General features: G+C 37.2%; 1 protein-coding gene across 1 annotated transcript; it reads left to right on the top strand.

Annotated features, from left to right (window-relative positions):
- The first annotated feature begins 16851 nt into the window (after positions 1-16851).
- On the top strand, positions 16852-54081 carry WDR36 (WD repeat domain 36). The gene is made up of 23 exons (XM_079702542.1): positions 16852-17037; positions 18300-18327; positions 19952-20056; positions 21524-21637; positions 23448-23580; positions 25053-25107; positions 26163-26295; positions 26830-27005; positions 27329-27449; positions 27955-28020; positions 28987-29073; positions 30148-30297; positions 35264-35374; positions 35889-36054; positions 36844-36952; positions 38957-39036; positions 44688-44795; positions 47482-47579; positions 47971-48116; positions 50469-50588; positions 50776-50857; positions 52335-52522; positions 53892-54081. The coding sequence occupies exons 1-23, from the start codon at positions 16876-16878 to the stop codon at positions 54039-54041; spliced, it is 2688 nt and encodes an 895-aa protein (XP_079558668.1). The 5' UTR covers positions 16852-16875; the 3' UTR covers positions 54042-54081.
- The last annotated feature ends 18008 nt before the right edge of the window (positions 54082-72089 follow it).

Genomic DNA, 72089 nt, shown 5'->3' with positions numbered 1-72089 from the left:
TTTAAAGCTTGTGTTTCGTTATTTTCATTTCGTATGATCTGTCCATTGGTGAAAGTGGGGTGTTAAAGTCTGCTACTATTATTGTGTTACTGTTGATTTTCCCTTTTATGGCTGTTAGCATTTGCCTTATGTATTGAGGTGCTCCTATGTTGGGTGCATAAGTATTTACAATTGTTATATTTTCTTCTTGGATTGATCCCTTGATCGTTATGTAGTGTCCTTCTTTGTCTCTTGTAATAGTTTTATTTTAAAGTCTATTTTGTCTGATATGAGAATTGCTACTCCAGTTTTCATTTGATTTTCATTTGCATGGAATATTTTTTTCTATCCCCTCACTTTCAGTCTGTATGTGTCCTATGTTTGAAGTGGGTCTCTTATAGATGGCATATATACATGTCTTGTTTTTGTGTCCATTCAGCCAGTCTATGTCTTTTGGTTGGAGCATTTAATCTATTTACATTTAAGGTAACTATCTATATGTATGTTCCTATTACGATTTTCTTAATTGTTTTGGGTTTGTTATTGTAGGTCTTTTCCTTCTCTTGTGTTTCCTGCCTAGAGAAGTTCTTTTAGCATTTGTTGTAAAGCTGGTTTTGTGGTGATTTCTCTTAGATTTTGCTTGTCTGTAAAGATTTTAATTTCTCTGTCAAATCTGAATAAGATCCTTGCTGGGTAGAGTAATCTTTGTTGTAGGTTGTTGCCTTTCATCACTTTAAATATGTCCTGCCACTCCCTTCTGGCTTGCAGAGTTTCTGCTGAAAGATTAGCTGTTAACCTTATGGGGATTCCCTTCTATGTTTTTTGTTGCTTTTCCTTTGCTGCTTTTAATATCTTTTCTTTGTATTTAATTTTGATTATTTGATTAATATGTGTCTTGGCCTGTTTCTCCTTGGCTTTATCCTGTATGGGACTCTCTGTGCTTCCTGGACTTGATTAACTATTTCCTTTCCCGTATTAGGGAAATTTTCAACTATAATCTCTTCAAATATTTTCTCAGTTCCTTTCTTTTTCTCTTCTTCTTCTGGGACCCCTATAATTCGAATGTTGTTGTGTTTAATGTTGTCCCAGAGGTCTCTGAGACTGTTCTCAATTCCTTTCATTCTTTTTTCTTTATTCTGCTCTGCAGTAGTTATTTCTGCTATTTTATCTTTCAGGTCACTTATCCGTTCTTCTGCCTCAGTTATTCTGCTATTGATTCCTTCTAGAGAATTTTAAATTTCATTTATTGTGTTGTTCATCATTGTTTGTTTGCTCTTTAGTTCTTCTAGGTCCTTGTTAAACATTTCTTGTATTTTCTCCATTCTATTTCCAAGATGTTGGGTCATCTTTCCTATCATTACTCTGAATTCTTTTTCAGTTAGACTGACTATTTCCTCTTCATTTGTTTGGTATGGTGGGTTTTTACCTTTCTCCCTCATCTGCTGTGTATTTCTCTGTCTTCTCATTTTGCTTAACCTACTGTGTTTGGAGTCTCATTTTCGAAGACTGCAGGTTCGTAGTTCCTCTTGTTTTTGGTTTCTGCCCCCAGTGGGTAAGGTTGGTTCAGTGGGTTGTGTAGGCTTCCTGGTGGGGGGGACTGGTGCCTGTGTTCTGGTGCCTGTGTTCTTGTGACTGTGTTCTGGTGGATGAGGCTGGGTGTTGTCTTTCTGGTAGCTAGGACTGTGTCTGGTGGTGTGTTTTGGGGAGTCTGTGCACTTTTTATGATTTTAGGCAGCCTCTCTGCTAATGGGTTGGGTTGTATTCCTGTCTTGCTAGTTGTTTAGCATGGGGTATCAAGCACTGGAGCTTTTTGGTCATTGAGTGGAGCTGGATCTCAGCGTTGAGATGGAGATCTCTGGGAGAGCTCTTGCTGATTGATATTATGTGGGGTCGGGAGGTCTGTGGTAGTCCAGTGTCCTAAACTCAGCTCTCCCACCTCAGAGGCTCAGGACTGACACTCGGGCAGAGCACCAAGATCCTATCAGCTACACAGCTCAGAAGAAAAGGGACGAAAAAAAGCAAGAAAGAAAAAAATAAAATAATTTTAAAATAAAAATTATTAAAATTAAAAAGTAATAAAGAAATAAAAATGTAATAAAAAAGAAAGAAGGCAACCAAACCATTAAACAAATCCACCAATGATAACAAGTGCTAAAAACTATACTAAAAAAGAGAAAAAAAAATGGATAGAGAGAACCCTAAGACAAATGGTAAAAGCAAACCTATATAGACAAAATCACACAAAGAAGCATACACATACACACTCACAAAAAGAGAAAAAGGAAGGAAAAAATATATATATTAAAAAAAAGGAAGAGAGCACCAAATCAATAAACAAATCTACCAATGATAATAAGCTCTAAATACTAAACTAAGATGAACATAAAACCAGAAACAAATCAGGTGCAGAAAGCAAACCCCAAGTCTACAGTTGCTCCCAAAGTCCACCTCCTCAACTTGGGATGATTCATTGTCTATTCAGGTATTCCACAGATGCAGGGTACATCATGTTGATTGTGGAGATTTAATCCGCTGCTCCTGAGGCTGTATGGAGAGATTTCCCTTTCTCTTCTTTGTTCGCAGAGCTCCTGGGATTCAGCTTTGGATTTGGCCCCGCCTCTGTGTGTAGGTCGCCCTCTGGCATCTGTTCTTTGCCCAGACAGGACAGGGTTAAAGGAGCAGCTGATTCGGGGGCTCTGGCTCGCTCAGGCTGGGGGAAGGGAGGGGTATGGATATGGGGTGAGCCTGCGGCGGCAGAGGCCGAGCGTGACATTTGCACCGGCCTGAGGCACACCGCCTGTTCTCCCGGGGAAGTTGTCTCTGGATCACGGGACCCTGGCAGTGGCGGGCTGCACAGGCTCCCAGGAGGGGAGGTGTGGATAGTGAGCTGTGCTTGCACACAGGCTTCTTGATGGCTGCAGCAGCAGCCTTAGCGTTTCATGTCTGTCTCTGGTGTCTGTGCTGATAGCCATGGCTCACGCCCATCTCTGGAGCTCATTTAGGCAATGCTCTGAGTCTCCTTTCCTCGCACACCCCAAAACAATTGTTTCTTGCCTCTTAGGCAGCTCTAGACTTTTCCCAGACTCCCTCCTGCCTAGCTGTGGCGCACTAGGCCCCTTCAGGCTGTGTTCACGCAGCCAACCCCAGTCCTCTCCTTGGGATCTGACCTCCGAAGCCCAAGCCTCAGCTCCCAGCCCCCACCTGTCCCGGCGGGTGAGCAGACAAGCCTCTCGGGCTGGTGAGTGCTGGTCAGCACCAATCCTCTCTGCGGGAAGCTCTCCACTTTGCCCTTCACACCCCTGTTGATGCGCTCTCCTCCGTGGCTCCGAAGCTTCCTCCCCCCCCTCACCCCACGCCCCCGTCTCCGCCAGTGAAGGGGCTTCCTAGTGTGTGGAAATTTTTCCTTGTCCACAGCTCCCTCCAGAGGTGGAGGTCCCGTCCCTATTCTTTTGTCTCTGTTTTTTGTTTATCCTTTTGCCCTACCCAGGTACTTGGGGAGTTTCTTGTCTTTTGGGAAGTCTGAGATCTTCTGCCAGTGTTCACTAGGTGTTCTGTAAGAGTTGTTCCACATGTAGATGTATTTTTAATGTATTTGTGGGGAGGAAGGTGATCTCCACGTCTTACTCCTCTGCCATCTTGAAGGTCTCTGCCTTCTTCTTCTTTTTTTTTTTTTTGGTGGTACGCGGGCCTCTCACTGTTTTGGCCTCTCCCGTTGTGGAGCACAGGCTCCAGACGCGCAGGCTCAGCGGCCATGGCTCACGGGCCCAGCCGCTCCGCGGCACGTGGGATCCCCCCGGACGGGAGCACGAACCCGTGTCCCCTGCATCGGCAGGCGGACTCTCAACCACTGCGCCACCAGGGAAGCCCCTGCCTTATTCTTCTTAACTGGATATTTTGTTTCTGCATATTGTGCTTACAATGACTACATCCACCTTGTGACCATGACGGGAAGATTATCACTGACTTACTGACAATGGCAAAGTATTAAGTTGGAAAGTATCTTGGTCTGTGATGATATTGTTGAGTTAGTGAACCAACTTTGGGACCATACTACCTCTAAATTCCTTGAAACATGAGATAATAAATAGCTTTATTGTTTAAGCCACATTTAATTGAGTACTCTAGAACTTTCAGCAGAAAAGAGAATCCATCTCTGTGTGTAATAGAGAACTTCCATTCAGCTGGCTTAAATAATGAGAAAAATGTACTATGTCATATAATAATATGAGAGAAAAAATGGTTTCAGGGTTTGGTGACTTAGTAGTTCAAATATATCATCAAAGACTAGATTCTTTTTGTCTTTCTGCTCTGTTTTCTCATCATGTTGCCTTTTCCTCAGGATTTTCTCCCCATGGTTGTAAGGCGATTGCAGAATTTTTAGGTTTTATATGCAGATGCAATAACTTTAAGCAGAAGAAAGCCGTTTTCAATTATGTCCTCCCACCTTTTTGTTTAAACAGACAGACCTTTTCCCAAAACCTCCCAAAAGACTTCCCTTAAAATCTAATTGGCCAGAAATACTAACAGCCATAAAAGGGGAAATCGACAGTAACACAATCATAGTAGGGGACTTTAACACCCCACTTTCACCAATGGACAGATCATCCAAAATGAAAATAAATAAGGAAACACAAGCTTTAAATGATACATTAAACAAGATGGACTTAATTGATATTTACAGGACATTCCATCCAAAAACAACAGAATACACATTGTTCTCAAGTGCTCATGGAACATTCTCCAGGATAGATCATATCTTGGGTCACAAATCAAGCCTTGGTAAATTTAAGAAAATTGAAATTGTATCAAGTATCTTTTCCGACCACAATGCTATGAGACTAGACATCAATTACAGGAAAAGATGTGTAAAAGATACAAACACATGGAGGCTAAACAATACACTACTCAATAACGAAGTGATCACTGAAGAAATCAAAGAGGAAATTAAAAAATACCTAGAAACAAATGACAATGGAGACACGACGACCCAAATCCTATGGGACACAGCAAAAGCAGTTCTAAGGGGGAAGTTTATAGCAATACAATCCCACCTTAAGAAACAGGAAACATCTCAAGTAAACAACCTGACCCTGCACCTAAAGCAATTAGAGAAAGAAGAACAAAAAAACCCCAAAGTTAGCAGAAGGAAAGAAATCATAAAGATCAGATCAGAAATAAATGAAAAAGAAATGAAGGAAACGATAGCAAAGATCAATAAAACTAAAAGCTGGTTCTTTGAGAAGATAAACAAAATTGATAAACCATTAGCCAGACTCATCAATAAAAAAAGGGAGAAGACTCAAATCAATAGAATTAGAAATGAAAAAGGAGAAGTAACAACTGACACTGCAGAAATACAAAAGATCATGAGAGATTACTACAAGCAACTCTATGCCAATACAATGGACAACCTGGAAGAAATGGACAAATTCTTAGAAATGCACAAACTGCCAAGACTGAATCAGGAAGAAATAGAAAATATGAATAGACCAATCACAAGCACTGAAACTGAAAGTGTGATTAAAAATCTTCCAACAAACAAAAGCCCAGGACCAGATGGCTTCACAGGCGAATTCTATCAAACATTTAGAGAAGAGCTAACACCCATCCTTCGCAAACTCTTCCAAAATATAGCAGAGGGAGGAGCACTCCCAAACTCATTCTACGAGGCCACCATCACCTTGATACCAAAACCAGACAAGGATGTCACAAAGAAAGAAAACTAAAGGCCAATATCACTGATGAACATAGATGCAAAAATCCTCAACAAAATACTAGCAAACAGAATCCAACAGCACATTAAAAGGATCATACACCATGATCAAGTGGGGTTTATTCCAGGAATGCAAGGATTCTTCAATATACGCAAATCAATCAATGTGATACACCATATTAACAAATTGAAGAAGAAAAACCGTATGATCATCTCAATAGATGCAGAAAAAGCTTTCGACAAAATTCAACACCCATTTATGATACAAACCCTGCAGAAAGTAGGCATAGAGGGAACTTTCCTCAACATAATAAAGGCCATATATGACAAACCCACAGCCAACATCGTCCTCAATGGTGAAAAACTGAAACCATTTCCACTAAGATCAGGAACAAGACAAGGCTGCCTACTCTCACCACTCTTATTCAACTTAGTTTTGGAAGTTTTAGCCACAGCAATCAGAGAAGAAAAGGAAATAAAAGGAATCCAAATTGGAAAAGAAGAAGTAAAGCTGTCACTGTTTGCAGATGACATGATACTAGACATAGAGAATCCTAAAGATGCTACCAGAAAACTACTAGAGCTAATCAATGAATTTGGTAAAGTAGCAGGATACAAAATTAATGCACAGAAATCTCTGGCATTCCTGTACACTAATGATGAAAAATGTGAAAGTGAAATCAAGAAAACACTCCTATTTACCATTGCAACAAAAAGAATAAAATATCTAGGAATAAACCTACCTAAGGAGACAAAAGACCTGTATGCAGAAAATTATAAGACACTGATGAAAGAAATTAAAGATGATACAAATAGATGGAGAGATATACCATGCTCCTGGATTGGAAGAATCAACATTGTGAAAATGACTCTACTACCCAAAGCAATCTACGGATTCAATGCAATCCCTATCAAACTACCACTGGCATTTTTCACAGAACTAGAACAAAAAATTTCAAAATTTGTTTGGAGAAACAAAAGACCCCGAATAACCAAAGCAATCTTGAGAACGAAAAACGGAGCTGGAGGAATCAGACTCCCTGACTTCAGACTATACTACAAAGCTACAGTAATCAAGACAGTGTGGTACTGGCACAAAAACAGAAAGATAGATCAATGGAACAGGATAGAAAGCCCAGAGATAAACCCACGCACATATGGTCAACTTATCTTTGATAAAGGAGGCAGGAATGTACAGTGGAGAAAGGACAGCCTCTTCAATAAGTGGTGCTGGGAAAACTGGACAGGGACATGTAAAAGTTTGAGATTAGATCATTCCCTAACACCATACACAAAAATAAGCTCAAAATGGATTAAAGACCTAAATGTAAGGCCAGAAACTATCAAACTCTTAGAGGAAAACATAGGCAGAACACTCTATGACATAAATGACAGCAAGATCCTTTTGGACCCACCTCCTAGAGAAATGGAACTAAAAACAAAGATAAACAAATGGGACCTAATGAAACTTCAAAGCTTTTGCACAGCAAAGGAAACCATAAACAAGACAAAAAGACAACCCTCAGAATGGGAGAAAATATTTGCAAATGAAGCAACTGACAAAGGATTAATCTCCAAAATTTATAAGCAGCTCATGCAGCTCAATAGCAGAAAAACAAACAACCCAATCCAAAAATGGGCAGAAGACTTAAATAGGCACTTCTCCAAAGAAGATATACAGACTGCCAACAAACACATGAAAGAATGCTCAACATCATTAATCATTAGAGAAATGCAAATCAAAACTACAATGAGATATCATCTCACACCAGTCAGAATGGCCATCATCAAGAAATCTAGAAACAATAAATGCTGGAGAGGGTGTGGAGAAAAGGGAACACTCTTGCACTGCTGGTGGAAATGTGAATTGGTACAGCTGCTATGGAGAACAGTATGGATGTTCCTTAAAAAACTAAAAATAGAACTACCATATGACCCAGCAATCCCACTACTAGACATATACCCTGAGAAAACCATAATTCAAAAAGAGAGATGGACCAAAATGTTCATTGCAGCTCTATTCACAATAGCCCGGAGATGGAAACAACCTAAGTGTCCATCATCGGATGAATGGATAAAGAAGATGTGGCACATATATACAATGGAATATTACTCAGCCATAAAAAGAAATGAAACTGAGCTATTTGTAATGAGGTGGATAGACCTAGAGTCTGTCATACAGAGTGAAGTAAGTCAGAAAGAGAAAGACAAATACCGTATGCTAACACATATATATGGAATTTAAGAAAAAAAATGTCATGAAGAACCTAGGGGTAAAACAGGAATAAAGACACAGACCTACTGAGAATGGACTTGAGGATATGGGGAGGGGGAAGGGTAAGCTGTGACAAAGCGAGAGAGAGGCATGGACATATATACACTACCAAACGTAAGGTAGATAGATAGTGGGAAGCAGCCGCATAGCACAGGGAGATCAGCTTGGTGCTTTGTGACCGCCTGGAGGGGTGGGATAGGGAGGGTGGGAGGGAGGGAGACGCAAGAGGGAAGGGATGTGGGAACAGATGTATATGTATGACTGATTCACTTTGTTATAAAGCAGAAACTAATAATAATAAAATATATATATATATATATATATATATATATACATATATAATTGGCCAGTATTGTCTCAAGCCTTTGCTTAAACTAATCTCTGGTGAGAAAAATATTAATTACCATAATTATATTAGACTAATTAATATTCACCTACTCAGGGGAGGGGATTAACCCTTAGTGAACCATGAGGCCCTCTGCTATGTGAACATAGTGGGGATTTTGTTAATTAAGAATGAAAAGAAGTATGTGTCTGCCATAGAAAACAAGCACTAAGTGAAGTGATACTTAGGAATTCAGAGAAAAGAGAGGTCCTTATGGACTGAAAAAGTCAGGGAAGGGTTTGCAGAGGAGGCAGAACTTGAACTGGGCTGGTAATAAAAGGGAGAATGTTTGCTATCCAGAGGAGAGCTTTGAGGACACTATGCAGAGAAAAGAGCTTAAGTAATCACATAACTATTATAACAAGGTATTTAATGTGTTCAAGTTACTATTGCTGTAAAATAAACCACTCAAAATTTAGTGACCTAAAATAAACATTGTATTGTGCTATAGATTCTCTGGGTCTAGAATTCAGAAAGGGCACAGCTGGGATGGAGTGTCAGTTGAGAGAATTGAAATCTGGGAGTGACTTGACAGCTATGAGCTGAAACATTCTAGCCCATACTCTCATGCCTGATGGTTCATGCTGGCTGTCAGCTGAGACCACAGCTGGGTGATAGGCTGAAATACTGCACATGGCCTCTCCATGTGGTTTCTCCACATGAACTATTTTGGGCTTTTTCTCTGAATGGAGGCTGACTCCAAGAGTGAGCATTCCCAGAGAGCAAGGTGGCAATGCCAGGGACTTTTATGATCTAGTCTTTTGTTTTGTTTTGTTTTGTAATATTTATTTATTTATTTCGATTTGAATTTTATTTAATTTTTTATACAGCAGGTTCTTATTAGTTGTCTATTTTATACATATTAGTGTATATATGTCAATCCCATATGATCTAGTCTTGAGAGTCACATAGTAGCATGCTTACTATACTTTATTGTTTGAAGCAGTCAAAGATCCACCCAGGTTCAAGAGGAGAAGATAGAGATCTCAAGACTCTATGGTAGTAATGTCAAGATCACACTGTATTACAGGCATGTGGGATGGGCAATAATGTCATGATCATTTTTGGAAACGATCTACTACAGGGTGAAACTTTTTCTAAAGTCTCAAAGCTGAGAACAATAAATGATAAATAACTCTCCTCTGCCCATGAACCTTCTAAAGAAAACTTGCAAGACATTCATTTAGGACTTGCTTAAGATATTGCCAGTCTGATCTAGTGACTATAACTGGATCACAGCCAAAGTAAGAGAAAGCTAGATAGTAATTAGAGGGTTCTTTGAAGAGACTCTGTAGATGTAGAGAGAGCTATGGTTTTCTCACCAATCTCACCAAGAAGGAGGGAAGTGAGTTTCCCAACACTTCCAATTCTCAAGCTAAGTATGTGGCTCCAAAAACAAAACAAAACAAAACAGTTATAGAGACTAGGGGTATGTACAAGCATGTGAAGTTGATGACTTACTCCAAGTTTGCTGAATTGCATAATCTTGTAGGCTCAAATCCATGCCCATCTAAATGAAATATAAGACAGTTCTTGGAAGATCCTCTTATGTACCTTTCCAGATAAAGCAGAGTGCATAGAAAATAATGCCTACCTATCATTAGGAGAAATCTGAGGGAGGGAGATTAGTCAGAATAGCCTGTAATTACTGGGCTCTTGAAAGGGATCAAGAGTTGGTCAAGCTGCATGAGACAGAGGATATTTCACAGTCAAGAAAGTACTACCAAGAGTACCATCTAAATAGGATATTTTCTTCACATCCTCTTCCTTCCCTGATCCCAAAGGAGTAGACTCAAGATGGCAGGGGCAAGGATAGCAAAAATAAAGAAAGAAAAATTTAAAAATAAAAAATAGGAACTGGTCTGGCTGCTGTCCTTTTTGAAGCACCATTCTCTAAATTTTCCTTTAGTTCTATACGTAATCCCATATTGCTCCCATTCCTTTTTCCCCCCATAGACTAGGCAGATCATTTTGTTTTCCAGTTTTCTTGTTTTGTTGTGCGTCCAACCCAAACATTTCCAACCAATACAGAAATAAAGGGTATGAGGGGAATGAAGGAGGATAGGCAGGGGCAAAACAAGAGTTTTCTTAGGAAAGTCAATTTCTTATTTTTGAAATATTTTGATAAAAGCTTTATGTTAAAAGATAACCTCTCCTATAGTGTTCTGATTTTTCACCTTAGCCTCTCCATCCAAGCTTTTTGGAATAGAGCTGTCCTCTCTTGTTTTGCTTTGTTTAAGGACTAGACATCGTGTGACATATTTGAGAATATAACCTGTTTTACTCATTTATTTACTCATTCACACACTCATACATTTGTTCATTTATTGCTTTTTCGCTAATTTCTTGATGTGTGGTGGGCAAGCATCTGATTCTCAGGAAAATTGGAAAGTAATAGTTACCCAGAGAAACAGTAGCTTAACCAGAATTACAATCCAGGGATCCAATTTGTAATAGTAAAAATTATAAATAGCTAAATGTTGTACAATAAGATCTGATTAAATAAATTATGGTATATGAATAAATTAAAAAGCAAAAGAATGGTTATCACAGAATTAGTAATGATTATTTATGATTAGGGAGAATTGGGTATGTAATGTTGAAAAGTTACTTGGGAAACTTCTAAGTTACTATCAATGTTTAATTACTTTATGTGAATGGTGATTATATGGACATTTGTTTTATTAATATTATTTGAAAATACATATGCTATGTAAATATTAAATAATATTGTCAATATTTAGTTATATGAGTTTAATATATTTTTTGTATCTTACATATTTATAATGTATGTAGGATATAAAAAATATATTTTATCCAATATATTGTTCAAACATTACCTTTTCTATGAGAATTTACCTGGCAAAGTCTTTAAAATTGTAACTCTGGCACTATCTATCCCTCTCTATGCTTTTTTTCCCCCAGAACACTTATCAACATCCTTCAAAGTTATTATTTACTTCTTCTTTATTGTCTATCTCTCTTTCATAGAAGACAAACTTCATGAGGACAAGTTTTTGTATGTTTTGATTATGTGTATGTCTGAAACAAGTCTTGTATATCTGATTTGATTATGGTGATATCAGAAGCATCTAGAAGTGCCTGGCATTCATTAGATGTTGTATAAATACTTCCTGAATAAAATGTAGGTTATTTAGGTGACAGGCATTTTCAGCATGAGATCACCAAACGGAAGCATCTGTAGGTCTTTTCTTTGGAACTGTTCAGTTTTCCTGAGTTTTCCTGCAATCTTCTAGGTGTATACAGGCCTGAAGGTTGGCTTTCTGGGAGCATGGTGTGGAAGAAATAGGGAGACCCACTGGTCAGTGTGAGATGTTCACTTCATCTGCCAGTCTCAGGTGCAACGTCCTTCCGTGCCTGCTGTCCAAATCTGGATTACTTAGGGTTCACTTCTCTAGAAAATAAACTTTAGTCTCTAGAAGAGTAGAATAATAGTCGCATTATTCTTAAAGGGCTGCAAATAATTCTTAATGAGATTCCGTTTTTCCTCTCCTTGGAACTTCCTTGAAGAATTCAGGGTGAATGTAATGAGATTCAGGACCATATATGACTGAGGTTTTCCATCATGCAAGACCATGTAATTTCAGCAAAGCCCTTTCTCAACTGGTGCCAGAGAGTTTGAAGCCTTGATAACAAGTACTGGAAGCACACATTCCATGATCTCATGCATTGCCAGTATCCAACAGCATCACTGTTTTCTCACCAGCCATTTCCTCAACAGTCAGTAGGTTTCGAAGTGGCTTGTGGACTACTGGTATCAGAATCACTTGGGAAGCTTGTTAAATGCAGATACCTGTAGTCCACCCCTCTCCTTCTGAATCTGAATACTGGGTGGTAGGGCCTCAGTGATTCTTTCACATACTGACCACCACCAGCAACAATAATTTAGTCAGACATTCAGCCATGTACTCAGTTATTTAGAATTCTAAACTGACCCATGAATATAGTTTTATATGGCCTTCTGAGATTTATAGCAGGATAAATTTAAAAAGGTAAGAAAAAGAACCACAAGAATCCATTATTCCTTTCAAATTTCTAGTTTTGGAGAGGTCTTTGATTGGCAGGGTATTGCTTCTGAGGAGACCATTTTTGCACCGGTGGATGCTAATTCTGTACCAATAAGATAAGCATAGGGAATTATGCACTCACAATTCTTACCAATTCTCCAGGTTGGTGGACACCTCTAGTCATAATATCCTCATTTTGTGTTTATTATGTACCTAAAATCTGCTCAAATCATATTGACAACAAACCATGCTCACACTGCCCTCTAGATAATTATATGATGAAGATCCATTGCAAGTTAAGAACCTCTATGGTAACTGCTGGTTAATTTCTTCCATTTGTTCTTTCCTTTTCTTTTTTTTTTTTTTTTTTTCCAGTTCTCTTAGTCTCTTAGTGTCAGGAAGGTCTGATAATGAATGGAGAAGAAAAGTCTCTATTACTATCAATGTAGCATAGGATATTTTTTTAAATGAGGATAAAAGAAAGACAGTGACCTTACTGTCAGTGGGCCTACATGGGTCTAGTTCATACCAGATATTCTATTCAGGGAAAAGACTTCATGGAATATTTAGGAAAAGCTGTTACATGAAAGGCAATGCCGTTCGGGAAGGCAACATTTTACAAATCATTGTGGGGCCTGGATTTCTGGCACTTGGGTCAGAAAAGTCCTCAAGAGAACAGAAGAACATTGAAGGTTATTTCTACAATATTGTCATCTGATGCTGATAGCCCATGTGTCCTCTAATCCTAGCTCATGGCTATGGAGAACTTCAGCTTTGAGTTCCCACTATGACTGAAAAAAGAAGTAAAAGGATATTTAAAATAAAGAGAACTGCTCCAGCCTGACTATGGAAGAGGATAATGTTATGTGGATACTTATACTGATGGCAAATCCTAAGCATACTCTTTCCAGAGAATTGACTCTTCTTTCAGGCTAAGTGTTACCATAGGCACTATCAAAGAACTGATTCAGGGCTTCCCTGGTGGCGCAGTGGTTGAGAGTCCGCCTGCCAAAGCAGGGGACACAGGTTTGTGCCCTGGTCCGGGAAGATACCACATGCCGCGGAGCGGCTGGGCCCGTGAGTCATGGCCGCTGAGCCTGCGCGTCCGGAGCCTGTGCTCCACAACGGGAGAGGCCACAACAGTGAGAGGCCTGCGTACCACAAAAAAAAAAAAAAAAAGAACTGATTCATTTGCTGTTGTTTAATCAGGTAAAATCTTGTTCTGAGTTTTGGGAAAGGGATCCAACATCCATTTCCATGTTACACTTTCATAAAAGCAGCAACATTAATAATTCTCGGGACTGGCTCTGTGGCTATTGCAGCATTATTAAAGAAGATGATTAGAGGAGCAGCCAATCTAGATCTGGCCACGGGCAAAACTGTGACACAGATTAACTTAAATTCTGTATTACCTTGGAATCAGAGAGTAGTATTTGATACATTTTTAAAAAAAGGATTTACATGAAAAGAGTTGAAAAGAAACGGTTTGTTGCTAAAGAGGTTTCTCTATGCTGCCACATGTAAGTGACATTTCTCAAGGAAGCTGACTAAAACAAACATTTCCTATAGTCTCCAAACTCTAGATCAGAATTGCCATTACAAGATTTTAGTAAAATGTACATGCTTACTTGTAGAACAAATAGATGTGACATATTCAGCAAATCTCTTATTTCTACCCTGGTTAACAATATCTCAGGGCAACGTGTATTTTAGTGGTTCTGCTCAACCAGCAACAGACATGTTTGTGTACATTCTCCACCAGCAGAGGAAAAATTGGGGCAGCCAGAATGAACAACTCCCCAATGTAGAAAGTCTTAGATTGAGAATAAGGAGTACTGATATATGGTGCCTGCTCTTGTGTCACCTAATTTTACAGTTGTAGTCCTCAGTAGTTCACTCATCTGTGAAATAAGGGGGTGGACAAGCAATATCTTGAAACCTCCTTGGGTTTCTGACATGCTTCTGCCAATACAATGAAATGAACTATACGCATTTCTAAATTTGATTAGCAAGGTAAGTATAAATATACTGGTTATATATTAATGTGTAACAAATTACCCCCAAATTTAGTGGCCTAAAACAGCAATTAACATTTATTATATTAAACAGTTGAGACTCAGGAATTCAGGAGTGGCTTAAGAGAGTGATTCTGGCTTAGCGTCTTTCATGAAGTTGTAGTCAAGATGTCTGCATGGCTGCAGTCATCTGAAGGCTTTACTGGGCCTGGAGAATATGCTTTCAAGATGCTTTACTCACATGTCTAGCGAGGTAGTGCTGGTGGCTGGCAGCAGGCCCTCAGTTCCTTGTCATGTGAAACACTCCATAGGACTGCTTGAGTATCTTCCCGATATGGCTGTTGAGTTTCTGCAGAGCAAATGACCCAAGAAGGAGCAAGTCAAAAGCTTCAATGTTTTTTATGACCTAGCCCTGTTACAGGTCAACCCTATTCAGTGTGAGAGGGGACTACACAAGGGCGTGAATACCAGGAGGTAAGAGTCATTGAGGGCATCTTGGAGGCTGGTAATCACAATACCAGTAACAAAAAAGAAATGGGCTTTATTATATAAACTAATCAGAAAAGTCATATTTAACTCTTTTTTAAAAGTTAGAAATGACAACGTGACATAGCTATACTTTTAATTTACCTGAATATTCTGAAGTCCCAATGCATTGAATCAAATTGAAAATGATCATTTGTCAATGATCGACTACATCCACCACGTGGCTTGCAGGATCTTAGTTCCCCTACCAGGTATCGAACTCGGGCCCCCTGCAGTGGAAGCCTGGAGTCCTAACCACTGGACCGCCAGGGAATTCCCTACCTTTTCTTTTATTCTAACTTGGGACTACCATCCTTAGGGGCATCTCTAAGTAAAAAGAGCAGTAGCTAGGTCCTTCTCTCCCACTACACATTCAAACACTTTGCTGGCAGCTGACTAGCAAGAAACTCAGGGAGGCAACCGATGGGGAGAAATGTACTTTGACCAACTGCTAAAACTGGAAAACTCACAATCAGCCCATAACATGGTCCCTTTAAAAGATCACAGCAAAACCGCTAACATGCACGTCTACTGCTACCATATGACTAGATTTTCCATGACAGTTCTAATTTTTAAACTTTTGTCTCATTGTCCAGATGTAGGTCAAAGAACATAAATCTAATTGTCAGATAGGCCTACATTCAAATTGCTACACTACCATTAATTAAGTGACCCTGGACACGTCAGATAATCTCTGGGAACCTCAGGTTTCTTATCTAATGCGAACACACACCCATCGTGTGGCCCATCATGTGATCTTGAAAATCAGATTGCTGAGTGATTTCTCCCACCCTCCAGCTGCCCCTCAGTGATCTCTCCTTATCCTTTTCTAAACCTTGTGCTAGTCTGGATTTTGGCACTAAATAATCTTGGAACTGAACAAATCATTTAATCCCAAAGAGTCAATTTCCTCATTTGTAAAACAACAATACAATTTTTGCCCTAAACACCTCACAGTCTTAATTTGAGGATTATATTAAGATAATGGGTGTCATCAAAGGCTTTGTGAACTGTAAAGTCCTGAACAGGAAACTTTTTCCATTTTCTCCCCAAACTGTCAATATAGACAGAAGTCTTTGTGATTATAAAAATAATATGTGCATTATACAAAATTTAGAAAACTCTTAATGTTTATCTAGTAATTTAAAACATTTGTACATATTTCCATGACTCACAGGTAAAAATTAATAATCCATTAATATTCCAATTTATATTTTACTTTAAACAAACTCAGTAAAAAGCAAACAAAAATATTTTATTATGGGAAATTTTGATTTTAAAAGGAAGCAGAAGGACAGTAGTATTATGAACTCTCACATACTCATTCCCCAGATTAAATAATTACCAATCTTATGTCATCTAAACCATGTACCTCATTCCCAATTATATTGAAAACAAATCCCCAGATACATAATTTCATCCATAAATACATATCTCCAAAAGATAAGGACCTTTAAAAACATAATCACAATACTACTATCACATATTTAAACAATAATGTCTTAATCATCAAATATCCACTCAGTGTTCAAATTTTCTTGACAGTCTCATCGTTTCACACGTTTTCAAAATCACACGTTTAACCTGACTCCATCTGAGTTAAGACTTCGGTTTCCCCTTCACCCTCCTGGCCCTCGTGCTTACTTCCTCAGTCTTTCCCCGCCCCTAAGGTACCGCTGAAAAGTGACTCGAGTGTCTTCCAGGCCGGGGAGAGCTGGGAGTACCATTAAACGGCTGAAGACTGTGGACGGCGGAACTGAAGTCGCGCCTCCCCTTCGAGCTACGCAGGGAGCTCTTTTTTAAATGCACTGAGGACAGTCTCCGCTCACGCGATTGGCAGCGGGGACCGGAAGCGTTTGGGAACCCGGCAAACTATTGTGCCACGAGAAGCGCAGACGGGCCTGGTTGCGCGGTCACCGGGACTGGAGCCCAGAGGAAACCGTACCGCGGCAGCAATGGAGCGGGGCGCAGGAGACCGCACTGCCAGCGCCCTTTTCGCGGGGTTCCGGGCTTTGGGGCTTTTCAGCAACGACATTCCACACGTGGTGCGGTTCAGTGCGCTGAAGCGCCGATTCTGTGTGACGACGTGCGTGGGCAAAAGCTTCCACACCTATGACGTGAGTGACTTCTTTCGCCCGCTTCCCAGGACTCACCCTCCCCGGTCCCCAACTCTGTGGCAATCCCGCTCTCCTCCGTCACCTCCCAAGGGCTTTCGCCACCGCATTACATCCACGTGTTGATTTAGCCCTTAAAGTCTGCTTGGGAAGAGTTTCGGAGGCAGTCTGTCTAGGGGGAGGTACTAGAGAACATTTCAGTTCAATAGCAATGTATTTGCTCTGTAAATATTTGTTGAAGTTCTCTTGAAGATGTAAATGTGATTTTAAAAAGTCCCTGGCGCCACCACCTTCTTAATTAGAAAGACTTGCAAGCTATTGTATTGTGCAGTTCGCGACAAGAGCTGGGTAAGAAATGCAGGCTTAAAAACATTGGGATAACTGGAGGGGGTGCGATTAATTATGATGTAGGGGACAGTCCACATTTGATAGCAAGCTAATTTCTCTAAACTTCCCTGAGTAACTTTCTCAAAGTCACATAGCTGGATCAGTAACCATAAATTGGGGTCCACAAACTGCAGCCTGCAAGCCAGTTCTGCCAACAGTTTATTTTTGTATGACCCATGACGTTTTTATTTATTTATTTTTCTGTGTATGTTTGTGTTTATTCTAATATAGCATAATCTCCAAGTAAAATTTGCATAGTAGGATGCAGTATAATCAAATTTTGACGTGGGATGGAGACATCCATCTACTCTTCATTAAGAAACATAGATTATTTAATTTATCTTCAAGGACTCTTTCAGTCTTACACATCTCTAGGGTATGAATTTCTCCTTATACTCCTCTGAGCTCTGTGCTTCTGAGATGAATGGTTTTGACGTTTTTAAATGATTGGGAAATAATCCAAAGGAGAATAATATTTCATGGCATATGAAAATTTTGAAAATTATAGTCTATATCCATAAGTCAAATTTATTGGAATACAGCCATGCACGTTTGTTTTTGTGTCATATATGGCTGCTTTCGTGGTACATTATCAGTTGAGTAATTGCAACAAAAACCACACAGCATGCAAAGCATTAAAATATTTACTACATGACCCATATAGAAAACTATGTGTGACACCTACCCTTCCATCACTGATGAAATAGTATAAAATATAAGCTTTCCTAATAATGAAAATTAGGGTCAGTTAAGTGTCTTTTTAAGGAAGGACAGAATAGCAAATTTATGTATGAGGTTAGATCTTAATCTTCAAATGTTAGATTATTATAGTTTTTGTTAGTAAAAATTTAATCATTTCTCTTTTTTTTTTAAGACAGGTTCAGAAACTTAGTCTGGTTGCAGTAAGTAAGTATAGACTTTATCCTGAATTTGTGAATGTTTAATATCTTAAATTTTTTTATAATTTTGACATAATTTAAGACTTGCAGAACAAGGACTCCAGCGTGTATTTATAGTAAACTTACATAACAACAACAAAAAGTCCAGGACAGGATCGTGTGTTGCCTTCAGTTGTCATGTCTCTTTGGTCTTCTTTAATCTAGACTAATTCATCAGACTTTCTTTGTGTTTTACAACATTCATTTTTTGAAGAGTATAGGCTAGTTCTTTTTTAGAATATTCTTCAATTTGACTTTTTGTAATGCTTCCTGATGATTAAATTCAGGTTATGCAGTATGGCAATAATAACAAATGATGCTGAATTCTCAATGAACCATATCAGGAGGCACATGCTATTGGTTAGTCTTATTCCTGGCAGTGAAAACTTTGATCATTTGGTTAAGGTGACATTTATCAGGCAGCTCCATTTTAAAGTTTTATCTTTTGTAACTAATAAATGTAATAAGTGGTAAGATACATTGAGACCTTGTAAGTGTCCTTTTACTCTACAAAGTTTCAGCTACTGCTAGTTTTATCATTTAGTGATGATTCTTGCCTGAATCAGTTATTAGTAGGATGATTATCAGAGTGATTTTCTGATTCTATCATTCTATTGTAAGAAAGAGTTTTCACTTTTTCCACATTTTGATGTTTTTTTCCCAATGGAAGGAATTTTTTTTTTTTTGAAAACTCTAATAGAATAAAGAGCTTGCCAGGGCTGAGAGATTCTAGTTTCACCATCAAATATGAGCTTTGTAAGAGAAACAGAGCTATAAGGAATCCAGTGTACATGTCTGATAAACTTACATTTTTAAAATTATAGAAGGCAGTAGAAGGGCACTAAAACCTAAGTCAAATACTAAAGCGAATGGTAAACGAATAAAAATAGTATTTTGGAAATGAAATCCCAAAGCAGAATATCAGCATGAAAGATACTTAAAATGATTCTCTATATTTTAAGCCTCCCACCCCAAAATAGGAAATAAAAAGAAAAGGCCAGTGTGACCATGGTAGTGAGAGAGGAATCAAGAAATCCTATCATAAGAAATGGCTGGAGGTGATAGGCATATTTATCTTGGAGAAGACTGAGTGGAAACCGTATTATTCACTTGAAAGTTCAGCATGTAGAATATCATATGGAGTTTTCTTTAGGTTACTCTAAAGGGTAGAGTTAGAGTTCTAGGTTTTGATTTACTTTTAAAATTTTCCTGCAGTTATTAGGAACTTGATGTTCCTGAAGGCATTCACATGAAGGCTAGGTGACCATCTGCCAGAGGTTTGTGTATTTAGTGAGGATTTTTTTTTTCCAAATAACCTCAAAAGCTTCTTCTCATTTCTTTAGGATTATGTTTTTATGTCTGCAAATACCAGACATTAATTCTCTAGGTAAGGTCAAGGTGATGTCATATTTTTAGTGTGATAGTTACTATTAGATGTCTAAAATAACATTGAAGTCTAAATTTTATACTCTGATTCTCATACATACATATTTTTAAAATTATAGTCAGGAAAAATGTTATACATATACTTGAGGTTTCTATTTGTTCCAAGATCTTAAAAATCCTTACTTCTTATATTTCCTTTTTCCTAGGTAACTCCCTTCCACAGGATATCTGCTGTATGGCAGCTGATGGGAGGCTAGTCTTTGCTGCTTATGGGAATGTTTTCTCTGCATTTGCCCGTAATAAAGAGGTTTGTATCACTGAACTATTTTAATTTGTTTATCTTTTGCAGTCAGTAGTTGATTGTCATGGTAGTTGAGGGAACTTTAATGTTGTTATTCTTCATCTGGGACACTCTGGACATTTTTTTTTTTTAATGTATATTCACTTTTCTGGAGGAAGAGAAAGTTGATTTCATCAAATTCTCAAAATTAGTTAAAACTGGTGCTTTAGTTCAGTTTTCTTTGCCAAGAATCAATGTTAGAATTATTTGCGCAGCTCGTACAACATTTTTGTGTCCAGCCAGGTCCTGTCTCTGGAGTTTTCTACTTTATTTATTTGGTTGGGGTAGGATTTAGTTAAGAGTAGTTTGAAAATGTTTTCCTAAGAGATTCGTATTTGCACTACTGCTTTATGTGGATTGACTTTTTCATTATGAACAACACAGCCCATGACTCATTTTCTAAGAACCAGGTGCTTGTTGCCTATATAGAGAAAGCTAGATTCTCTGTTTTCTCTACTAAGGAAGGATCTTTTCTTGTCTTAATCTACTCATTCATTTCTAAGTTTGTCCTGGAACAACTGACTTGAGAGGCGAACCGGCTCTAGTGGTCCAGAATGAAAAGGGAAAGTGGCCATGGGGATGCCTAGATAGCCAAGTGATAGAATCACTGTGCTTTTCAAAGTTTAACTTGGACTGATGATGTTTGTTCCCAGCGTTTTCCATCATCACTACCTACGGCAGAGGAAGGCAACTTACCTGTAAAGTTCTTTAATGGGAGTTTTTTTGATTTTTAGAGTCAGGAAAAATGTCCTTTTTTTTTTTTTTTTTTTTTTTTTTTGCAAAATATTGCAGTTTGTAGTTTTCCCTGGGAGATAAACATAGAAAGTAGGGGTAGAAAAGTATCAGAGACTGTCAACTGTAGGAAACGGTTACCATCCCTGGGGCCAAAGGGACAAGGAGAAGAAGTAGTGTTTCTGGAGCCTGGTGGGAACTGAAACCATGGGGGAAGGGACTGTAGTTATTGAGGATGCAGCTGCTGCTGTAAGGGTAAGGGTGTCTATGTCAAGACAGAAAGCTATATGGAAGGAGTATCCTATATCTCTCTCCCTTGTCTCATGTGGAAGCCAGCTGGTGATGGCTGTAGAGGTCAGCCTTCTAGAGCATACCACTTTTCTAGGATACATGGAGTTGCGCTGATTGGATGGGGTGAGGGACCCAGCTGTGTGCATGCTTCCTAAGCTTGGTTGAGAAGCTGAGCCTCAGAGATCTCATTTCTGTGTTCCTAGTTCATGTTTCCTTATTGGACTGGCTGGGGGAGCAGGTAAAAATGCCTGATTCCTTACTATTTGTTAATCTAACCTTGGGTAATCAAAAGTTGGACCACATTTCTTAACATGAGCATCTTTAGGATTAGCCTGTTTTTTGGTTAATATGAATAATAATACATGATGAATGAATAATAATATGAAATTCTTTTGAACTTTGACATTGTAGGTAGTACATACCTTTAAGGGTCATAAGGCAGAAATCCATCTTTTGCAACCCTTTGGGGATCACATTATTTCTGTTGATACTGACAGTATTCTTATTATTTGGCACATATATTCAGAAGGTAAGAACCAATTTATTGCTTTATCTTGGGATAGTATGTGTGTAGCTAAAATTAAGTATCTATGTAAGCATAACTTCTATACCAGAGGAGTAAAGCAGTAAAAAAAAATTTTAAGAATCTTTAACACGTGTAAGGAAAAAGGTTCTAAGTAAAAAATGGGTAAGTATCAATAATTTTAGTCAGCTAGTTGAGCTGTTTGTAACCTGCTTAATGTGTTTTTCTGAACTAATACTAGTTCAGTATTAGTATAGCAGTTCTCCAAGTTTAATGACATGTTATATTATTTTCTCTGTGGGGTGAATTTTAGTGTATGTTCACATCTGAGTAATACTTGGTTTGTATTTTCAGCTTTCAGTAAGTGAAATTATAATAGTAAACTTGAAGATCCAGTAATCTGAAGAAAAATATACATCCTTTTTCTAAGAATATGAGTCAGTGTCCTTTAACTGTGATATTCTTAAACAGTGTCACAGCTATGTTTATAGGACCATGTTATGTTCAAAGGTTAGGAACTTATCACCAGAATATCCCCAGCTTTCTTCATGTAAAAGACTGTGGGGTCTGTCATGAATTAAAGCTTTTAAGTTTTTTAATCTGTTACATTTTTAGCTTTTGTTACCTCTTGATTAACTCATTTTTTGATGTAATGTGTTTATTTTTAGTAAAAATCCTAGAGAGATTGCCCTCCTGGGAGTCATTCCATGTTCTTGTTCAGATTAGTCACTCTTTGTTTTGTCTTTGCTCAGATGGAGGGAACAGAATTCCAAAAGTAGAACCTGTGCAGATGGATGTTAAAAGGCCTTTTATAAAATTAGAGAACCTGATTCTTAGAGTTCAGTAGGCTATCTTTCTGTTGATCCTTATGTCCAGCTTTTTGTTGCTGTTGCTGCAGCACAGTGTCTTCAGGGAGTTGTTTGTAGTGATCTTAAGTAAACCTGTTAGTTACGAACAGAGCCAAGAATCTTTTAAAATAGTATTTAAGTAAAATTTGTGTAATTTTCACCTGTTAGTCTATTCTCCTTAAACTGGGGTACACATACCCCTGGGAGTGTGTAGCAGCCAGATAGTATGTGAAACTGAAGATTAAAAGAAATGTACCTTCTCTGATATTCAAATTTATTAGGAAATTTAATGAAAAATTTTCATTGTGGATGAACTGTGAAGTAGAAAAGAAAGTTCACACATAGGAATTTTAAACATATGTGGCATTTCAAAAAATGTTTTGATCTTGCAGCGAGAGGCAGCTGGCTGTGCCATTTTCTACTCTTCAGGACTATAAGTTCTTCTCCTCTGCTAGAGGTTCTCCTGTGGAAATGTGAGAAGCACTGCTCCTTTCACTGAAGTTTGCCTCTGACTTTTTACATGTTTGAGGAGCCAGTCAAGCTCTCTAGATATTTGGTCCTTCACTCCCTAGAATAGCTCAGCTCAGTGCATGCACTTCACTTGGAACATTTGCTGCCTCTTGATCAAATTATAAAAATACTAAGTCTGATCCCTAGCGTCATTTTTTTTTGAACCCTTGTTTTCATTCCTGTAAACCAATTTGTCAGTGAGTGAAATTTTAAATAGTATTGATATTAGAACTTTTAGAAAATTCTTGACAGTCAGAGTTAAATTTGCAAGTTGACCCTCATCACATTTGTTTAATTTCTCAGGGAATGTTTATAGGTTAGCATATGTCTTTGATTTATATTAGTACATAAATCATTGATATGGTGGATTTTAAGTGCTAAATATATGGGTATATGAAAAATATTTTAAACTATTTTATTAAAAAATTACATATTGTTTATAACTTTTACTTTCGTAGAAGAATACCTGCAGTTGTCTTTTGATAAATCAGTATTTAAAATTTCTGCAATTTTGCATCCAAGTACCTACTTGAATAAAATACTTCTTGGCAGTGAACAAGGAAGCCTCCAGTTGTGGAATGTAAAATCCAAGTAAGCACAATATTTAGAACATAAGTGATTCCTACCTAATCCTCATCACTACTCCCTGATGCATACTTAAGTCTTTCAGTTCTCCTTGCCTTTATATGTTTATTTGGAGGGCTTTCAGTAAATATACCTGTTTTTGGAGTTATTACTCACGGCATCACATATGCGAAAGTCGGATATGGTCTTGGAACATGGTAGGCAGCTGCATAAATCCTCGTTGAAAAGTATATACTAACGGCCTTAGTCACTAAAGAATTCGTACACAGGATCAGAAGATAATTATGAGATTGTCACTGGGCAGCTTTTAGTTCTCAGTAAACTAAGAAAGGTAAGATGGCAAAGCAAATCAGTGTTAATTTAGTGCTAGCATTTAGGAATGGTTTTCAGGGTAAAAGTACATTGATCATCAACCACAGACATGACGGATATCTACTTAATATTATTGGTGTAGCTTGGGGGCTAGATAAATGATTTTGGATACCTCTGCCTGTTATTTGAACGTTTATCCAGAGAAAAAAGTGGCAGCTCACTTTTCTTTCTGTAGGATTAAAAGGGCAAACAAAAATATTTGACCATCCAAATTGTTCTTTCCAAAGCCCTTATAAATTCGAAAAGGGAAATAAGATTTTCAGAGGTTTAATGTTTATCCTAGTTCTAATTCAGTGTTTCTGTTCAATTTAATAAATATCATTGACTACCTACTCTGCACTAGGCTGAGGGATAATGACTGAAATATTCTGTGCCATAAGGTTATCTCTTTAGTGTCTTTATCTCTTCAGTGTCTTTATGTGATGTTTACACTCTTTATTGTACATTAAGTATCCCTTGGATAATCATTGAGTGATCTAATCTGTGCCCCTTAAAAAATTTAACATATGCTTAAGTACTTTGTCATTATAAGAGTTTTGTATATCTCTGCTCTATGGATTCTTTATCATTTATGGCTTGATTCTGAAATTTAGAGCAGTGTCACTATTGTCGTATAACAGTCATGTAACATACAAGGAGTATTGTAATCATAATATATTCCCTTTTGTGATATGTTTCTAGGAACACGTTGCAGTGAAAAATGAGATCTGCCAATATCCTAAGATTTTATTTTAAATTGTATCTGTCATATAACATGGTTACTCATGTATTTTTTTTCTTTCTATTTAATTTCTTAAAGATGTTGCATAGTAGAAATAGTTCTTAGCAGCTTAGGATCTGGAGTTGGTCTCTCTGGGCTCTGTCAATTTTAGCCATGTGATCTTCGCTTGATTTTTTTCACATAATTAAGTTTCTTAGTTTCTTTATCTGGAAAATGGTGATATCTACCTCATGGAATTGTTTTAATATATATACTTAGAATAGTGTGGGGCAGAGTAAGAACTTAATAAATATCACCTGTTATTATTTCATTTTTTAATATGTAGTTGATTTTGTTTTTCTCCCCCCACCCCAAAAATAGCTTTCAACTATTTTTCTTGTTGTAGTAAACTTCTATATACATTTGCGGGATGGAAAGTTGGAGTGACAGCGCTTCAGCAGGTTAGTATTTTTCTGTTAAGTGAAAGAAGAAATGAAGCTCATAGTAGTAGCATCTTTCATGTTCAGGGGCCAACCATATTTTTGGACCTAAAGACAAAATAATATATAGACTAGTATATCTTTACAAATATTACCGTAAAAAATAGTGTTTTGGAAATGTAATTGAAAATAGCGCCTTTGTCTATAAACGTTTGTGGAAACTTTTTTGCCTGGAATTAGGCTCTAAATCTGTGGTTGCTATGGAACCATGTTTACCAATCATTTTGTAAGCATGTAGTCCAGTGCCTTGTAAAGAGCGGAGATGAGTTTTTCAGTGAAGCAAGGGAGATTTTAGGTCATTCGGAGAAACAGGATGTTGAGATTTGTAGCTTGAGATAATTGGGGCCCAAATCTTGATAATTCATTAAATGCTTGACTCTTTCAGAAATAACTGCTTTTTGTTTTTATGAGTCTATAGGTCATGTATGAATGAATGGACTGTATGTCTGCAGAGAATCTTATATCTATTTTGGACACATATACAGCCATGTACCCTTGTCTTTTAAATATCAGTTGCTTATACCTGCCCAGTTTATATACATTCCTTTATTCTCTCACACTACCGTCAGCCTTACTCTGCCCTTACCTACCCAGATGACCCCAAAGGTATGAGATGATTAGGTCCTTAGGTCCTTTGAGGGCAAGACATCATACTTGTTTTAGTATACCCAGCTTCTACACAGGGTCTCATGCGTAGTAGTTACTTGATGGCAAATTAATAACATGTTTAGCCTGATTCCATTTTGTAATGGTATTGGACATTGATCTTGTGTGCTAAAATAAAGAAATTTATGGAGTCTGTATGTAAGACCATTTATAAAATGAAGATTATAATCATAGACTATTAGATTAGATATTCCATTATTTCTTTGATAACATAAGTAATGATGTACTCATCAGTATTATTAAAGCTATTAATTTGATAATACATAAGTAATGATGTAATCATCAGTATTATTAGAGCTATTAATTTAATTTGATTAAGAAAATAAAAAGTTGAGTAATTTAATTTTCAGGCACCAGCTGTGGATGTTGTCGCTGTTGGTCTTATGTCGGGTCAGATTATCATTCACAACATTAAGTTTGATGAAACATTAATGAAGTTTCGTCAAGACTGGGGACCTGTTACTTCGATTTCATTTCGCACAGGTAACTTAACTTTTTTTTTTTTTTTGGCTGCGGTGGGTATTCGTTGCCTTGCAGGGGCTTTCTCTGGTTGCGGCGAATGGGGGCTACTCTTCGCGGAGGTGCAAGGGCTTCTCATTGGGGTGGCTTCTCTTATTGCGGAGCACAGGCTCTAGGCGCACGGGCTTAGTTGCTCTGCAGCATGTGGGATCTTCCCGGACCAGGGCTCAAACCCGTCTCCCCTGCATTGGCAGGTGGATTCTTAACCACTGTGCCACCAGGGAAGTCCTTAATTTGTTTATTGATGAAAATTAAGAACACTTGGAATGCAGTAGTTTGAAGCTCAAAGAAATTTTCTTAATATTTTCTTATAATTTAATCTAATAGAAATGAATGAAATACTGGAATATAAAGAGCCAAAGGAATATTGATAGATTATTGGTGTGTAGTCTTTTTTTTAACTTTATATTTATGGATTAAAAGGATGGAGAGAGAAATTCTTAAGTTTAATTGTTTTATGTTGCATGTTTTTCTTTATGTATTCTATTTTAACAACAGATGGTCATCCAGTAATGGCAGCTGGAAGCCCATGTGGCCATATTGGACTCTGGGATCTAGAAGACAAAAAGTTAATCAATCAAATGAGAAATGCACATTCTACAGCAATTGCCGGACTGACATTTCTCCATAGAGAACCACTTCTTGTCACAAATGGTGCTGACAATGCTCTCAGGGTACTATGATTCTTATTATCTTTCTTGGCTCATGTGTCCTACCCTTTGGGTTATTATAAGCCTGCTGTACTGTATCAGCCTGGAACCTAGCAGATGAAGGGAATATGGGATAAGATATTGATACAGATGAAATAGAACGCACAGCAGGTTACATGCTTTTAGCGAAGTGAAGAGAGTTACAGCTTAGCTTTTCCCCAGCCCCCATTCCAGGGTCAGTGGTCTGCATGCACTACCCAGTGCCACATTTGTATAGGAGATGATTTGACTGCTTGCAGATCACTTAAAACATTGTGGAAGAACCTTACTTTTTTATTTCTTGGCAGATATGGATATTTGATGGTCCCACAGGTGAAGGCCGGCTTTTGAGATTCAGAATGGGACATAGTGCTCCTCTTACCAAAATAAGATATTATGGACAAAACGGACAACAAATTCTTAGCGCAAGTGAGTTTCTGCTTTGTGCATTAATTTATTTCAGCAAGTAATGAGAGCAGAGTGTTTAATATTTATTAGGTATTTAATATTTATTTGGTATTTACACATTTTTAGATTCAAATGTCCCTTTGAGTGACTTGGAAATCTGGGTAAAATGAGGTGATTGTTTTTGAATACTTCAGGGAACACTGTAGCTGCTATTACTTTTATTTGGAGTGTCATTCTATTTACTAATCCTCAGAGACAGAAAGGGCAAATTCCAGAAATGTGGCCCTTGCCTATACAGATAATCTACTGGCAATTATTAGCACCTCATTTTATCCTTTGTTCTTACTAAATGGCATTCTGTGTGCAGTTGAATATGATAAATTAGGTAGTTGCAATCAGCTCACCTTTTAAAGTGCTACAAACTAACTTCAAGCTTTTTGTAGAATCTAATATTTTAAGAGCTGTGATTTAAATGGTCCATTGTTTCGATGAAGCTTGATTAGGCATTTTCTCTGTATATCAACAGGTCAGGATGGAACTCTTCAGTCATTTTCCACAATACATGAAAAATTTAACAAGAGCTTGGGACATGGTACGTCTTTTGCAAGATGGAAAAAAAGCTGTTGGTCACACGTACAAAATCATTTCAAGATTCTGTGAGATAATCAGAGGAGGTTTCATTGATAATTTCTTCAGATGAAATAAAAATCCTTTGTATGAAAGAGTAGTAGTAAGATACTTAAGATCGATGTTGCTATAGAAGTGACTGAGGTGCTACTGTAAGGTTATTGAAGAGTTAGATATCTTAGGTGGTAAGAAACATCTTAAGTGGTAAATACATACTGCTGCCACCGAAAAGGCATTGATGATCTAACTTGAGCCATCTGCAGACTATAACATTTTAAAGATGGAAGGAAGCTTAGAGAAAGCATCAAAGTAAGAAGCATCCCATCTTTTTGCAAAAAGGGCTCTTTTATTCTGTATCCCTTCCCATGGTTTCTGTTATTTGAAAGAGTTTGTTTATTAAACAAAAATGTTCAGTTTTATTTATAATTACTCTTCTTTGTAAGCTAATATCCTGGCTATTCATGCATGTATATACTTCCAGATGAATTTCAGGATCATTTTTAAATCAATATCCAAAATAATTCTTCTTAGAATCAAATTGGAGAGATTTGATATTTTTAAGAATCGTCACATCTAGGAATATGATATATCCTCATTCAAGTTGTCTTTAATGTTCCTCAGTGAAGTTTTTTTAGTTTTCCTCCTATTGGTCCTACATATTTAAGATTATTCAGTGGTATTTTATATATTTTAATATAATTTGCTAATATTTATTTTTTTGCTAATATTGTGACTGCAGTCTGTTCATTTATATTTCTGTCATTGTTAATACTACTGATAATAGTGCTAATAGCATCATCTTTATTTTGCACCTGACTTAAATGGGAATATCTTGAAGTTTATAGTTACATGACAATGAATAGCTTTTTTTATATAAACATTTTTCATTAAGAAGGATTCATAGCTCTATTCCCTTCTCCCCTAACCACAGGATTAATAAATAAAAAGAGAGTCAAACGTAAAGGACTTCAGAATGCCATGTCAGTGAGACTTCCACCCATCACAAAGTTTGCAGCTGGTAAGAAACTTCATACTGTGTTTCGAGTTCTGCTCTGTCATTTATTTCCTCCTATGTATTTCTTTATTTCCTCCATTTTAATAAATGTTTTTACAAATATTAATAAGCATTCAGAGGGTAACTCAAAATATATTTCTTTATTTCTCCCATTTTAATAAATGTTTCAGCAAATATTAATAAGAATCCAGGATGCATCCCAAGTGCATGCTAGTCTTGTGTGAAGACTGAAAATGAGTTATTTATAATTTGAACTTGTTATCTAATAATTTAGGCTTTGTTCTCTGTAAGCTATTAATAAACAATATTTGCTCTTTCATTTTGTAGCTCTTCTATTTATTCTATTGTATGCCTGGTATAAGAAAGTCACTAATGTAAAAAGGTGAGAACTGAGAACATAGAGCTCTGGCTAATTTAATAAAGATCTGAACACACTGAGGTCTTAGTATATTGTGTCATTTGAGCAGTGCATCATTTGAAGAAGTGATTTTAAGGAAAATGTAGATAGGTGATAAGATTGTTGCGCGAAAACTATCATAGAAATAATTGTATAGGCACCATTTCCATTTCAAGGTTATTTATAACAACCTGATGACTGATAATTTTTTTTTAACTTTAACCCCCCTCCTGTTTATTTTCTATCTTAGAGCCTGAGTGGTCTTTCTAAAAGATCTGAATCATGTCATTTATATGCTTAAAAATCTTTCATGGCTCCTTATCACCTTTTGGGTGCAACCTCCTCTCCTTCACATGGCTTTCAAGACCCTTGGTAATGTGACCTAGTGGCCTTGTCCTCCTCCCACCCCTCTTCTTTCAAGGAGCCATTTATTACTCTCCCCTGATCTCTTAGTAAACTCCCTGAGTGCTCTTACAAGACACCATCTTACTTTATTGTAATTTCTTCTAATCAGAACCTGTTGTTAGATTGGAAGCTCATTGCTCTCAGAAATTACCTGTTTACCATCCTGTCCCTAGTGCCTAATTACGACATAGAATATTAAATGCTTAATAAATAAGATTCGTGAATGAATGAGGGAATGAAAAGCAATTTGATTTATGATTTTAATTATGTTTTAGAGGAAGCTCGTGAAAGTGACTGGGATGGTATCATTGCTTGCCATCAAGGTAAGCTATCTTGCTCAACCTGGAACTATCAAAGATCTACAATAGGTGCTTACTTTCTCAAGCCAAAAGAGCTGAAGAAAGATGACATAACTGCAACAGTAAGTGAACTTGTTTTTAAGGGCATTTTCTCCTGTAAAACTGTCTTGTGGTTATCTTATTATACTCAAGTTTATTAATGATAATATTCATTGAAAGAACAAAGAACATAGTTTAACATTTTGAAATTTTTTCCTAATAGTGTTAAGTTTTCCAGCTTGGAGAGAATTATTTTAAGTTTAAGTTAAGTTTTGCTTAATTAGATGTTATATATTGGTTATTTTAATTTTCTGATTAATATAGGATTACTCAGGATACACTTTGAGGGGGATTTCAGCATTTATCAATACACTTTCATACCTGAATTATGTTGAGTATATATTCGATGAATGTGAATCTTAAGGTTTCTTCCTTCCTTTTCTTTCTTTCAGTGTAGGAGTAAGATTCAGCTAAATCTTTAATGAGTTAAAGATGTAGAAGTTATTTAAATCCTTCATTTCTTATATTTGTCTGATTGAGTACTGTCTAAGCCTTTTTTAAATATGGTTTTTAAATGCCACTGTTACCTTACAACTTCTTACTCCTCTATTAAAATTTTATTTTGTTTTCTTTTGATAATAATGTAAGTCTTCTATTGGGTTCAGGTTTTAAGGTATAAAGAAATGATGTCAAATTTGGTTTGCAGAATTTTTGCCTCTGCTTTTTCAAAAAAAGTTTTACTGATATATAATTCACATACCATAAAATTCACTCATTTAAAGTGTACAATTTAATGGGTTTTAGTGTATTCATAGAGTTGTGCAGTTATCACCAAAATCTAATCAGTCTAATTTTAGAGCATTCTCATCACCTCAGAAAGAAACCCTGCACCCATTAGCAATAAGCTCCATCCTCTCACTTTTCCCCTTCGCCATCTCCCCAACCTAGGCAACCACAACCTACTTTCTGTCTATAGATTTGCCTGTTCTGGGCATTTCACACAGATAGAATCATACAATATATGGTCTCTGTGACTGGCTTCTTTCAGTTAGCATTTTTAAGGTTAATGTTTTTAAGGTTCATCCATGTTGTAGCATGTATCAATACTTTATTCCTTTTATTGCTGAATAATATTTCATTTTCAACTTTTGAAATTTTGTTTAGCCATTGATAATTGATAGACATTTGTGTTGTTTCTAGTTTTTGACTATTATAAATAATGCTTCTGTGGACATCAGTGCACAAGTTTTTGTGTGGACATATGTTTTTGTTTCTCTATATTTACATCTAGGAGTGGAATTGTTAGGTCATAATGGAACTAATGTTTTTGAGGAACTGCCAACCTGTTTTCCAAAGTGGCTGCACAAGTTTATATTCCCACCAGCAATGTATAAGGATTCCAATTTCTGTATGTCCTAGCCAACACTTGTGCTTATCTGTTCTTTTGATTATTGCTGTCCTAGTGTGTATGAAGTAGTATATCACTGTGGTTTCTGATTTTCACTTCCCCAATGACTTAACAATGTTGAGCATCTTTTCATGTGCTTATTGGCCATTTCTACATCTTTGGAGAAATGTCTATTCAAATTCTTTGCCATTGTTTAATGGGGTTATTTATCTTTTTCCCCTTGAGTTGAAATAGCTCTTTATATATTCTGGATACAGGTCCCTTATCACATATGTCATTTGCAAATATTTTCTCCCATTCTGTGGGGTGTCATTTCCTTTTCATGTTGGTGTCATTTCAGCTTAAGGGGTTTTAATTTTGAAGTCCAACCTTTTTTTTTTTCCTTGTGGTTTTTTGAAAAATATTGCCTAACTCAAGGCCATGAAAAATTTACTCCTGTGATTTCATCTGAGAGTTTCATAATGTTAGCTCTTAAATTTAGATCTGTAATCCTTTTTGAGTTAATTTTTGTGTATGATGTCATGTAGGCATCCAAGTTCATTCTTTACATTTGGATATCTAGTTATGTCAGCATCATTTGCCCAAAACACTGTTCTTTCCCCATTGAATGGCCTGGGTACCCTTGCCAAAAATTGTTTGACATGAATGTGAGGGGTTTCTTCTGGATTCTCAGTTTTCTTTAATTGTTCTGTATGTCTTTTTTTACGCCAGTACCACACTGTCTTGATTATGGTACCTTTCTAGTAAGTTTTTTGAAATCAGGATGATTGAATCTTCCAAGTTCTTTTTTCAAGATTGCTTTGGCTATTCTGGTCTATTGCATTTCCATATGAATTTTAGCATCAGCTTGCCAATTTTTGCAAAGAAGGCAGTTAGGATTTTGATAGGGATCTTGTTGATTCCACACCTCAGTTTGAGGAGTGTTAACCATTGTAATATTACTCCTGGTCCATAAACATGGGATGTCTTTCCACTTAATTAGATTTTTAATTTCTGTTAGCAGTGTTTTGTAGTTGTCAGTATACAAGCCTCATACTTCTTTGGGTAATTTTTCCTAGAATTGTATTCTTTTCAATACTGTTATAAATAGAATTCTTTCCTTAATTTCATTTCAGATTGTTCATTGCTAATGTATGGAAATATAATTGATTTTTGCACATTGATCATGTGTCTTACAACCTTGCTGAACTTATCTATTAGCTCTATTAGTTAGATGCCTCTGCTTTTGAAAATGCATATTTAAAGTATAACCACATTTGATCCTATTTTGTACAAATTTTTTTTATCAGTATGTATGCTCTGTTCTCCATAGTACAAAAATCCACTCTTAAGCTTTTTTTTGTTTGTTTGTTTCTTTGTTTTTGCGATACGCGGGCCTCTCACTGTTGTGGCTTCTCCCGTTGCGGAGCACAGGCTCTGGACGCGCAGGCTCAGCGGCCATGGCTCACGGGCCCAGCCGCTCTGTGGCATGTGGGATCTTCCCCAACCGGGGCACGAACCCGTGTCCCCTGCATCGGCAGGCGGACTCTCAACCACTGCACCACCAGGGAAGCCCCTCACTCTTAAGCTTTTATCTCTAAGCCATAGAGAGTCTATCTTAAACTTCTTAAGTTTACCTGCAAAGTTTTGAGTAGCTATTGTAATAGTAGTGGTAATAATAATTACAGCTAACATTTTTTGTGTGCTTACTTTATTCTAGGCTCTCTGCTTAGCACATATCAATATTATTTTATATTATTTTCACAACAGTCCTATGATATGGAGTATTGTTAGCCTCTTTTTATAGGCAGTAAAACTGAGGCTGAGGCTTACTGTAATGAGTAATATGCCTGAGATCATTAAAACTAGTAAATGGAAGAGCTGGGATTTGAACCTAGGACCACTCCTTCTAGAACCTATGTTCTTAACTCATAGCCTGTAATGATCACTCATAAAACATTGTGTGTGTGTGTGTGTGTGTATACACACACACACACACACAATGATACTTAACTGGTGCTGGGTTGGAGTCAGCTATCTGGAACAAAGCCAGGAGCCCATAAGTAGTAAACCAGTAAGTATTTATCAGAGAACCCATGTACTAGAGTATAATTTGTCAATCAGAGGTAACCTTCTTAGCTTATTCATTTTTGCTTTGCTTGTGCTGTCTTCAACAATAGGTTAGAATGAATAAATAAGTAAAAGGAGACTTCCAGAAGCAGTCCCATTAACAACAATAAATCCTATTAAAATAAATGCAAGTTCCAGAAAGTACAGCAGTCCCCACTTATCCATGGTTTCATTTTCCATGGTTTCAGTTATCTGCAGTCAACTTTGATCTGAAAATATTAAATAGAAAATTCCAGAAGTACACAATTTATAAGTTTTAAATTGCATGCCATCTGAGTAGCACTGTCCCTCTCTGTCGTGAATCATCTTTTTATCTAACGTGTCCATGCTCTATACACTACCTGCCCATTAGTACAGGAAAAAACATAGTATATGTAGGGTTTGGTGCTATCTACTGTTTCAGGCAGTAGATAGGGGTCTTGGAACATATTCCCTGCAGATAAGGGGGACTACTGTATAGCAGGGCCATCAGGGACCATTACTTGTATGTTATAGCCTAGTATCTTTATTAGTTCCTGAGAGCATAAATATATAACATAGCATAAACATTTATGAGTTGTTCAGAATAGGTAAAATTATGTTAGTGTTCTATTTGAGAAGATAGAATGCTTTATAAGGTTAGTCCATAATTTCCTATCTAAAACTTTTTCTAAGTAATAAGCTACAATTGTCTAGAAAAATATAGATGTAAGTGGAGCATACTTCTGTGGATGCTTTGTAAAGATATCTTGACTCAGTGGTGTATCAATCTTATGCTGCTTTGCACAGTTAAATATCCTCTGTTGAATATTTTCCTTTAGGTCTTAGAAGTCATGTATTTCTTTAGGCATAAATTCAACAGTCTTTTGAATTAACTCTTGGGTGGGTGACATCTGACTGATGCAGTGGCAATGAAGGATTTCTCTGAGCATGACCCACCACATAGCCAGTCTCATGTTTTTAACAGAAAAAAAGACATCTTTTTAATATAATATTGCTACTTTAAGTATTAAAATATGAGTTTATTTTACAGAAACTGCTTATAAACTAAGTGTTTTCCATGCAGTATCTCATGTATTTCCTTCCTAATATGTTGTAATTAAAATATTTTGGGCTTTTTCATTGGACATCCCAACTGATATGGTTCCAGTTTTATATCTGCTATAAAAGCAATTACAAAAGTCAGGTAATGAGAAATTAGGCAATGGAGTGCTTTGACTTTAGTACCGTTGTGAATAAATTAAAAATTGAAGACCAGTTGATATACCATTCTCCTGAGTGAATTTCAATTGAGTTAACTTTGGTTATGTTTTGCTGTCTTGGAAGTATGGATTTCTCCATACTTCTTAGAGAATGGAGATAGAATCAAACAGATATTTCTAATACACCCAAATATAATTACATTATGTTTAAGAAAATTAACAAAACAATTCATTTATCATTTTTTTAAATGAGATAATTAGTAGATTAAAAAAAATACTTTGGAAACCATGAAGTACAATAAAAATGTTAACTATTTTCTGTGTCATTGTGTTAATTTTTTTTCCTTTAAGGCAGCAGATATAACTTCTTGTGGAAACTTTGCTGTGATTGGTCTCTCATCAGGAAATGTAGATGTATATAACATGCAGTCGGGTATACACCGAGGAAGTTTTGGCAAGGATCAAGGTATTGAATTTATTTTTCTTTTTCTTATTTTTTAAAAAAGTAATATAGATAGATAAAAGGCTAATAACTGTTGCTGGCATTTATTAAATTCTTGAGTGCCAGTCATTTTGCTAAAGTTGTATATGGGTTATCATCAGCCGTATGTGGCAGATACTGCCATTATATCTATTTGAAACACCATGTTGAAATAAAGAGAATGAAGTCATAGTTGTATTAGGGGAAAGTGGATATTATAGAAATTAAAGGTTCTTTTTTTCTTCTCCTTGCATTAATTAAGCAGAAAATCTTAACTATTTTTTTAAACCTTCATGGCATCAACCTGATGGATTTTGTTATTACTCAAGTGGTATAATAATCTTCTCTCTGCTCCCTAAAATCCATATTAATTTAAAGATTTTAGGGGCATTAAATAGTGGGAACTTAGATATTTAAATAAAGGAATCACTGTTTATGTAGTGTTCAGAGAGTCAGTTGCAATTCTTATTTCTTTTTTCTTTTAACATATGCTTTAAAGCCCATAAAGGATCTGTTAGAGGTGTTGCAGTGGATGGATTAAACCAGTTGACAATTACAACTGGTAGTGAAGGAGTACTCAAGTTCTGGAACTTTAAAAACAAAGTTTTAATTCATTCTGTGAGCATTGATTCATCTCCAAATATGATGCTGCTACATAGAGACAGGTAAAGTTTTTCTTTTAATGATAATGGACTTTCTTCTTGATGTTTTTAGTTCTTAATTTAAGTACAGTAGACCTTTGAACAACACAGGTTTGAACTGTGCAGGTGCAGTTATACACAACTTTCTTTCACTAAGTACTCACTGTAGCACTACATGATCCACTGTTGGTTGAGTCCACAGATGTAGAACCAGGGACATGGAGGGCCAACTGTAAAGTTAATATCTTTTTTTAAAAAATTTATTTTTGGCTGCATTGGGTCTTCGTTGCTGCACACAGGCTTTTTCTAGTTGCGGCAAGCTGGGGCTACTCTTCGTTTCAGTGCGTGGGCTTCTCAGTGTGGTGGCTTCTTTTGTTGCGGAGCAGGGGCTCTAGATGCATGGGCATCAGTAGTTGTGGCTCGCGGGCTCTAGAGTGCAGGCTCAGTAGTTGTGGCGCACAGGCTTAGTTGCTCCATGGCATGAGGGATATTCCCAGACCAGGGATGGAACCCGTGTCCCCTGCATTGGCAGGCAGATTCTTAACTACTGTGCCACCAGGGAAGTCCCCCAGCTGTAAAGTTATGTGCAGATTTTTGTCTGCAGAGGGGTGGCGCCCTAACCCTCATGTAAAGTGGTCAACTATAGGTAATTTACCAAGTGGGAAAAACCAGACTTTTCATATAAAAGGACAGCATTTTGCTTAATTTCTCCCAAAGTATACTTGATTAACAAAATTTAAATGACTGAGATTTTAGTTCAAGGGTTTTTGTTTGTTTGTTTGTTCATTAAAACTGTTGCATTTATCTTGCTAGTGGCATTCTGGGACTCGCCTTGGATGACTTCTCCATTACTGTTTTGGACATAGAAACTAGGAAGATTGTCAGAGAGTTTTCTGGACACCAAGGCCAAATAAATGACATGGTAAAACAAACTTCGGATGTTTAAATAAAACTTGATTCATTTCTATTTCTGTTTAGGTTTAAAAAGTTCAAATAATTGAAACTTATCTTTTAATAGCATTAAACTCATCATATGAGGAGATGTTCAAAATAAATAATTAGGAGACTAATTTTCAAAAAAGATTTTTAAGGAAAATTTAGAATTAAAAGAAGTTTAATATTTTAATATTTCTCAGGTAAGTTAATGCCATTAAAGTATAAATCCCAGAGTTGATTTTTTTCTCTTTAAACAAGGCCAGAATATACTTTGGAGAGTGAATCATTGAAACATAAGTGTATCATTTTTGACTTAATACTAAACTAAGCTGAGAGAACTCATTTCTGTTTTTCTACATTCATAATGAATTAATAGGAGACCTGGAATATCTGATTCTTGGTTCATTCTAGTTTAGTGTTATTTCTACAGTTTATGTATCTTAACTTCAAAAGAGTTTAATTAATAAAAATGTGTTTTAACTTACTATTATGTTGTTATAGTGAGAAATATGGTAATAAGTACTCGTTGAAAAAATGTAAGTTGAAGACTTTGCATCAACTGCAGATACCTTTATTTACTTGAAACAGAAAAAATAAAATAAAATAAAATCCTACATAGTGACACTCCCAACAGCTACTTTTACTTATCAGTTCTCACACCAAAAATCTGAATTTGCAATGTTTATCCCCATTTCCTTAAAAATCAGGGGTGGGGGGTTAATGGTCGGGAAATTGTGTTATTCTGCAGATAAGAGATTGGCAGAACTACCCATCAGCAGAATTTGTTGTGACAGCATCTGTAGAAATGGTGGGAGTAGAGTAATTTTGATGAAATTGCATTTTTGAAAACATCTGTCAATGCCATCTTGCTCTTCCTATTTCTTTCCTTTTCAAACTTTACTTTCGAGTTATATGTCTGGAGTTTCCCCTAGTCAATAACAAATTACTCCTGTTCCGTTAAACCTATGAGCATTTATACATGACTTCACCTATCAAAGTCATTTTCCTATACTTTATTATCTGCACTTTCCTTCTGTAAATTGAGTTCTCTGCACCTTAAGGTTTGAGTTTCCACAGTATCATCGCAGCCCCATGACCAAGTTGGAGTTCACTTATCCCACTCTTATTTGCTAATATGGATGGTCATAATCCCTATGGTGTGTTTACACTCCTGGATGAACAATCTACTACCATTATAAACATTAAAGTTTTTCCTTTTGGGTCTTCTTTTACATTTGACTTGGTTTAAAGCTCATGTGCTGCAGGCAGAGAGCTATTATTTTTCCATTTTTATCTAGAGAAGATATAACTTCTTCATGGTGGCATAAGTAGTTTATTATTTAAATTTATTTTGAAAATCTGATTTTTGTGGTTTTAATTTATACTTTGGAAATAAAACATCATTAAGGAAGAAAAGACTTTTAACTGAATCTATAAGTACAAGCAGAAGGACTTCTTTAGTAACTTCACTATATTAAGAGAATTTGCATTCTTCAAAATCATTCTTAGAAAGCCATTCTAATATATAGAACCTTTTCAAGGAAATGGAGCTTTTGTTGCTTTCACAGATACTTTATTATTGAAATTAGGCTCATAAAATATTTCTAATAGAATGTTCTCAGAACAGCAGTTTTATGTTAAAAACAATTAGTAGTCAAACAGTTTGTTAACTGTCTACAAATATAGGAGATTATGGAGTAGAAATTGAAAATTGGGTGAAACTGTTCATTTTTAAAACTTTTTATAATTCATGTAAAAGCTTAGTCCTTAGCTGTATCCAAATCAGTGGTATATAAGATGGTATTTTATGTAATAAGATGTAAGTTTTATACTTCAAACATTTTTTAATGAAGCATGCATTATCTTTTCATTTCTTGTATTCTTTAAGCTGTTAAATATAGACACAAACATACATACAGAAATACATACATATACACACGCACACATATATTTATATATGCATTCTTTTTTTTTTTTTTTTAATTTAAAGGCTTTCAGTCCTGATGGTCGTTGGTTAATAAGTGCTTCAATGGATTGCTCTATTAGAACTTGGGACCTTCCATCTGGGTGGTGAGTTTTTAAATCTCTAACCTTATCAGAGGTTTTCTCAGTCATTGTCATTACATGTGACTTTTACCTGTTGTTAATGGATTATGTACTTTTTGAATGTGAATATATTTGGGGATTTTTCTAACCTGACTATATTTTATCCTTGGAGTGTTTTTGATCTCAAACAGCAGAGATTAGTGCCATAAAAGATAATAGAAAAATCCAACCTCTCAGGTTCTCTATTCCTGCAAAATTGAGATATAGAAGTGAGTTGCATAAACCTTAAGAAAGCACATTTGGCCTTTTTGATACTCCAAAGTAGAGATCATACTTTAGGAATAAAAACTTTTATTTTGAGTATTTTTTTGTTTTTATTGTTGTTGTTGTTGATACTGAATTTAGTTAAGAGATCAGAACACTTTGCTTTGTGTGTATTATATATTTTCTGTCTCTAACATAATTCTTGACAAAAGACATTTAGATACCTTAAAGTAATGAAAATGTGTGTTTTAAGATTTGGGTAAAACCCAACAGTGTTCAGAAATCTGTCATAGATTGAAACTTGCTACTAAAACAGCACTTGAAGAAAAAACATTAATTCTGTTCAGTAATTTGAGAGAGAGAGTACTTTGTTGTTAAAAATTATGTAGGAATAGATGCAATTTGAAATCATATCACTTAACATAGAATTGCCTAGATTGAGTTTGAAAGGAGTGATGGGAAAAGAAACATACCATAAGGAAAGAGATACATGAGAAAGATGAGAAGGAAGCTAGTGCTTTTCAATCTTTTGAAATATTCCTAAACTAAGTTTTGTCCAATTCTACTCCTCTTCTTTCTCAGGAATTAGATAAGCTCATACCTGAAAGCAATTTGACCTTTAGAAAGGAAAAACCCTGATGTACTTATTTCCCTTTAAGTTTGATAAAGGAATGAGGCAGAGCTGTCTATACAGCATACATACTGGATTTGGAAATATGCACAGCAAGAGTGTCACTAATGGGTCCAACTCTAATAACTAGGGAATTTGGTCCACAGGTGTGTCTCTTTTGTACTTAAAATAGAGTAAAGCAAAATATAATTAGTTGCCTGTGTCCTTCAGCTTCAAAACGTTCACCTCAAGTTGGTACTTTCTTAATTAAAAAAAAAAAAAAACTTTTTTCTAAAGGTACCATTAGAAATATTGATTAGTCTTTTGCTTCTTGGACTTTTGCTTCTATCTAAAAGTGAACACTATAATTTGAATGACTTTACAGTAGGAAGGTTGTACAGAAAATAGAGTTGACACAATGCCCTTTTCATTTTCCTTTTTAGTAGTTTAAGTTCACGTTAGATGGGAGAGACAGGTTAATGTTCAGTAGTACTACATTGGCAAAATATTTTTTTAAAGTGGTAAGGTTTTTATGGAATGGAAGAATTAGGATCTGAAAGTAGCGTTCAAAGCCTTTGACTCAGTCTTTGACTCAGCATTAGCCTTTTTTGCTGAATTTCTTATTTTAGTAAAAAGATGAACAGATTCAAATCTGATAGATTTTCAACTCTGGTATCTTATTTTTCGGTGAACACAGGCGATTTTAAGTGAATACAGAAGCATTAAGCTGGGAGAAACACCAGAGCAAGAAGTGAGTCACATAGGGATTGTTAAAAGAAAATATAATGATTGGACCAAAGTGTATTTTTGATAAAGAAAAAACTACTTTTTTCGTTAAGATTTGAAGTGGAGCAAATGAGAAAGGTTGAAAAGCAGTATCATAAAACTGCTGCTGCCTAACTGCAGCCAAGCTAACATTTACCATGAGCTGCTAGGCACTTTATATGCTTTTATTTTTCATCTTTTCTCATATCCTATTAGGTATAGGTACTGTTTTTTAGTCCTCTTTTACAGATGAGGAAACAGAGGCTCAGAGAGAATTTAAGTGATTTGCCCAAGGCAACATAGTTTGTTAATGAGATTTTGCTGTAATAAGCATAGGGGAAAGACATTTCCCAATAGTTGTGATATCAGCCTTGCCTAAACATAATTAGTATGGCAACCTTTGGAGAGTCCTAGTTTTTTCTTCAGTAAGCAGTTTTATCATTTACATAACATGTTAAATATGTAAAGAATGAATATACTCATTATGAAGGCTAAAAAGTGATACATATGAGTAAACCTTTGGTGTGTGTGGTAACATACAGATGTATCCATCTGGAATTGTGCCTATCTAAAACAAATTGCAGGGACTTACTTGGTGGTGCAGTGATTAAGAGTCCACCTGCCAATGCAGGGGACACGGGTTCGAGCCCTGGTCCAGGAAGATACCACATGCCGCGGAGCAGCTAAGCCCACGCACCACAACTGCTGAGCCTGTGCTGTGGAGCCCGTGAGCCACAACTACTGGCTCACGCCCCACAGCTACTGAAGCCCGTGTGCCTAGAGCCCATGCTCCACAACAAGAGAAGCCACAGCAATGAGAAGCCTGCGCACAGCAACAAAGAGTAGCCCCCGCTTGCCGCAACTAGAGAAAGCCTGCATGCAGCAACGAAGACCCAATGCAGCCAAAAAAATAAATTATTAAAACAAATTGCATAGGTACTGAACTGTTTACTGTAAAGGTTTTTTTGTTTAAGTGCTGAAAATTTTCTTGTGTTTGTAGGATTCTCAGAGAAGCAGAGTTGAAATTTTTTTTTAATTTCTTTTTTTTTAAATTTATTTATTTTTTATTATTTTATTTTGATAAAATACCACTTTAGCACAGGCTTAGCAGTTGTGGTGCATGGGCTTAGTTGCTCTGTGGCATGTGGGATCTTCCTGGATCAGGGATTGAAACCCGTGTCCCCTGCATTGGCAGGCAGATTCTTAACCACTGCACTACCAGGGAAGTCCCCAGAGTTGAAATTTTTTATCCCTGAAATTAATCTGTCATCCCCTACCACTACCACCTGTAACTTCTGGTTGCTTTTAATCTCCTAGAAGTTTAGGTTGAACTCTTTTGGGGGTGAGAAAAATATAAAATTAAATAGTTTTAATAGAATTTTGCATTTTTTTTCTGTCTCATCCCACTGACCTTGCTTTCTGAGGAGCATTACATGACAATAATTGCAGTAGAACATTGTTTTGCATTTCTCACTGAGGCAAAACTATCCCTTTATTCTATTCATTAAAGTTTCCTTTGTAAGGTGATTCCATCACTTTGGAGATTGAACATCTAGACATTCTCTGCATTTGTTTAGAATATAATCAGAAGTGGGTTAATGTTACCTCTGTTTATGAGGAGCTCTGTACTTGAAAATCTGATCCCTTAAAATGGGAATTTTTTTTCAGTTTTTCTCTCAAAAAACATAATTTACCTGAGACTTCATTTTGTAGGATTAGCAGGAGACTATATGGTAGTTAGGTCTGGGATTAAGCCTGTAGACTTAAGCTTTATGAACTAATTTGGCCATGTAAAATATGCTATGGATGTGGAAACGACCTTCCTCAGTTTGATGCTTTTACATAATGGAAGGCCAGCCTACCCACACACAACAGCTGTGGAAGTCACATTGCACAAAGAATTTGCCAAAGCAATTATAGTATCAAGTAAAATAAATTTGCTCAAGCAGTAGATTTCTCTTTTTAACAGATAGATTCTGAACCATGTTAGGGAGTTTCACCCCTCACACACTTACACTTGTAGTGAACAAATATTAAGACAAAGAAGAAATGGTAAGATCTGAAATTGCTGAGTTTAGGTTTAATCATCAGTATACATGGAGATAAAGTTTCTGCTCTAGGTTGTTTGCATTAAATGAATTAACAAATAATTTTACAGTCTCTGGTATATAATAAGTGTTTAGCAAACGTCCTTCTCCCCAATTCCTTTGATTCCCAAGAGCAGCTGTTCTTGTGAGTTTCCACAGAAGGGTTGAGCAGCCAGATTATTACTCACCTTTTTTCCCCATAAGTGAAAATTAAACATCAGTCATTGTCCTGAGCACACTTTGGTTTGTTTGTAGTGCTCCAAAATTTAGTCTTGTCCTTCTACCTTGCATTCATTAGTTAAGTTTCACATTGTTAATCACTATGTGCACACATTGAGAGAGATTTTATCATGGATAAGTCATTTAATGCTTCCACTGGAAAGTCTTCATTTTGAGCTGCTCAGAGTGTGCTTCATGAATCACCAGTGTAGGCATCTTTTGGGTGTGTGTGCTATCAAACTGTTGTACCTTTAGTTTCCGTAATGGTTTTACTGAGCTTATAGTGATTAAGTGTGCAGACTGCTTGGTGACAGATATGGCTCAGTTACTTTCTACCTTGAGCAAGTTTTTAAATCTTACTGGGCCTCATTTTTCTACTGTGTATAGTTAGGACGGATCTGCCTCATAGGGTTGTGAGGATTAAATTAGTAGGCACAAGTGCTCAGGATACTTCCTAGCATGGAGCACTAAAAAAAGTGTCAACCTGTCATTTGCTTTCTTGAAATAATTTGGTTTATTTAATGTAGATTCTGAGCTTCAGTCATCTTGCCATGCCTTCTCATGGATAATGTATTGGCTTCAGTGAGTAGTTTTTAAAACAGCCCTGATTAAAACCATTATACTCCTCTTAAAGATACAAGGTATTCACACTCTTAGCCAGCCTAAGAAGCCTCTTCTGCAAGATGCCAATGTGTTAGGCCTTTCTTTTGCTCCTTAAATTCACCTCGTTAAACTTCCTGCTTACACCATCCTAGTTCAAATCTTCACTGCTTGTTAGATGACTACTACCATAATCTCACTGTTCTTTCTGTTCAGATATATTCTGCATTCTGCTAGCAGATTTTCTTATGAAAGTGAAGATTGCAGCACTATCTGCTCAAAAGCCTGTAGTGACCTTCCATTTATTAAAAGACAAAAATAAACTCAGATGTTTGGTATTCAAGACTGCACTCCTCGCTACACACTGTTTTCCCTCACCTTGCCCTCCACATTTCCCTCACCCAGAAGATGCTTTCTTTACCATCAACATCCATTGAATTCCTGTCCATTTGTAAGGCTCACCTCACACACTGTTTTCTGAGAAGCTGTTCTGAGTCTTCTTCTTGAGTGTGATTGCTCCCTTTTCCTCCCCAATTTCAACCCCTGCTCACAGCTTTTTGAAGCTGTGAGACTAGTTTCTATAAGCTGCTTTATGGTTATGCTCTATAGACTGAATTTTCATGTTTCATAGATAGCATGGTTACCTATTTGAAAAACAGAATTGCTCAAATTTTTTTTCTACTACCATTCTCTTATTATTTATAACGATTTTATTATTTTCTTCTATTGCCTACACCTTTTATTGTTTTCACTGAAATAACAAATACAGGAGAGTACTGATAATCTATTTTAAATGTGTGACATCTTTAGAATTGTTTCCAAGTCTGCCAAAATAGCATTCCAGAAAAACAGCATTTCCTCCTGTATTCTCCCTGTTGTTGAAACTCTTTCTCCAGTTAACTGGTCTATTTAGTGCTCTGCTCTGGATCTTTCTCATTAAGAAGATTATTTTCACATAGTAACTTAGTTAACAAAGCTCTTTGTTAGTGATGACTTTCTGGTGTTGGTGATTTAAAAAAGAAAAACTTTCTGCATCTCTTACCCTTTGTTTTTTTAGCAAAAATGTATTTTGTGAATTATATCCTTTTTGGTAGAGTTCAAATATTTTAACATCTTGATTCTTTCTGTAGCCTTATAGACAGCTTTTTGTTGGACTCAGCTCCTCTTAATGTTACTATGTCCCCTACTGGAGACTTTCTGGCCACTTCCCATGTAGACCACCTTGGAATTTATCTATGGTAAGTTCTTGTATACAGTTCTCTTTGGGGTAAGAAGGAAAAGGAAGATGATATTGTCAGACAATCATAGTTTCTAACATTGCCCTTTAGGTTTTTTTTTAACTTATAAAATGGAAATGTCACATAGTTCACCCTAAGTCTATGACTAAGTCAACATCTGCTTGATAATTTAGATAGCTTTGCTCAAGTGTGTATTCTAAACCACATGATTGATTTTTATCTGTTATACTATTTGGCTTTTATTTGCGGAAAGGATAAGTGAGTTTAAAAATCTTAGAAAAGGGATATCCCCAGCCAGGCTGGTCTTCCTGCCACGGCCTCAATACCCCTTTATGACCTTGGCTAGTCACTTCTCAACTTCAGACTCCTTTATCTATAAAATAAGGCATAAGTGTGGGCAGAATGCTTTCTAAGATTCATTTTAGTTGCATAACTTTTCATAGCCATGTACAGATCTTTATGGTGGTCTTCTAATGGTGATGAACATAGAAGAGTTCAAAATAAATGATCCATTATCTGGGTTTAGAAAATTTTTCGTTTGTTTTCTGAGTTTAGATGCCTAATTCTTTTAACTCTTATTATTGAGGAAGAGGAAAAAATGAATTCCTTTTCTAATTACAAGATTTTCTAATTGGCTTTTTAGAATATGAAAGTAAATTCACTATATAATAGAAATAGATTCTGGCCATCTTAATAAGCAAAATGGAGTATCTCCTGGAATCTTTGAGGCTTGAACAATCAAGACAAGAGAAGAATGGTAGCTGTGGTACCTCAGCAGCAAGAGCATATAGTTCAGCTATTAACTCAGAATCTGATATTTCCAATTTTTACTTTCCATTCCAGATTCATTATGTTTGGGAGACAGAATCTGATTAGCCCACTTTGGGACAGGTATCCACATCTTGATTAGTCATCCAAGGCCATGGTGCAGGGTCAGGTAGCACTTAGAGGACCATTCTAGAAAGGAGAAATCCATGACTGTTCAGCAACCCCCCAAGAATCTGATCAGCATATTCTCTCTCTGACTTAATTCTCTCAGTCCATCTTTACTTCATTTATAATTTCCTTATATGAAGGTTGCCATTTGTCAAAGCAATATAAATATATGGATGTTACGTTACCTTATAAAAGTATTAGCCATTACTGATCTCTCAAATAAATATTGGGTTGGCCAAAAAGTGCCTTCAGTTTTTACGTAAAAATAAAAGACACATTTTTCATTTTTTACCAGGAACTTTATTGAACAATGTATTCACCCTTTTGTTCCACTACCTTCTGCATTTTTCAGGCAGCTTCCTAATTCCACCTTCCCAAAGCTTTTTATCTTTTCGAGCAAAGAATTGTTCCAGGTGCCTTTTCAGTCTTTCAAGGAATTGAAATTTTTTCCATTAAGAGAATTTTGTAAAGACCGAAATAAATGGAACTCCAAAGGTGCATTGTCTGGTGAATACGGCAGATGAATCAGAACTTCTCAGCCAAGCTGTAACAGTTTTTGCTGGTCATCAAAGAAACAAATGCGGTCTTGCATTATCCTGATGGAAGATTATGTGTTTTCTGTTGACTAATTCTGGATGCTTTTCGTCGAGTGCTGCTTTCAGTTGGTCTAACTGGGAGCAGTACTTGTTGGAATTAATTGTTTGGTTTCCTGGAAGGAGCTCATAATAGAGGACTCCCTTCCATTCCCACCATATATACAACATCACCTTTGGATGAAGACCTGCCTTTGGTGTGGTTGGTGGTGGTTCATTTCACTTGCCCCACGATCTCTTCCATTCCACATTATTGTACACTTCCACTTTTCATCGCCCGTCACAATTTGTTTTAAAAACGGAATGCTGTTGAAATGTTTTTAAGTAGAGAATCGCATGTGGAAATACGATCAAGGTTTTTTTCGCTTAACTTATATGGAACAGAAACATCAAAGCAATTAACATAACCAAGCTGGTGAAAATGATTTTCAATGCTTGATTTGGACATTTTGAGTATGTTGGCCATCTCCTGCTTAGTATAACGTTGACTGTCCTCAATTAATGTCTCTATTTGATCGCTATCAACTTTAACTGGTCCACCTGACAGTGGGGCATCGTCCAGCAAGAAATCTCCAGCACAGAACTTCGCAAACCACTTTTGACACGTTCTATCAGTCAAGGCACCTTCTCCATACACTGTGCAAATCTTTTTTTGCATTTTGGTTGCATTTTTACCTTTCTTGAAATAATAAAGCATAATTTGCCAAAAATGTTGCTTTTTTTCTTCCATTTTCAACACTAAATGGCTACACGAAAATTCACCAATTTGCTAAGTCTTTTTTTAAATGCACGCTGATATGACAGCTGTCACCTACAGTCTAACAAAATTGTTTCCAATGAAGCTGAAGACAACTAAGTGTTTCTAGAGCCATCTTAGGGGAGAAAACGAACGAAGCTTTTGGCCACCCCAATAGTTTTTTGTGCTACATTAGAAATAAAGAGTCCATTAATAATGTGTATGCACATCTTTCTTGTGATGACATCTGTGATATGAATCAGCATTTTCAAATTAATACTATTTTTGAGATCTTTTTTTAACTTACAAGTGATCAGAATTTATAGCCAAGTTAAAGATTGTGGAGATTATTACCAGTAATTGAAGTTTCCCTGAACATATTTTTATGTTTTACAATATTGCTTATGTTTTTGTTTCTCAGGTCCAATATTTCCCTGTATTCAGTTGTTTCATTACGGCCACTTCCCACAGATTATGTTCCTTCAGTAGTGATGCTTCCTGGTACTTGTCAAACCCAAGGTAATCACAAAATAGTAAAGTAGTTTTTGAAGTGTAATATAATAAACCTAACGTGCAGGATATTGCTACTGAAGGCAAAATTTAATGCATTCAATCAAAGTATTTTTTAGCTTATATGAAATATTTTGAATGACTTCATGAATTTATGCAAAGATATAATTGATGTGGTATTGATATCAAATAGTATACCAGTGGAGAAATGTTTTGAGTCTGGTGATGGGAACTGTAGTTAATATGAGAAAATAAGAAGATGAATTAAATAAATAGAAAGATTTTACAAGGCTATATTGAGTGAACATGTTATGAAATACTAATGGAACTAATTTGCTTTTATATGATAAAAATCTCATTCAGCATTAATTTGTTTTACCTGAAAATTTTTTGTTTTAAGATGTAGAATTATCAGAAGAAACCATAGAACCAAGTGATGAAATGATAGAGTATGACTCCCCAGAACAGTTGAATGAGCAGCTGGTGACTCTGTCACTCCTTCCTGAATCCCGGTGGAAAAATCTTCTTAATCTTGATGTTATTAAGGTAATACTATAGTACACTTAATATTGGCCCCTAAAGACACATTCCAAAAGTATTTTCTTTAGTAGAGATAGCTTCCCTTACTTTGAGGGCTTTAGGAGGAGCAGGTGATGCCTAAGGTAGTAAAGAGAATACCATTTGGTTAAATGCTGTTTAATCTAGTATGATTATCGCAAGATTTTCTCTCTATATATATATATCAACTTTGAGGGCAATGAAGGACCTTTGGATATAGCAAAAGTATAGCCTGCAGCTACAGAGCTATTAGAAATTGGATGTTTTAAGCCCAGCCTAATAAATTACTTTTTTAACTTCTGAAATAAGAAAAAAAAAATTGCCATAATGTGTGATGTTTCTATTCCTAGACATTTTGGGGATTAGAATACTTTCACTGGTCTTTTTAAAAGTAAGCTTCAGTCACCCTTTATCATACCACACCCTGCTCTGACAGCTATAAGAAGATTTGCTGTTGGGTTCAGGCACATAATTTAATATGAACTAGGTACTGGGTAGTGTCCTGAGACAGCAGTGGAAAAAAACTTAGGCCCTTTGTCCTTGAGGAGTTTACAATTTTACATTAAAAATGGACAATTATGGCATAAATTAATTTTTTAAAAGCATGTTTCATGACCCCTATTTGTGAGTAGCAAAAGCAATTGAAAGGTATAGACTAGAGTAGAAAATTTCAGAGACTATCCTCTGATAATTAGGGTAAGTATTGTTTTATGAAATGCATACAGTCACCAGAGGTTATGTGTGTACTAAGTCACATTAAGGGCTGGCATTAAAAAAAGTGTAAGGAACACTGACATAACTATGACAAGGTGCAGCAAGTATTTTTGTAACTAATAACAACACAAGAAAAGTTGTGTGTGTCTTGGGTAAGAAAAGAGAGAGGTTTTCATATGTTAATTTGACTCACAGAATTTAAAAGTGCTTCTTTTTACTTGCTCACTTTTTGAAAGATTGGGCATCAGCATAAATGTATGTTGTCCAGGCACATAATTATGAAATTTCTCCATTATGTTGTCTAGTTTGTCAACCGTAAAGGGACTACTTTATGGAATAGCTTTAAAAGCAATACATTAAAAAGTACAAGTAGGTGAGTGTAAAGGGAGCAATTAGAGTAATGTCCAATTAATTGAGCTAAATTTGGGGGCCACTCTGCTTCTTTCTCAGATATAGTTTGTTCTGCATAAAAACATACAGAAACCTGAGTGAATGCTTTTTATGAAAGAAATATGCTAACACCTTCAATATTTTTATTTCCTTCTGAATGAAAGAGGTTAGAATTTTTATTTTTGTCCTGTGGGTAACTTTTCTACTTTAGGTTTTCTTTATGAAATTAGGTGATCTCCACAGCCCTGTGGAACTTCTCCAAAGCCCTTTGTTTTTATTTACAACTCAGTGACCGTCTGCCTTCTAACTCAAGAACAATGAGTTAGAAGAGTAACTGTGACTTTTACTACACTTTCTACCATCACAAAGAAGGGCTGTGCTTTCATTGCTAGTGACAGTGCTTTGTCTGGCTTTCATGTAACAACTTTCTTTTATGCTGTGCCTCCAGGAGGCCACAAGTATCCCTGGCTTTCTTTCAAAAAGCAACTCCCCAGGGTTCCTAAAGAATGGAAGAGGAATAGTGTAAGGTAAAATTGTGCAACTCCCTTATTAGGCAGTTTACCATATGCTCCTGAGATAGTGATCTGTAACAATGTAGTCACCAAAACTGAATTCTGTCAGTGGGAATTCCAAGGGAGGTTTTCATGATAGAATTTTGCTAACACTTGAAATATTTTATAAATGAGCAACAGTATTCTCTTTTTAAAAGCACAAAGTACTAAGGAAAAATAAAAATTCCAACAAAATAGAAGAATGAGGGCCATGCTTCACAAAAAAATTTCACCAAATTACTTCTAATGGTGGAGTCTAACTCTGGCTCCAAATTTCTTTTGGAGAAAAGATATTTGAAAAACTGTTGAGCATTTATGTAAATTTTGCTTTCTAGCCCATTTTGCAGAAAAGGTGGTATTTCAGTATAAAAGAAGTTCAAAATTACTTGTTACTTCTTCACGTAAATATTCATGTTTCAGGAAAATGCGCTGTTTTTGCCTTAGAGCTTCTCCTGAACCCTGTCATTTTCCTTCTGCCTTATCAGCAAGAATACTGGAGGTTTGCACTGGGAATCCCAGTTTACGGATATCTGTGGTTTTGGTTGGTTGGGATTTTATTTTAGCATCCTAGTCTGAAAAAGTTTCATTCCTTTCTTTACTTTTTGGACTTTTTAAAAATTAAGTGGGAATTAAATACTTAATTACTTACTAGTCTTTTTTCCTTTTCTCATTTTCTCTTAATTAGAAAAAGAATAAACCAAAGGAACCACCGAAAGTACCCAAATCAGCACCGTTTTTTATTCCAACAGTTCCTGGCCTTGTACCCAGATATGCTGCACCTGAACAAAATAGTGATCCTCAACAGGTAAGAAGCAAATTGGAGGGAGCATTCTAAGTATATGGGGTGCGTATTTTGTGTTTTACATTTGTAGTTTTAACCAAGACCCAGTTTTACAGATACAGAGTAAATTACTGATAGCTTTTAATTATAAACTATAAATTTTTTGTTACATTTATGGTTTTTGAATAATGTGTTTTTGTTTTTGTTTAAGTCTAAAGTGGTAAATCTTGGAATTTTGGCTCAAAAATCAGATTTCTGCTTGAAACTTGAGGAAGGACTGGTAAATAATAAATGTAAGTTAAATTATAAAATATTGTACCAAGTATTTCAGTTTATTTTACTTTATATGAAGAGAATTGAGTGAAGTATTAGATTTCTCAGTAGCTGAAAGTAAAAACCAGAAGGACTGAAATTTTGGTTTTAATCTTAAGTAGTTTTAGCTTTGTGTTATATTAAATGAGTGACACTAAACTCAGATGATCTTGAGATTATAATAATCTTTTGAGAACCTTTCATTCTTTATGGAAAATTGGATTTTTTTTTGCTTTTGTTTTTACTTACAAATACAGTTTGCAATACAGCAGAGACTTTTGTCTTAGATAATTTCAGATATTACCAAATTATCACATAAAAAGGTAATTTTAAAATTTATTGAGTGTTTTAATAGATCTAAACTTTGAAAGCTACAGACTGTAGCTAATAATGATAGTAAGAGCTGTAAGCAATTAACAAAAATCACATTCTCCTGTTTGACTTATCCTCTTGTTTTCTGATCCAAATGCTTTGTTTTCATACCACTGTCACTCGAGTGCACATTGGCAAAAGTCAAAGAATGGTACTGATGGCTAAAGAATAGCAGGATTAAACAGGGAGTAACTTGTTATATTTATGGGGGAACAAAGAAAAAAAGCACTACTATTTAATATATACTGAAGAACAGAAAATAAAACGTATTAGACTTTTGTCATTGGTGGTGTTCCTTTTCAGAAAGCTAAAAGCATAGTCATTGCCATTGTAATATCAAATACCTCGTATAAAAGTTGTAAGTGTATAGAATATGTTTTCGTAGGATGCTTATGAAACAAGAGTGCTTACTTCTAGGGAAAAGAAGTAGATTTGGGGTGGGTAAGATTAAGGTGGAGTCTTTCCCACACACATTTCTGTAGTGTTAATGTTTCTTAATAATCATGTGGTATTTTTATAATTTTTATAACAATAGAAAGAAAAATAAATAAATTCCCTCACTTCATCTTGTTCCCAGTGGCAAATACTATTAATAACTTGGCGTATACCTCTATAGCCTTCTTACATTTGGATTTGTTCTGACTGATTCATGAGCATATTAAAATGTCTGTTGCTAGGTATTAATTAGATTTTAACAGCCTTAATAGGAAAAAAGCTTAAATTACTGAAAATGCAAAACAAAAATTAAGCCATAGGGCTTCCCTGGTGGCGCAGTTGTTGAGAGTCCACCTGCTGATGCAGGGGACACGGGTTCGTGCCCTGGTCCGGGAGGATCCTGCATGCTGTGGAGAGGCTGGGCCCGTGAGCCATGGCCGCTGAGCCTGCGCATCCGGAGCCTGTGCTCCGCAACGGGAAAGGCCACAACAGTGAGAGGCCTGCGTACCAGGAAAAAAAAAAAAAAAAAAATTAAGCCATAGAAGTAATTTCTTGTGCAATTTAAGTATATGTTGGGTTTGAAATGTAAACTAGTTTCCTAAAAGAAATGACTGTAGATAATAACTGGATTCTTATTAAAACTTAATGTAGATGAAGCTGCTCTTAACCTTCTGAAAGAATTAGGCCCGTCAGGAATTGAAACAGAGCTGCGAAGTTTGTCTCCTGATGGTGGTGGTTCTGTAGAAGTTATGAAGAGCTTCTTGAAAATGATCGGGATGATGTTGGACAAAAAGCGTGACTTTGAGTTAGCCCAGGCATACCTTGCGTTGTTTTTAAAGGTAAGTCTAGGGCTTCCCTGGTGGCGCAGTGGTTGAGAGTCCGCCTGCCGATGCAGGGGATACGGGTTCGTGCCCCGGTCTGGGAAGATCCCACGTGCCGCGGAGCGGCTGGGCCCGTGAGCCATGGCCGCTGAGCCTGCGCGTCCGGAGCCTGTGCTCTGCAACGGGAGTGGCCACAACAGTGAGAGGCCCGCGTACCGCAAAAAAAAAAAAAAAAAAAAAAAAAAAAAAAAAATAAAGGTAAGTCTAATATATAAAACAGTACTTTGCAGCTTGCCCTCCTCTAGAGTAGTGCTGTCTGATAGAACTTGCTGCAAAGATGGAAATGTTCCATATCCACACTTACCGTGTGTGGCTACTGAGCACTTGAATTGTGGCTAATGGACTGAGAAACTGAATTTTTCACTTTATAGAAATTTAGTTAATTTAAATAGCTTCCTGTGTCTAGTGACTACCATACTGGATGGCTGGATAGTGCAGCAGCTTGTAATTGTTTTTTGTTGGCTTTTGTTTTTTAACACAATTTTGACTCAACCCCCTGACTTTTGTGTGTCATCCATTTGATCAGTATACGAAACTTAACTTTTTAATGTAGTTACATTTTGGCAGGGTTTTTTTTAATGATCATGAAGAGAGTCAGGTTTTATGTTTATTTTTTGTTTTGTTTTTTCTACTGTTGAAATCAAAATATTTACTTCTATCCTGGTTGAAGGAGTTTCAAATGATTTGACAATGACAGTTGCTTTTATGACTAATATAATAGAGAACTCATGTTTATCTCAGTAGTATAATGTATTGAAGGAGGTAGATGATGCTGATTTTCAGTAATAGCAGATAAGATTCTTCATTTATCCCATAAATATCTAAAACAACTTTTCACTTGATCCAATTATTTTAAATTATTTGAAAAGTAGTATGTAGAATAAAAAAATAGAAATGCCATAAATTGTTTCTATATTCTTTCCCAAATTTACCTTCCTGAATATAAGTTTACTTAAATCTTTAGAAAATAAAGCAAAGGGCCCATAGGTCATTCATCAACAATGGGTTACTATGAAAGGAGAAACTTAAAAGAAGCACAGAAATACAGATTTAGTGTTAGAACTGGGACCTTGTTTCTGGATCTGTATCAGGACTGTCCTTATGTGGAGGAGAGTGATGACCACTTGAATTCTATTAAAAGAGTGACAGTACCATAAAGGAACTCATAATAGAGGAGAGGGAGATGGGAGATGGTAATAAACCAGCATTTAAGAAAAAAAATTAAGAATAGTACCTTCTGAGCTTCCTTGGTAAAACAGTTAAATCCAGAATAAACAAAATTTTAATTTTCTTAAATTAAATGTTCAACTATCGTTTTTCTTTTCAGTTACACCTTAAAATGCTTCCTTCAGAGCCAGTACTTCTAGAGGAAATGACTAAGTTGTCATCACAGTTGGAAGAAAACTGGATCCATTTACAATCACTCTTCAATCAAAGCATGTGTGTTTTAAATTACATTAAAAGTGCTTTGTTGTAAAAATAAACTTAGGTGACTAAATAAAGACTTTTATATTAAAGAGATCGAGTTTAACTTACAACCTTGTTATCCAAGTGTCAGTGTGAAAAGAAAATAAATGCCAGCACTACCAACTAGTCCATCATTCTCCACTCTAAATGCTAAATACTTTCTTGAAATAAAATTATACCTATTTTTTGTTTTAAAGACATAAAGAATATTCTCAAATGATTTATTTTCTGAGTCTCTTCACATCAGTTACTTGGGTATGACTTCTTTTGAATTGTCATCACCAAGCTCATGTTTTTTGAATATTTGTAACATATGAGGTATGCTGGGTGTTTAATGTAGAATATTGCTGAACTAAACTGAAAACCAATACATAAAACAGTTATGAAAATGCCTTCATGTTATAAGGTAAAAAGGCATGTTTCCTTCCTTGGTGGCCTTTGATGAAAACATAGTTAGAGCCGGAAGGTGTGTCAGACAGTGCAGCCCTCTTGCATTGCAGAAGAGGAAACTGCTGAGGTCTGCTCAGGATCTCAGAAACAGATCCAGATTTTCTAACACTGGCCTAGTTAGTCTTCTCTACATTGTAGCCTTTCTAAAGGAACTTATTCTTTTATATGAGAGGCACTTTCACAAGGCAGCTTGCTATAGGAGGCAGTTGAACAGATACCTAGGATAGGTGAGAGAAATTCAGAATTCCATTGAAGATATCCTTCAAAGGTTTTTCTTCCCCACTGATGACCTTTTTATTTGGGAAGAAACTGCCGACTGTACTTTTCTGTCATAACCATTGTGAAACCAGATAGTTCTGGTACTTTTTTTTCTCATCGTCATTTTTTTTGTGGTTCAAGATTTCAATATGTGAATTAAAAATAAGCAATTCTCAAAAGCACACTGTTCTAAAAACTTGTTAGTTTTTACACTCAAAAGTAGTGTCATTCGTAAAATTCAGCTCTTTGTATTTGAACACCAATACTATTTTATTCTAATTAGGATGTAGCTTTACAGAATAATCTCCAGAAGGAATAGTCTTCACAAGGAGATGATCAATGATAACTTTAATAAAGTGTTTTTGTTTAATGGTGAAAGGTAGAATTAGTAAACGGCTGAGGAAATAAGCCAATCTGGTTTGGTACTTTGTTCTTTTAGAAATGTATATAAACTTAATAAAGTCATCGACCTAAATGTTAATAATGATTTAAGTTGTAACTTTACTGTATTTCCCCTTGCCCCAAATACTATATTCTAAAGATATGGCAAAATTTCAGTATACAATTATGTACTATGTGAAGACTGTAAATATCTAAAACAAGAGTTCTAAACTGAAATTGTATTGCTGTGACAAATCTTGAACTGAGCTTTCTTTTTCAGGTGAGAATAGAGGAGTGTATTGTTTTTATTGGAGATAGCTTTAGATAGTATTAAAGCATCATTTTGGCAGGTAATCTTCTAAAACCTTTCCTGTATGTTTGCCATCGAGGAAGGGAGGGAGAAAAATACAAAGGATAATTTTTTGTGTATATTTTTTCTTAAAGTGTATCATTCTGTGCATCTTAAGTATAATCTCACCTAATCTCACCTGTTTACATTTGTATAGTGTGCCACAAGCTATTTAGTCTATAATGGACACTAGGGTAGTTTCCCTTTCGTTTTTTTATTTATAAACAATGCTGAAAGAATGTCATCCTGTATGACTATGTGCATATAGGGATTTCTCTAGTGTATGCCTAAGCTTTGAATTGCTGGGCCAGAGTTAGGCAGTTTTAAAGAGATACTTCATTTGGCTTCCAAAATGACTGGTAGCAATTTACAGCTTCTCCTCAGCAAGGAATGAGCACCTGCTCCCCATATCCCTAAGGACATTTGATTTAGATTTTAAAAATGTTTTAAATTAATCTAATAGGTAAAAAATTACCATTTTTATTGTTTATATTAAAAAAAATCTGACACTAGTGAAGATGGGCATCTTTTCATATATTTTAGACATGTGAATTGCCTTTTGCCAACACTGCTCATTTTTCTGTTGAATGATTTGTCTTTTTATCTCATGGATTTGTTAGGAGTTTTTCATATAGTTTGGATAGATATTAGTCTTTTATGACTGCTGCAATGTTTTCTCCCAGTTGGTCACTTAAGTCTTTAGCTTTACTTTTGGTGTCTCTTTTAAAGAGATGTTTTATATATAGTAAAATTGGTAAGTATTTTTATGATTTTTATTTCAAAATATACAGCATATTCTGTATTTTAAGATAATTATGTATGCATCCAGATCTCCATCTGGAATTGATTTCTGTGAAGAGTGCAAGGAACAGAGCTACACTTATTCAAAAGTCCAAAAACCATTTGAAGTTCATTTTTACTGATTTGGGATGCTGTTTTATTATGTGTTAAATTCTCTAATTAAGGTATTTGATATTCCTAATAAATAATGCATTGCTTATAGTTTCTGGTGTGTTTTCAGAGATGGGGGTAAAGCATTTCTAATGTTTTTCAAAATTTTTGGCTATTGGTGAGCATATCTTTTTGAAGTTTTAATTTTAGTTGCAGTAAATTTATAGTATTGATTTGAAAAGAATTACAATTGACCCTTAAACAGGCGGGGTTAGGGGTGCCAACCTTCCATGCAGTCAAAATTTGAGCATAATTTATAGTTGGCTCTCCATACCTGTGGTTTCTCCGTATCTGTGGTTCTGCATTGTGGATTCAACTAACTGCAGATTTTGTAGTACTGTAGTATATACTATTGAAAAAAAAACATGTATAAGTGAACCCACACAGTTCAAACCCATGTTGTTCAAGGGTCAACCATACAATAGTATTTCTTTTTGAGAAAACTCTATATCTTCATTAAAGCAGGAGTGGGCTTCTCTTGATTTCATAAGATTTCTTTATATAATCATACATTTTTTTGACAGATTCTTTTCTGGGGATTTTATTTTTGTTGTTATAGTGAAATATACTTTTCCTAATATATTTTATAATTGGTTATTGCTGTCATGGTAAAAGCAATTTGCTTTTTATGTGTTGATCTTTTATGACACTGCAGAACTCTTAAAAGTTTGTCAGTATAGGGCTTCCCTGGTGGCACGGTGGTTGAGAGTCTGCCTGCCGATGCAGGGGACATGGGTTCGTGCCCTGGTCCGGGAAGATCCCACATGCCACGGAGCGGCTAGGCCCGTGAGCCACAACTACTGAGCCTGCGCATCCGGAGCCTGTGCTCCGCAACGGGAAAGGCCACAACAGTGAGAGGCACACGTACCGCAAAAAAAAAAAAAAAAAAAAGTTTGTCAGTATAGTCTTAGAAAATCCAAGAGAATCCCATCTTCTTCAATTGATTTGCCTTTATCTTCTATCCAGTATTCATATTTCACTTGTTTTTAGTTAGGATTGCTTTAGCAATCTGGCACAGAATGTTGGATACTAGCAGTGCTTAGCAGAGATTTTTGTGTTGTTACTGACTTGAGTGGAAATGCTTTTAGTGTTCCATCATTAAGGATAATGTATGCTCTGAATTTCTGGTAGATATCCTTGGTTAAGTTCTACTTTATTATTAATTTGCTACTTAAAAAAATTTAAACTAGAGGTATAGAATTTTATCAAGTGATTTTTTTCAGCATATATTGGAAAATCAATATCTTTAATTGTTGTAACTGGTGAATTTTATTCAAAGATTTCTAACACTGAGTCATTTTTATTTCTGGAATAGAACTTTTTATAAGTGAGATGAAACTGGTGCATTTGTTTGCTTCATGGAATTCAGCTATCCTTGATATATTTTTTTAAACTTGGATAGTCAAAAGGGAAAAAAGCCTTGCATAAAGTCTTTATTATATGGTGATTTTTACCTACTTAATTTTTTCTGTGGTTACTGAACTAATTGGACTTCCTGTCTCTTCTCAAGCCAATGTTGGTAAACTATATTTTCCTTACAAATCATGACTTTAACCTAGATTTTCAAATTTATTAGTGTAAATTATATTAGGATTATGCCTTTTTATTAATTACTAGGTTGCAAGTGACCAAAACCTAACTCAAATACATGAGTATCTGCAAAGTCCTGGGATAAAAATTGGCTTTACCTATTGATGGATCCATGGGTTCCATACGAATTAGTCCCTTTCTCCATCTCTCCTTTTTATTCTCATTATGGTTAACTGTTCAGTCAAGATCTCTCTTCATTCCCTCATTCATCAGATATTTATTGAGAACTTAGTATGTGCCAGCATCTTATTTGTGCTGGGAATATAAGCGTTCAAAACTGGAAAAAATACAGCTGCCAGCAGCTCTGAATTTACATATTTTCCACTTAAACTAATTAGAAAGTGATTATCTTTAAACAAATCCTGAAATAGAATTTCAATGAGCCTACTTAAACTTTGAACCATAGTTAAGGGTGACTGTATGGTGATATATTTAGGCAGAGGGAGAGAGGCCTGTAACAGATCACAGTTTTCCATGACTGTGGGTGACATTTGGAGAGCTCTGAACTTTCCACCTGTTCACGAGAGGAACGAGGGAGAGCTGAGAGTATAGTGTCCACAGGCTGGCTGCAGAGCCACTGTGACACAGTGAGCCATGACCCCATAGCAGAGTGTAACTGCACCATCCTAGCCCAGGGTGCAGCTGGAAGGCTAGCTGCGACTTAAGGCACAGGCTAAATGGGATGACAGTGGTGGGTGGAGGGAGGAGGAAAGGATCTGGCAACACAGAAGGCTTTTATCCACATGCCATCTTGGAAAGGAGAAGGGAGTGGACTGAACCACTGAGAAGAAAGCAAGCCTTAGTGGATAATTTGAAAATAAAATTTCACAAAATGTGTATTCAAAAGAGCCTAAACTAATGTGAAAGACACTGAGATACTTTTTATTTGGTAAATTTGTTTCCCCATCCCCCAAATCCAGTGGCATGACGGTTTAGGATGAAATTCAGAATTCTGTGGGATGTTTTTCAGTGTCTGTACTGTAGGCTGAATTTCCAATTCCAGTTATGCTAATTTCCAATTACAGCTGAATTCTACTAAATATCTCTAAAGGAGTACATAAAATATTCATTAGTTTTCATCTCCATTTTTTAAAAAGTGATTTATCTACACAGACATGCAGATAACAATGATTTAATGTTCATGGGAAAAAATAATGGCACAAATCCTAGACAAATAATTTTTAGCAATATCATTTATTTTCTATTACAGCCAGGAATGTATATTTCAAATCAAAGGTTTTGTTACCATTTTAATTTTTTCCACTGTCTCTGACTAACCAGTTCCAACTTATTTTGGCTCTTTTTCCCTACCCAAACTTTCCCAGTCTGGCCTCTGTCCCATAACTCTGGCTTTGTTTCCTCACTCCTGGTCGCACCCTGCTGTCTAGAGTAAATATTGTGCAAGCACAGTGGCCGAATTAGTGGCAGGTGCGAGGATTTTCCGGCCTGGATTCACCTTGCCCTGTTGATTGAGTCTCTTAAGCAGTATAACATACGAAAAGGTGACAGCCTCCCCACCCAGGACAGTGTTTCGCTCCTTCCTTCAGTCACTGACTTACTCATTCTGCCTCATCAAATGCTACTCACTTAGCACCTACTCTGTCTCAGGTGCTGTTTTATGCTCTTGAAATACTTCAGAAAATAAAACATACAAGGACTCTGGTCCTTGTGAAGCTGAGTTTTAACTCACCATTCTTTCAAAATCTCTTGGTTGGCCATTTTCCTTTGCTCTCTTTTAGCGCAAAGACAAAAGAGATCGTTTCTAAGCCTCTACACTTCGCAAAACCAGCGACTGCCCGGAGTTTGTTACAAAGCGCGGGCCCCGTGTGCGTGCGTGCGTGCGTGCGTGCGTGCGTGCGTGCGTGCCTGACGACAGAAGGTCTCAAGCAGCTTCTAAGCGTGCGAGATACCTACGTGAGAGAGAGGACGACGTGAGGAAACGTCTGCTTGCTGTTTCGCTGCGGTTCTTTTTTAACAAAGAATTTGGTTATAACTTAGAAAAGCAATGCATATAATGAGAGTAAACAATTAAGGGGGAAAAAAAAACCTACGTTTTTTCTCAGAAGACGCCACCTCTCCGTTTTCTGGAGACAACAGGTTGGTACCAGTCGGCCAGATTTGAGGAAGCGGAAGCGGAAGCGAGGCATCGGCCCGGCCCCACTTGTTAGACTGGGCTCATGGATCTGAGGGCCACTCCCCAGGCGGCTGGGTGCCAGTGCTCGCTCTTGGCATACTGGACACAGTATGACCCGAAGGGAAGGTGCAGGCAGGATGCCTGTTGCTGCGGTGACAAGGTGAGGTGAAGGGCGGGGACTGTAACAGGTGAGGAAATAATTGGTATACGTGGGGACCGTGTGCTTCCCTCAATCCATCCCATTCCCTTTCCTCAGTGGTTCATTCACAATCCTATGTGGGGTTGGACAAGGTGTTGGAGATACCGACGCAAATAAGGCAACTAGACCCCAAACTCCAAGAGATGAGCCACACAGGAGGAGAGCATCTGCCTCTGTGAGCCTGGGCAGGCTGCGTGGAGAAGAGGACAACTGTCAGGAGAGCTCAGAGAGAGGTGGGTGGGGCTTCCCTGGTGGCGTGGTGGTTGAGAGTCCCCCTGCGGGTTCGGGGGACGCGGGTTTGTGTCCCGGTCTGGGAAGATCCCCCATGCCTCGGAGCGGCTGGGCCCGTGGGCCAGGGCCGCTGGGCCTACACGTCCGGAGCCTGTGCTCCGCGGCGGGAGAGGCCACGGCAGTGAGAGGCCCGCGTACCGGGAAAAAAAAAAAAAAAAAAGAGATGTGGGTGGCCAGGGGAGTGGTGGAGTAGAGAGAGACAAGAATTCAGAGACCAAGGGGAGCTGAAAAAGGCAGTGGAAAGTCAGGGGTGGCTACATGCTATTTGTTACCTCTGGAGGAGTGTGGAGACCAATGGTCCTTGAACTAAGTACAAAGGAAACGAACTTTTCTGCAATATTTTATGTATTTTTACTTAAAATTAGACAAAATCGGATAAAATATTGGTTCTGGGTGTTGTATGCTTACATTTCAGTACTCTTTATATTTAGGTGTTTGTTTCGTTTCTTTTACTCTATTTTACTTTATTTTTTACTCTTTTCATTTAGTTTTTCAAATAAAGTTTGTTTATGTATATAGCTTAACATCCATCCACCCAAATGTACATACATCCTGTTATGCACATATATTCTATGTGGCTGGCCAGAATTGCATTTCCTCCTGGAAAGCACCACTGGAGCTACAACTGTGCTTGCTGCCCTAATTACTGGACCTTCACCCAGACCTTCAAACTTGAGCTGATGACACTCGCTTGGGGATGCAAGTCCCTAGCATTGGCTCTTTTAGAGGAGGTGATACTCTCCAGTTCCCATCTTCTCTTGGCACTTGGCTGACATGAGCTGGGATGTAGGAGACCCATGGAAGTGGCCATGACTCACCTGGCGCTAGGCTGAGCCTGGAGTTCTTCCAGGAAGTGGTGGGAAGGACAACTGGCAAAAGAGATCCACACCTAAATAAATGGTGTGGTGCATGCCTGAAGTTTCCCAGAAAGCTTGAGGAATACTGGGGCTGAGAGTTTCACTGTTCTTCAGCAGTAAGCAGAAAGAAATAACCCACTTGGTTCCTCATGAACTAAATGGCTAATAGAGACACAGTATCACATTAGCTTATCTCTTTACCCTTTACCAGAGCCCACAGAAGGAAATTACCATTCTCCTTCCTGCTGGGAAATGACAGTCTCACAACAAATATACCACACCTTGTATCGCTTGAAACCAAGTTTATCTTTAAAAACTACTAAGCCTTAAAAAATTATTCTTTATTTGAAACAAAAGGCCTTTTTCTTATAGTTCTTATGTAGCAAAACCCCTGAACAAAGAGCATTGCCCAGAGATACTTAGGGTAAATTTAGATCATATGGGAAAGTGTCTCTCATTGTTTTCCGTTATCTTCAAAGTGCTCTGCCTGGTTGGTTTCCTCCTCTTCTGTTAACATGGCAGTCATGTTCTCATAGATCTGCCTCTGTTTGTGCTGTCACCTTCAGCTGAACTTCCAAATTTGGTATAAAGTCCCTTTCAGTGTTGTGCACACAGCAGGTGTACAATTAATACCTAATTCCATGGTTTTCATAGCATGATACAGTTGCCTGGGGGTTCCTGAAATCCTTTCAGGGGGTCAGCAAAATATTACGAAAGACCATTTTAGTAATAAGACTCAGAAGTTAGTTGCCTCTTTCTGATCTCGGCATTTCAAATACAGGAAATATTAATAGGTATAATCTATATAACTAAAGCTTGGTGGGGTCCTTAATAAGATTTAAGAGTAAAGAAGTCCTGAGACCAAAAATGCTGAGAATTAATGCCCTTATTAATTGGCTAAAGAAATACATAACCTCACCAAGAGGTGCTAGCATATACTAGGCAATACCTTATGCTCATATCTGAAAATGCCTTAAAACCTGATGTTCCAAGGTATGGAATATGAATCAGTACTGCTCTTAGATTCTCTGAGAGAGCCAGTGGGGCCAGGGCAGCTCTCAGGTTTTGAGATCCCATTCAACGTCAGATTTAGTTGGAATCAGTGGTCTGTTGGTCAGAGGACTAGATGGCAAACTTTAGGCTAAGACAATGAAGTGACAAATCAAGAGTGCTAAAATTGTTAAGATAATGAAATGTATCAATCCAGGTGTTTAGAATCAATTTTAGCTATTTTCAGCAGAAAAAAATGTTAAAGAATATTAGGGTAAAGTAACTACAATAAAAATTAATCAAAAAAAAAAGAACATTAGGAATCTTTCCAAATCTTTTGTGGCCTTTGTAGTTAAGAACGATGTCCAGATCACCCCAAGTCACTTGCATGGCCAGCCTTGGGTGCTGGGTGTCTCTGGTACCTCTGAATGCTGGGGATCTTGGCCACCACTCTCACTGGAACAGATTCTGTACAGTACCCCCTCCATGGCAATGACTTACAATTCATATTATGTGGACACAACCAATTGGAACAGTCTAAGGCTCATGCCTGTATCCAAGCCACAAGGGAGGCCAAGAGAGTGAGGTTCTGGATTCTGTATTGGGGATCCAGGGACTTTAAGTGGGAAGAATGTTCAGGAGGTATTTGGAGTGAAAAAGTAGGATAGATATCCCCATATTTCTTCCCTTGGCTGTCCAACACACACCCTTCCTCCCAGCAACAATAACAGCAGCAACAATAATAAAATACTATCTTTCATACAAATAAAAACACACTCACCCTTTCCCTTAAATGGAGAAACAATTCTCTATCAGTTATAAATGATTTGAAGATTAAGTAACAGAAAATCCCAACTAACCATGATTAGAACAAATGGGGACTTATTTTTCTCATACATCAATAAGTCTAGAGGTAGGTAGTTTTTCACATTGGTTCAATTATTCAGTGATGCTGTAAAGGGCATAGGGTTTTGTTTGTTTTGGGGTTTTTTGTGTTGCTTTGTTTTGTTTTCTTGCTTTCCCTGCTTCATTTTTATGACAGTAACATAGTTCCTCATATCTGTCATTTTGTGCTCTCAGGATGGCTGCCAATAACTGTAGACATCAGACCTATCAAACCTTCCCAAGCATGAAAAAAGGGAGATCAGCAAAATTATTTATTCTTTTGAGGCTTTGTTCTTTTAATAGGAAAGACCCCTAATCACCACCCAAACAGATTCTCCCTGAGTATCACTGGACAGAACTGGCTTACATGACTACCACTTGGCCAATCACTGATAAAGAGAAATGATTAACTTAGACCAAACATGATTTATCCCCAAGGGCTGGGAAAGAGAGCAATGGGCACTATCTAAACATGAAATTGGGGTGCTATTAGAAGGGAAGAAATGGCAGACATTGCTGTTACATTGGCAATAGGCAGTCTTTGGTTCATAATAACCAAAACCAAACAAAAACGACATCATTCATTGTCTACTGGAGATTGTTCTTACTGGGTTATGAGTTAAATATGATTTAAATGAAATTTGGTGTATAGTTTAACAGTGGTCAAATATTTTAGTATGAAATGAAAGGGAATGGATATTAAGGGATGAAAATGGTCCAAATAGTCCTGCTTATTCTGCCTTGTGAGCCTGGCTTACCATTTCTGAGTAGCTATGAGTGATGAACACAACACTTCTGGAATTGGCAGCAATGTGGCTCTTAGAAAACAATCTAGAAGGGAAGATTTAAAGCCAAAGGTGACATTTGTGACAAGGTCTGACAGTAATCTCCTGTGTAAATATGCTTTTTAATAGCAGCCTAAATTCCAGACTTCCTTTCAACTCAAGGGGTGGTGCTGAGTGGTCTCGTTGCTCTCAGCTGCCCCACCCCGCTCAGGTCCTCACTCTGCTAAGTCATTATGAGCATAGTAGCTGCTCACATAGTTGTGGTTTTTTTTTTTTGAAGTATAATTGATATAAAAATTGCATGTAGGGCTTCCCTGGTGGCGCAGTGGTTGAGAGTCCGCCTGCCGATGCAGGGGACACGGGTTTGTGCCTCGGTCCGGGAAGATCCCACATGCCGCGGAGCGGCTGGGCCTGTGAGCCATGGCCGCTGAGCCTGTGCGTCCGGAGCCTGTGCTCCGCAAGGGGAGAGGCCACAACAGTGAGAGGCCCGCGTAACGCAAAAAAAAAAAAAAAAATTGCATGTAATGTGTATGTTTTGATGAGCTTGGGGCATATGCATAGACCCATGATAGCATCGCCCCACCTTGGCTGGATCAGAGTGCCCTCTGCTGATTCCCAGAGTCCCATGTTCATTCAGCACTAACTAAAGCAGTCTTACTCAGGTCTAGTCCAGGATGTGTGGTCAAAGTGCTGATGAGTCAGTCTTCTCAGCACCTCATCTGTAAGCAGCAATACCTTGTGAATATTAAGGACCGAAAGGACCTTTCAATCAAGGGATGGCAAACAGCTGATTCTATCTCTTTCTCTCAACTAAAAATGTTAAGTAACTTAATATCAGAAAGAAGATGCTAGGGAAGATTTTAGAACATTTTCCAGGGGTTTATATTGAACTGAAAGCCATCTCAGTATCATCTGCATGAAAATATGCTACATTCAGAAAAAAGAATGTTTACTTTTAAAAATAAAGACATATCTATAAATTTTACTTTCCATTAAGAAGAAGTGACAAAAAGAGAAATGTTTTAAGGAGAGAAAACATGTCACCCCACTTTCCAGGAACAGTTAACTAATGCTATGTTTTTAAATGAAATGCTATGTTTTTAAAGAAAACAAATGTAAATAACATAGAATATAGAGTAATCCATGTTTTTCTCATTAAGCCTAATTAGAGCAACTTAAAAACATATCTCTTCCTTCTCCTTCCTTCAAAAACAGCGGCCACAAAAGTGCCTGCTTAAAAACCCTTTATCATTTGGCACTTTTTCAGTGACCAGAAAGTTGTTGGCTGTGGAAAACTGAATTGCCAGTTGTAGTTAGTACTCCACTCTTAGGGTTTCTGGCAGGGCCGGAGAACTAAATTGGCACAAACCAATTAACAGGAGAAAAGCATACAGGTTTATTCCTTATAAGATTCATGTGCCATGGGAATCCTCATAAGGAAATGAAGACCCAAAGAAGTGACAAAACCTAAATGCTTTTATACTAGGTTGAACGAAGAGAGGCAATTGTGGGAAAGTAACTAAATATATGGGGAGGCTAAAGGAAGATGAGAAGTATTTTAACAAGGTGCGCTTATACAGATTTCTCTCAGCCTTGACTCCCAGTCTCTGGTGATAATGTTTCTTTCCCCCAGTACAGGGAGGACATCTTTCACATAGGAGTTTTCTCTTCTGTTTTCAAGAATAAAAGCTGAGGTCAAAGCACCTTTCTCACACCTACTGCTTTTCGGGTCTTTAGCAAAAAATAATCCTTATGCCCAAATAGCATATTTGGGCCATTCTGCAGTCACTAAACTGTCTCCACTTCGAACTTACAGTCGGGCACAAAGTATGACATTAGAAGACTTTGGAGTCAGAAGCACCTGGCTTCTAAGCAGAGCTCTGCCACTTGCCAGCTAGGAGATCTTAGTTTCTTTGACTCTCAATTTCCTCGTCTGTAAAGAGAGGATAAAAATAATTCTACCTCATAAGGTTATTTTGAGAGCTGATTCCCTATTCTATTCTGGCCTCTGAGAGGTCTAGCCCTCCTAGTTTGGGGAGCAGTCTGAGAAATAGGTTAATACATGTTCCCAATCCCTGTCTGAGTCACAATGGCATCACTGAGTGAGCCTCCACCTTTTTCCAGAGAGAGAAACAGCAGGTCTGCAATGCCCCAAAAGTTCTCAAACATACAGGACTAGATTTACAAATTTTCTCACAATTGTAAACCCCTCTTCCTTTGTACCTTCTGATTTCACCCAGATGCCTACCTAATGCTTCCCTTGAGGTGGTCTTTGTACCCGAGGTCCGAGATAGCTGTGTACATCTGCCTCTTTGTACACCATGTCTTTATAATGTATTGGATGGTCTGGTATCTTAGTCTTTGTTGACATCTGCACTGTCTTTCCTTGGAGTTATCCTTACTTATTCTTGATATTCTATTCATTGTAGGCCAACGACATTACACTTTTGCCACATGCAAAGAACCAGAGATTTTCCTTCCATTATGCCTTGTAGACATCAGTTGTCAACTCTAGTTTATCTGTCTGTATTTTATCAGTCCTTGACTTTTTTTCCCCTTGTTTATTTATTTTGTGCAGGACTTTATCCTCAGATTGTCTACTTATTTCTAAAAATACTGTTTAATTTAAACACATGAACACATATTTTTAACTAACTTAGTTCATTTTTTTCCCAGCAATGAAAATTATATATGAAAAGTATGAAAAAGCATACAGCATGGGGATCTGATGCAAAGGTTGACACTTGATATCTGAAAGGTTTTGATGAAAACAGACTTTAGAAAATACTGTTCATTATTAGATGCTTCCTTAGGTCTGTTTATACTAAAGGAGCAACTACTGACAAGCAGTTAAGTCAGAGTCTATTCAGAAACTATCCATTTGTAGGATCAGAGAAACAGGGAGGAAAGGTTGGAATTGTTAAAATTTAGAAGCTTGGAGAAGGAGCCTCAAGTAGCAGGGATTAGTAGGATCTCTGAGGCATGCATCCTGTCCAAATACTACTGGTGCCCTGGATCTGGAACTCAGAATGCTGAGGACAGTGGTGCAGCCTGGCTGGTTACTTGTGCCTCAGGAACTTGGAGGAGGTGGCAAAAGGAGATAGAACAGATCTCTAAGGAGGCTGCTTTGGCCAACTGGTGCTGGTGCCTCTGAGTGAATACTGTGAGGTTGTGAGGCCCTAGTAGTCTGGAAAAACTGCAACCAGGAATCAGCCATTGCTTCTGGAATAAACTGCTGCTTCTGGTTCAAAGAGTGTTGCTAGAGGTCTGCTGACTAGAGCAGAAAGCAAACAAGAAAGAGAATGTCTCTTCTTCTAACTCCAGCTTCTCATCTTGTAGTCTTCCTTCAGCAGCCTCTTATTGGTGGAGCCTGACAGGACTCTGGAGAGAATCCCAGTCTTCCCTACCCCCAGGGAAATAGTAGCAATGTAATTTCCCTGTGATAATCAGGAAAAATCACCCAGACAGTAGACCCTCTCCTTTGTCTCCTTTTGCCTGTTTGTTCAGTGGCACAAGGAGCCTGGAAGGTAAGTAGAGTCTCAGCTTCCAATTCAGTTTGATTTGTTCCCTGGTGGAAGCATTCTTCCCTTAGGAACCAAGACTTCCAAACCAGAAATGCTGAAAGTTGAGGGGAAGGGAACCAAGCACTCTGAGAGAGGGTTATTCATTGTAATAGGTCAGTCACTCCCACTTTTTCACAACCACTTAGTTCTCAGATTCAGACATTTTGATTATGGGAGAATCAGCACCATATATTGGTTGTAGAATCAAAACATACACTGCCTTCTGCAAGATAATATCGGTCCTATTTTAGGGCATTGTCTCTCAACTAGCCTCATAACTGAGTCTTCACTAAACTATTCCAATAGTCTATCAGGTCACATTCTTCTGAAGTTTCAGGGTCATGGTAAGATCAGTGAATTTCATAAGCATGAGCCCTTTGGTGTACTTTTGCCATGGCATGAGTTTCTTGACCTGAAAAAATATTTTGGGAATGCCATGGCGGTGACAAAGGCACTCTGTAAGTTCATACATGGTGGTGCTGGCAGAAGTATTAAAAGCAAGGAACACAAATGCGTATCTGGAATATGAGTCTATTGTAGTGAGGACAAATTGTTGTCCCCTCCGTGATGGAAGAAATACAATATAATTAACCTGCCACTGTATGGCTGGCTCGTTCTCTCAGGAAGTACAAGCATATTAAGGGCTCAGCATTAGTCTCTGCTGTGCAAAAGCAAAGCACTCAACAGTAGCGGTAGTCATATCAGCCTATGCATGTTTTAAAGCCTATGCATTGCTTTCATCCCTGCCTCCATGGCCATTTTGTAACATGGGCACTTTAAACAAGCACTAGGGTGGCTGGGGAAAGAGGCCAACTGACATCCACAGTATGTGTCTTGTCCACTTGATTATTGAAAGCTCCCTCTGTAGTGTATGCCCTTTGGTGATATTCACATGGGACACAAATACTTTCACTTTTACCCACTCAGAGTCATTGCTCTCAAGTTGTGCAGCTGACCAAAATTTACATATGTTGTCTGGATAGAAGAGCCCAGCGTACTAATTAGCCAAATGGATTAAGCCCAGGGCAGTTCTTGTCTAGGTGTAGATGCAGTAGCCCTTGAACATTATTTTAGCTATTTTATTCATCCAGAGTGATGCATCATAATGCTTTTTATGCATTTTATCGATTGATATCAGTGTGGAGGACGCTAGAATCATCATATTCTGTCAGAGACCTCAGGTCTCACATGTATAAAATCCTTGACAGAAGCTAATAGATAATGCAGTCTCGGAATCTGTCAATCTATCATTTTAAAGGTATCTTGAATCTGCTAACATGTCCCACTTTCTCCTCTGACAGTCACCTAATGTGATGGTGATATATTTCTCTGCCCTTGCAGCACCAAGGATCTGTTAGGTAAGCAACCCCTCCCCACCCACCCCAACCCCACCCTTTCTCCCTCCCAATACTTCAAAAGGACTATATCTCAGTACTGCCATGCAGTCAAGAGTCATAAACTTCTAAAGTTAAAAAGGCGTGGGGAACCTAAGTAGTAATTAAGAATCATCCAAATGATTGGCTCTCTTATTCTTCCCTAATGCTTACAAATATTTTGATATTTTCTGTAGTAACTGTGATACTCCAGAAGCAAGTAGCCTGATAAAATGATGGAATAGCTTACTAAAGACTCAGTTATGTTTCTGAGGAAGTGTTTTTCTCAGAAGGAAATCAGAGTCATCATTTTACATATGTGTCATGCAGATTTCTGAGGAGGTTTAGAAAGACTCTCACCTCAGAGTTTATAATTATTTACCTCACTTGATTACTCCAAATAAATCATCTTGTTTTGGGATTCCCTGGTGGTTCAGTGGTTGAGAGCCCGCCTGCCGATGCAGGGGACACGGGTTCGTGCCCCGGTCTGGGAAGATCCCACATGCCGCGGAGCGGCTAGGCCCGTGAGCCAAGGCCGCTGAGCCTGCACGTCCGGAGCCTGTGCTCCACAACGGGAGAGGCCACAACAGTGAGAGGCCCACGTACCGCAAAAAAAAAAAAAAAGGATTCAGATTAACTGGAGTAGATTTCATGCAAAACTGTGAAAGGAGGGCATATATTTTGCAAAGAGGAGGTTTCTCTAACAAAAGTTCATTCCTTTTCTGAAGAAAAAATAGGATTGAGTTTGTTTTAGAGCAGAGAGGATTTCCAATGGACTTCTAAATATTCTTAGCTGTAAGATTTGAGGGACATGGAATTCTCTTCCATGGGAATATGTGGTATCTCCTTTATTGAAGGACCTTAATGATGCTGATTCTGATTGACTTGGGATAATTTGGATGCAATTCAGAGGCACAAGGAAGGACCAAATCAGTATACTTCAGATGTTATTTTTACCCCCAAGATGATTTAGCCACCATTCTTTCAAGGAACTACTTCATTAGCTGCATGGTACAGACATGTGCTTTGCTGTTTGAATAGACTCTCAATTTTGCTTTTAGGCAAAATTTCAACTTCCCCTGATCTGCTGAAATCGAACCTACACCTCATTTGTTCAGTCATTTGTTCATTTAACACATGCTTGTATACCAACTCTGAGCTTTGCGAGAAGTTAAAGTTGAATAAAACTTACTTATTTTGACATTATTTGAACTGATTGATATCTCTTATAAGGGCCCAATATAAAAGCATTCTGTGTTATTGCTTGGTATGTAGTTAAGATGCTAAACACGTACGTCGCAAACACTAGATTTATTATGGCAAAGACTTGGCTTGTGCTTTTCTCCAGACTGGGGGGTAGGATAATCAGACGTGCTGAATTGTGGCAGCAGGGATCTAACATTTAATCTTCATTCTGGCCTCTTCCCTCCTACTCATTAACTCCTCCCCAGGGAAGGATGAGTGACTTATCTGGTTGATGGATATGGGAGGAGAAATTGTGCACATTCAGCTCAGCTCTTCTTTCCATTCCTCTTCCTTTAGAGAATGTTATTGTCTACAGTCTGCCACAGGGTAAAAGTGGCCTGCCATTGGAGAGTGGAGACAGTGAGAGTTCTGCCAGAGTTCTGCCAGTTCTGCCAAGAAATGCATGAACAAGTGAGTTAAATTAGAGTGAAATATGACAGAACTATTTGGCTCCAGCTCTAAAGCCATGTTCTACAGTCAAATTTTCTAGTAAAGAAAGTACATATTTTGAGTATATTATCTTTAAGTATATCAGCTTTGCTAAACTTTTATCTGTTTGCTAATTTGCAGTAGGGTGGGGAAGAGGAGTGTGATAAAATTTTAAAACATGTAACTCATACAGATATATGATGAGCATATGTGAAAGATATATTTCACTCATTAATGATGGAAATATCAGGAAAGTAAAGCTGGTTCAAAGAGGATATAAAAGACTGAAAGAAAGTAAAAGACAGCTAAGATCAATTCCTCAGATACAAAACGAGTTACTGTTCTGTAGAGCAGTACATTTCAAACTTTGGGATATCTTTTCTTCTGAAAAGAAATTACTTGCATCTCTACTGGACAAAAAAAAAATGTACTTATGTTCTCCAAGTAAATAAATAGCTTTACAGAATCAGGGCCTTAATCAAAAGTAAATAATATGTCCGAGTCATCTTCCCTTATATCATCAGATGACCCTTGTTAGACAACATGGTTTCTTAGACAGTGCTCTAGTATGGCTTTCAAAAGGCATGAAGTAATCTTTTTGCCTTATGTGCAAGTGTGGATACTTTTTTCTTAAGAGTTGTTCTTTATCAGGACACCAAAAATCCTGAAAAAATGAGCACTCATTCAATAAAGAAGAGAAGAAAACACTCTGGCCTGGAACATGGCCAGTTGAAGGCAGTTGTCACTAACTGGGCACCTTCACCACCACAAACAACATTCCTAAAACTAATCCATGCCCTACAGCATCTGTTATGGACTGAATGTTTGTGTATTCCCCAATTCATGTGTTGAAATCCTAACCACCCCCCAATGTGATGGTATTAGGAGATGGAACCTTTAGGAAATAATTAGGTCATAGCAGTAGAACCCTCATAATGGGATTAGTGCCCTTATAAGAAGAGACATGAGAGAGCTAGTTTCCTCTTGGCTCTCTTCCATGGAGGATACAAGGAGAAGGCAGACAGCTATCTGTAAAACAGGAAGAGGACCTTCACCAGATATCAGATCTACGGGCTCTACCTTGGACTTCCCAGCCTCTAGAATTATGGGGAATAAATGTCTGTTGTTTAAGCCACCCTGTCTATGATGCTCTATTAATAGCAACCCAGATTGACTAGGACAGCATATATATAGTGATTGACTTTGGACAGAAATCTTTACCTTTAGATGAGTAAATTGCAAAATGTGCCTCAGATTGCTAAATTAATTGACCTGTTTTAATAGAACTCTTTACTGCCTGGACCATAGCATGTAGTTTACCTGGATGT

This window comes from Hyperoodon ampullatus, assembly GCF_949752795.1.
Source record: "Hyperoodon ampullatus genome assembly, chromosome: 4".
NCBI lineage: Eukaryota > Metazoa > Chordata > Mammalia > Artiodactyla > Ziphiidae > Hyperoodon > Hyperoodon ampullatus.
This window is presented reverse-complemented; position numbering and strand designations above follow the sequence as displayed.

What these genes read in the sequence shown, in the direction of transcription:
- WDR36 (XM_079702542.1), top strand. Translation starts at nt 16,876, where the DNA reads ATGGAGCGGGGCGCAGGAGACCGCACTGCCAGCGCCCTTTTCGCGGGG. An exon ending in TGACATAACTGCAACAGTAA is followed by an intron (nt 30,298 to 35,263) that starts GTGAACTTGTTT and finishes CCTTTAAGGCAG; the next exon opens with CAGATATAACTTCTTGTGGA. An exon ending in AAAATAGTGATCCTCAACAG is followed by an intron (nt 50,589 to 50,775) that starts GTAAGAAGCAAA and finishes TTTTTGTTTAAG; the next exon opens with TCTAAAGTGGTAAATCTTGG.